The 71,535-nt window shown below is 43.7% G+C and overlaps 4 protein-coding genes across 4 annotated transcripts; all 4 read right to left on the reverse strand.

Annotated features, from left to right (window-relative positions):
- Positions 1-6,641: 6,641 nt before the first annotated feature.
- Positions 6,642-9,772, reverse strand: LOC311090739 (uncharacterized protein). Its single transcript, XM_084126228.1, has 4 exons — positions 9,554-9,772; positions 8,611-8,742; positions 8,203-8,340; positions 6,642-7,943 (listed from the first exon to the last, which is right to left on the reverse strand). Exons 1-4 carry the CDS (start codon positions 9,636-9,638, stop codon positions 6,736-6,738), a joined length of 1,563 nt encoding a protein of 520 aa, XP_083982354.1. The 5' UTR covers positions 9,639-9,772; the 3' UTR covers positions 6,642-6,735.
- Positions 9,773-21,430: 11,658 nt separating this feature from the next.
- On the reverse strand, positions 21,431-24,503 carry LOC311090747 (uncharacterized protein). Its single transcript, XM_084126235.1, has 4 exons — positions 24,286-24,503; positions 23,343-23,474; positions 22,935-23,072; positions 21,431-22,675 (listed from the first exon to the last, which is right to left on the reverse strand). The coding sequence occupies exons 1-4, from the start codon at positions 24,368-24,370 to the stop codon at positions 21,525-21,527; spliced, it is 1,506 nt and encodes a 501-aa protein (XP_083982361.1). The 5' UTR covers positions 24,371-24,503; the 3' UTR covers positions 21,431-21,524.
- An 11,582-nt stretch (positions 24,504-36,085) lies between these two features.
- Positions 36,086-39,096, reverse strand: LOC311090748 (uncharacterized protein). The gene is made up of 4 exons (XM_084126236.1): positions 38,879-39,096; positions 37,938-38,069; positions 37,530-37,667; positions 36,086-37,270 (listed from the first exon to the last, which is right to left on the reverse strand). Exons 1-4 carry the CDS (start codon positions 38,961-38,963, stop codon positions 36,180-36,182), a joined length of 1,446 nt encoding a protein of 481 aa, XP_083982362.1. The 5' UTR covers positions 38,964-39,096; the 3' UTR covers positions 36,086-36,179.
- Positions 39,097-58,578: 19,482 nt separating this feature from the next.
- On the reverse strand, positions 58,579-61,707 carry LOC311090740 (uncharacterized protein). Its single transcript, XM_084126229.1, has 4 exons — positions 61,488-61,707; positions 60,545-60,676; positions 60,137-60,274; positions 58,579-59,877 (listed from the first exon to the last, which is right to left on the reverse strand). Exons 1-4 carry the CDS (start codon positions 61,570-61,572, stop codon positions 58,673-58,675), a joined length of 1,560 nt encoding a protein of 519 aa, XP_083982355.1. The 5' UTR covers positions 61,573-61,707; the 3' UTR covers positions 58,579-58,672.
- Between the last annotated feature and the right edge of the window lie 9,828 nt (positions 61,708-71,535).

Below are 71,535 nucleotides of genomic sequence, written 5' to 3' on the forward strand. Positions count from 1 at the left end.
ACTCTTGAAAGTGAGTCAGTGATAGTGGTAGTGAGTCACATGCTATTTTCTTTTCTGGAAGTGAGCAGCAGAGGACACCGGGGCCAACCATCAATGTGGATGTGAGCAGCAGAGGATGCACTCAGCTAACATATTGTGTTGGCAAAAAGGAGTTCAACGACACCTTCACCTACACAAAAGCTACGTAATATGTTTCCGATGCAGAAAAGTTAGTTCATGCATTCATGACCTCGAGACTAGATTACTGTAATGCTTTATTAGCTGGTTGTCCTGCATCCTCAATAAACAAGCTACAGTTAGTCCAAAATGCAGCCGCTAGAGTTCTTACTAGATCAAGAAAATATGATCATATAACACCGATTTTATCATCACTGCATTGGTTACCTATAAAGTTCCGTATCAATTACAAGGTATTGCTACTGACTTATAAAGCCCTAAACGGCTTAGCTCCAGTCTATTTAACGGATCTTCTATCGCCCTATAATCCATCGCGCTCTTTAAGATCACTAAATTCGAGGCTTTTGGTCATACCTAGGATATCCAGATCCACCAAAGGAGGGAGAGCATTTTCACATTTAGCTCCGAAACTCTGGAATAGCCTTCCTGATACTGTTCGTTGCTCAGACTCGCTCTCCCAGTTTAAAACTAGATTAAAGACGCATCTCTTCAGCCAGGCATTCATATAACATAAATCTTACTGTTCAAACTACAATCTGGCCTCTAGTTCATAAATGCCAGAGGAGAACTGGCCCCCGACTGAGCCTGGGTTCTCCCTAGGTTTTTTTTCTCCATTGGGTCACTTGATGGAGTTTTAGGACACCATTAGGTCACTTGATGGAGTTTTCGGTTCCTTGCCACTGTTGCCTTTGGCTTGCTCAGTTGGGGATATTTTGGGGATATTAATTTAATTTTATCAATCAATAAATTTACACTAGAAACAACCTTGTTGTGTTTTGGTTTAATGCTGTGAAGCTGCTTTGATGCAATCTGTATTGTGAAAAGCGCTATATAAATACACTTGACTTGACTTGACTTGACAAAAACCTGCTCACTTCAGGCTTGAAAAGAGATGTGGGTTGCCCAGTTTTCCGTGTTAGAGAAAAAAATGCAGCTCGTACAAAGCTCCTGAATGTCACAATCAGACAGAGAGCCACGTAGTCGGCAGGGTTCGAACCTGCGCGGGGAGACCCCAATGGATTTCAAGTCCATCGCCTTAACCTCTCGGCCACGACTACTCCCGCCAGTGTGTCAGATGCTATATTCTTTTCTGGATGTGAGCAGCAGAGAATGAACAGCCATCTCGAATGCTGGAAAGAGGACAACAAGTGATTAGGGGACGTCTGCAACAAACTGTCTGACCTTCACCCAAACAGGGACTTGAACCCTGGACCCTCAGATTAAAAGTCTAATGCTCTACCGACTGAGCTATCCTGGCTCTTGCCAGGGAACAGCCACCCTGGGGATATAACAGGTATACAGGTATATTTCTCCTTAAAGTGTTCGTGCTTTGTCAGGTTAAAGTTTGTGGCATTAACCCCTTACCTGACAGACCCAAGTTTGGCAAGTGGGGCATACATGACATACCCAAAATAAAAAGTCATTCTGAATAGACACATAACCAACATATATTTAGAAAGCCAACTCTTGACAGTTTACAGTTCAGGACTCAGAATTAATCAGACTCTTATTAATATTGAGATATAAAAGCTCAAACATAAAAAAAAAACATATTTTTTTTTTTCGGTTCCTTGCCACTGTTGCCTTTGGCTTGCTCAGTTGGGGATATTTTGGGGATATTTAATTTTATTCTATCAATCAATAAATTCCACTAGAAACAAACTTTGTTGTATTATTTTATTTTAATACTGTGAAGCTGCTTTGATACAATCTGTATTGTGAAAAGCGCTATACAAATATACTTGATTTGATTTGATTTGATTAAGAGTATATTTATTAAATGTATAAACATATTATGTCATTATTTCATCCTCACTTGTACCCGCACTCACACACATCATAAACACCTCTCTTCACACTGGTACCTTTCCCACAGCATTTAAGCAGGCTCGTGTTACCCCACTGCTTAAGAAACACACTCTAAATCCAGCACATCTGGAAAATTACAGACCGATATCTCTCCTTCCATTCGTTGCGAAAACACTTGAACGAGTTGTTTTCAACCAGATCTCTTCCTTCCTTACACAGAACAACCTCTTGGACAACAATCAGTCTGGTTTCAAAAGCGGACACTCAACTGAGACTGCCCTGCTCTCAGTAACTGAAGCTCTGAGACTGACAAGAGCAGCTGACAAAATCCTCAGTTCTCATCCTGCTGGATCTGTCTGCTGCCTTTGACACAGTTAACCACCAGATCCTCCTGTCAATCCTAAAGATGAAGGGCATCTCAGGAACCGCACTCCAACGGTTCAAGTCTTACCTCTCAGGTAGGTCCTTTAGGGTATCGTGCAGGGGTGTGGTGTCTAAGACCCAACATCTAGCTACTGGAGTGCCTCAGGCACAGTGCTTGGACCACTTCTCTTCTCCATCTACATGACATCACTAGGATCTGTGATTCAGAAACATGGCTTTTCCTATCACTACAACACGCTGATGACACACAACTCTACCTCTCATTCCAGCCTGACGATCCGACGGTAGCTGATCGTATCTCAGCCTGCCTGACAGACATTTCAACGAAACATTTCACCTTCAACTAAACCTTGCGAAGACAGAGCTACTCGTGGTCCCGGCCAACCCAACACTTCATCACAACTTCACCATTCAGCTAGACTCGTCATCCATAACTCCATCAAGGTCAGCCAGGAACCTTGGTGTTGTAATTGATGATCAATTGAACTTCACAGACCACATTGCTAGAACTGCCCGGTCATGTAGATTTGCCATTAGGAGGATCAGGCCCTTCCTATCAGAGCATGCTACACAACTCCTTGTCCAAGCGCTAGTTCTATCCAGACTGGACTATTGTAATGCTCTGGCTGGTCTTCCAGCTTGCACGGTCAGACCTCTGCAACTGATCCAGAATGCCGCAGCTAGAGTGGCTAGAGCACATGTCACTCCTCTCCTCACAAAAATTGCACTGGTTGCCAGTTGCCGCTCGCATCAAATTCAAGTCACTGACGTTTGCCTACAGAACAACCACTGGCTCTGCTCCCTTTTACTTAAACTCATTACTTCGGACGTATGTGCCATCCAGAAACTTGCGCTCTGCAAGCGAACGACGTCTTGTGGTGCCATCTCAAAGAGGCACAAAATCTCTTTCTCTGACTTTTACCATGACTGTTCCCTGCTGGTGGAATGAACTGCCTAAGGGGCCGATCACACCTGACGCGTTTTTTGCAGTGAGAGGCGCCTATTTTCAATTGGTTTCCTATGGCAGTGAGCGTTCTGCGCGCTGTTTATACGCCTGCTGCGCCTCGCGTTTTACCGCCCGCTGCGCCTCGCGTTTTTGAAGTTGAAAAAAAAGCAACTCCGAGCGGAAAAAGCGCCCGACGTCATCGCGTTTTTTTCCACTGTCCAATCGAATGAATTGAGAGGCGGGCCTTCCGTTTAAGTGATGAAAGCTACAGTTGCTTGAACGCCAGGAGAGTGCGATGATAGAGGATAAACTTGTGGTGCTCTCGCGGGTTACCAGGAGCTTAACGACTTCACGAACCGTAACTACCACAATGTTAACAGAAAGTAAATAAAGGTAATAAAAGGCTGATTTGACGTTTACTTGACTGACAGGACAGCTGTTTCATTGGTTGCCTAGCAACATAAAAAACGCAGCGCACTGCTCGTTCTGTGTAATGTAAAGTGCTGTGCACCTCGCGTTTTCGAACCTGAAAAACGCGTCAGGTGTGATCGGCCCCTAACTCAACCAGAGCTGCTGAGTCCATAGCCACTTTCAAGAAACTGCTGAAGACGCTTCTTTTTCGACAGCACTTGATCCACTAATACTAACACTTTCTATTCTATTCTATTCTATTCTATTCTATTCTATATAAAAAAATTGTATTAACATTTACTGCGTTAGATTAAACTGAGAAGGGTCATAGCACTTGCATATTGTTGTCCTACTGTTAGTTTAACTGCTTCTATTGTTCTCATTTCTAAGATGATGTCAGGGGAGTTTTTTAGAGAAGGCTGATGAGATGCTAATCAAATATGTTATTGCCCTGTAATCACCCATTTACAGTCTATGACTAATGTCTGGTGAGGAGAACTGGCCCATTCATGCTTTATTGTAGTCAATCGACGAACCTTTGACACCTCTTTATTCTGCCATTATGGCTTGGCCATCTACACTTCTTTCATCCCACTTTACATGAATAATCCACCTATTATCTTAAGTCTTTCTAAAAAACAAAACAAAACAAAGAAAAACTATTCTTGGGACCTTATGTGAATTCTTTTAACAAATTAATAATAAGAAATAAGAGCCTTATCGGGGCTGTCGAACTGTCTAGTGCATGCACGTAAACACAGATAAACCGGAGAAGACATTACTGACTACATATGAGTGATGACATTCTATTCAAAATAATGAATGTTACAGATGAATTATTTTGCATTCCTGACATAAATTAAGAAATGAATGTTTTAACATAAACAGTGGTCAAATATCAAAGCTAGTGTCTTAAATCTTTCTGTCAGTTTGTCCAGATCAAGTAAGAGTGTGAAGTTTTAATGGGTAGTGAATGTTGAACAACAATAATCTGTGGCCATCTGCGATCTTTGACGCGTAAGGGGGGCCCGTGGTGTGTGAAGGAGGGCTGGGATGATCGCGGAGCTAACATATTCAGCTCGACGGCTCTGGCCAAGCTGTAATGTAAAAGAAACGCTATTGCCAATTTTAAAAAGGGGAGGAGCTGCTCAATATGTCCCGTCCTGTCTCCCTGTTTCAGTGGAAATTACGTCAACACTGAAAAATGCTGCGCGTTTCAAGGCACTTCAGTGGGTCTTTAAGTGCTCTTAAGCGGCCTTATTAAGTATTAATATTATTTCATCTGTAAGTACAGTTTTTTTTTTAAAATAGATTATTTTTAACATTTGAATTACACTACACAATACAATTAAGTGCACTTATTTCACAAGAGATTGTATGTTAATATGACAGTGAGAAACCTTTTTTAATTTGATGATAAATCATTAGTTTTTTACTGAAATAAAGGATGTTCTTTTGTTCAGTGTGCAAAGAAAATGTCAAAATCAAGAAAGGTGAGGATGTTCAAGAAATCAAGCACTTTCCACTTCTATTCCAGACTCTTACATTGTTTGCAATGAGCTAAATCTAGGTGATTAACGTCACTCATTTGAAGGGCTGTTTTACAGGATCAGTGCCGAGTTCACACTGAACGATTTTCATTCGCCGACAGGTTTTGGAAGATCGCCAACAAATGCCCGAAATCATAGGCAATCGGTGCTCGTTCACGCGAGTGACAATCACGCAGTGTGAATTATCAACGACGCGATCTGAGAGAATCATCGATGAGTCGCCAACGCCCGTGAGATATTTGGCATGTTAAATATCTGGACCTGTCTGCGATTCAAAATCCTGCTGTGGTAATGTGTTCTGACTGAAAACTACAGGACAGCGGGATGTTTGGGGAAGAGTTATAGACCAGAATATCAGTATTTTAACAGAAACAAAGCACAAACATTTGCTTGACCAGCAGCAACAGTAGCACATTGTAAAATTATTTACCCCCAACTCTCTTTGCACAATTAACACACAATTCTTGCTCCCCTCGTCTCCCCAAGCATAATTGTTTTTTTTCTCTCCTTTTTGCTGCAAATTAGCGTACAGACAATTTGGATTGCAAATCTTTTTGCAGGCTATATTTTTTAATAACCATTTAATGATCTTGCATTATTTCCTTATCACTTCTCGCGTGGGTTTGGTTGTGAAACGCAGTTTGCAGACCAGACGGTTGTCAGCGATTCTTTCTTTTGTCAAGTCATGCAGTGTGAAACCCCCTGTCATTGGTGCATCGTGCAGTGCGCACACAGCAGCAACTGGACGTTACCCCAGATAGTCGTGCAGTGTGAAAAGAACAGTGACCCGACTACTCTGAAAATTGTGCAGTGTGAACTCGGCATTACAGGCATTCAGAACTCATTTGGTCGCAGGTAACTAAAGGGATCATCTGTTAGTAGGCTTGAAGTTGCAACTTCCTAAAATGACCACTAGAAGACACAATTTCACTAAAATGCTTCAGCAGAAAGCAGAAGACTATTGGTCAAGAGGCAATACTGGTTGAAACTTCAGATCCTATAGCAATCAATAATAGAATTGTTTGTCCAATCATTGCATTTGGATTCAGACGTTTCCAGGTCAATGCCAAAATGAATCTGCATCAGTCAGGTGGTACAACTAGAGCACTGCAAGTTATTTACATTCGTTATCACTGTAATGTTATGCATTTTAGACACGAGGCAACTTGGTGCAGTCTTTTGTCTCGTGACACTTTACAGACTCTGCTGTGCTCAAGCGTTTTGAAGGAGGCGTGGCTTTGGAGGGTGGGATCTCATGCATTGATTCCAATGAGCCATTATGTGAGAGAACAGCCAAATTAACACTGGAATACAAAAATCTAATTCCTAATTTTCTCACTTAAATAAAAGAGAGGAAAATGGCCTTAGAAGTGAGATTTATTTGGTGATAAACAGGGTGATAAACACACCATACATCCAATGGTTAAATCAGCACAGTTAACAGCATGCATAGCCACATTACTTATGGCCAGGACATTGGCCATAAGGGTAAGTTGGCGGTTCAGCTGCAGGCTTCACTGGAGCCTTGGGCGGTTCGACTGCAGGCTTCCCTGGAGGCTTTGGAGGTTCGGCTGCAGGCTTCCCTGGAGGCTTCCCTGGAGGCTTTGGAGGTTCGGCTGCAGGCTTCCCTGGAGGCTTTGGAGGTTCGGCTGCAGGCTTCGGGGGTTCGGCTGCAGGCGTCACTGGAAGTTCGTTTGAAGGCTCCAGAGGTTCGGTAGAAGGCTCCGGCTCAGGTAGTTCGGCTGCAGGCTTCCCTGGAGGCTTCCCTGGAGGCTTTGGAGGTTCGGCTGCTGGCTTCCCTGGAGGCTTTGGAGGTTCGGCTGCTGGCTTCCCTGGAGGCTTTGGAGGTTCGGCTGCTGGCTTCCCTGGAGGCTTTGGAGGTTCGGCTGCTGGCTTCCCTGGAGGCTTCCCTGGAGGCTTTGGAGGTTCGGCTGCTGGCTTCCCTGGAGGCCTCCCTGGAGGCTTTGGAGGTTCGGCTGCTGGCTTCCCTGGAGGCCTTGGAGGTTCGGCTGCAGGCGTCACTGGCAGTTCGTCTGAAGGCTCCAGAGGTTCGGTAGAAGGCTCCGGCAGTTCTGTAGAAGGCTCCGGCTCAGGTAGTTCGGCTGCAGGCTTCCCTGGAGGCTTCCCTGGAGGCTTTGGAGGTTCGGCTGCTGGCTTCCCTGGAGGCTTCCCTGGAGGCTTTGGAGGTTCGGCTGCTGGCTTCCCTGGAGGCTTTGGAGGTTCGGCTGCTGGCTTCCCTGGAGGCTTTGGAGGTTCGGCTGCTGGCTTCCCTGGAGGCTTTGGAGGTTCGGCTGCTGGCTTCCCTGGAGGCTTCCCTGGAGGCTTTGGAGGTTCGGCTGCTGGCTTCCCTGGAGGCTTCCCTGGAGGCTTTGGAGGTTCGGCTGCTGGCTTCCCTGGAGGCCTTGGAGGTTCGGCTGCAGGCGTCACTGGCAGTTCGTCTGAAGGCTCCAGAGGTTCGGTAGAAGGCTCCGGCAGTTCTGTAGAAGGCTCCGGCTCAGGTAGTTCGGCTGCAGGCTTCCCTGGAGGCTTCCCTGGAGGCTTTGGAGGTTCGGCTGCTGGCTTCCCTGGAGGCTTCCCTGGAGGTTCGGCTGCAGGCTTTACTGGAGGCTTTGGAGGTTCGGCTGCAGGCTTCCTTGGAGGCTTTGGAGGTTCGGCTGCAGGCTTCCCTGGATGGATACAGATAGTCAACTTTAGTCAGTCCGTTTAGAGGCATTCAGTCTCAGATACAGCACAAGACCCAAATACCAAGTTTTACTCCCCTTTAATTATTAAACATGGTCGTATTAATTGTATGAATTAATTTTGTGAAACCATCCTGTGCTTTAAGCTGTGCTATTGGCTGAATACTTTTTACATTGAGAACGATTAATTATAAAACGGACAAACGGAAATGAGGAAGCTGACCCAAACACTTATAACAAATACCTGCAAATGGATCCATACACTGATGTCCACATCCATTGCAGCAGCATTTCTCATTGTTCGGACAGTCACTGTCATAGGAACACAACTCCGCACACAGTCCCGCTCCAAAATTTGTGCTTGGACACTCCCCTGCCTTTGCTATTATAGAGACACATGACAGAGAAACCACATCACTGAATACTGAATGTCTCATACACTGTATGAAAAATAAATAAAAACACTAAAAATGAGAGATGATCGTACCGGAATTTTCAGTCCATCTACTTCATAGTTTCACATTTAGTTCAAAGTGTTACTTGCGGTTTCTTTGCAATTATTTGTGAAACTTCCTAGCAATTCCTGAGTGAAAACATTTTCTCAGGGTTTTCTCTGGAAGATGTATAGCATGCATCAATAATTATAACTCACTGAAAACAGGCGGCACACATGCAGTCCCACAGGGAAATTTACAGCATTTGTGTCCTCCAGAGCAGTCTCTATCAGAAGTGCATCCTCGTCGGGAGGGCACGACCGTCAGCGTCGCCGGACACTGACCAGACACTACAGAAGAGGATTCAAGAGGATCATTAGGGGAGACCAGGAAGTGCTGTAATAGTTTGCTTCAGCATTTGCAAGTCAGGGGTTTTACAATGAGTCTCAAACTTGATAATATTCACACATTTATCTGCTTCAATTCAAGTAGCTTAGAAATCTATCATTTTTCACTAAACTGCATCAATCGGTTTCAAAGACTGAGAGTGCAGTTACAACCTACCCCACTGTAGTAGAGCGAGTAATAGTGCAATGCTGATAGAAAGCATGGACATCAGATAATATGTTGTCTACAAATTTACTGGTGTACATCTTCAAAAATGACACCATCCCCATGACCACCCTCATTTCCTTTTAAGCATTTTAATAAAGCTACTCAACAGAAAACAAAACAAATATAGATAAAATGCAGAGTTACCGGGTATAATTAGCTCTCCACGTTATATTGTAGGCTTATGCATTTCTTAAAACAAATAAAAACAAAAAACTTTTGCCTAAAGTTTAAACTCAGGATTGATACAGTCCGGTAGCAATTTTGTAGCCATATTATAACACTAATGTTCTTGTCTTACAATAAACAAAAATGCCTATTAGTGATTATATGGGTTTTACTTGTACAATGAAAAAATGCATAAACTTATGACAGTTTGCATATTTATACTTTGCTTATTAATAAAAGTAAACCAACATACAAAGATGAACTTCCACTTGACGTCTGTACTGTATTTTTGTAAGCAGATGTGTTTGAAATCAAATTTTGTAAGGCACTTTATTTATGCACTTCTTCAGGCTGCGTAATGAAGCTAAAAGAACTTCTCACCTAGGACTCCAGCGTCTGTTGTGCTCAAACAAGCAGACAGACACAATAAAACAGCACTAAATGAGCAGTACACTTGTGCTGTCATCCTCTTGACCTGCAATCTCAAAATCAACTCTGCTGGAAGATGCACTGAATTAGTGAGTCAGGAGGAGCGGACAGCAAGGACCCCAAAACTACAAAGAAAAACCCAACCCTAATGAAAATCACTTGCCTGTAGCTTACTTAATCACTTGCTATCCTCTTAATATAGCCTAATCTTGAAGACCTTGATTAGCTTGTTCAGGTGTGTTTGATTAGGGTTGGATGTCGTAATAATTACCGTAATTAGGAGATGATTGATTGTTTTTATGGCAACACTATCAACGGCAAATGAATCTGCAGTGGCCAGGTAGTCCAGCGATCACGTGGTACAAGTCGGAGTTCTACCACAAGTTACAAGTTGTAATTATGACTAAACTCCTACACCTAAACTCTCCAGGAAATGGATCTCTACTGGAGACTGGCTTAAATCTGCATTGAACTCAAAGAGACACAGGGGCATGTCTAAAATTTGAATTTTGCTGATTGATTTGCGACGTGAATCCATGCAAGTAATTATGAATGAAAACAATGTTTCCAGCCACTGTAGTGAATATAGGGGAATACACAGCCATGGTTATATCATAGCCACTTTAATATTGGATGGTTTTATATGGATTGCATAATCAGATAATATTTGTTCACTCAAGCTTTCTATAGACATATTTCTTATCGTGACCGAGTTTTGGTTCATTTCTGTGACGGAGAGACCGAGACGGCAGAAAGCGCACCCTGTTTGTTTTCCTTATTTTACAAAAGCACAACATTTAATTGTTATTGTGAGATGCCCGAAATATGAACATGCCCGAAATAAAATCAGATTTTAGAAGAATTTGTAGCGCCACTCAGACAGGTGTGCCAAAACTCTTATTTATAAACTAATGACATCTTCACCTACACAAAAACCTGCTCACTTCAGGCTTGAAAAGAGATGTGGGTTGCCCAGTTTTCCGTGTTAGAGAAAAAAGCAGCTCGTACAAAGCTCCTGGATGTCACAATTCCTGTCACAAACAGACAAAGTGACAAGGAGCCATGTAGTCGGCAGGGTTCAAACCTGCACGGGGAGACCCCAATGGATTTGAAGTCCATCGCCTTAACCTCTCGGCCACGACTACTCCTGCCAGTGAGTCCAATGCTTATTGTGAATACACACACACACACACACACACACACACACACACACACACACACACACACACACACACACACACACACACACACACACACACACACACACACACACACACACACACACACACACACACACACACACACACACACACACACACACACACACACACACACACACACACACACACACACACACACACACACACACACACACACACACACACACACACACACACACACAAAAAACATTGTCCTGAGACTGGGCTTCATACATTATTTACTATCAGAAACATAAACAATTTAAGGCATAGGCTTATGTCCTATTTCAGAAAGTCAATAACTGGACCCCATCTTCTTTCAAAAACTGGGGTTTTTAATTGCAGTTGTGCTGTCAACCGTTCCATTAAATAAACTTGTCTTATCTTTTGTGTCCATTGCGTAACGGTAGGTGGCTCAGGTTTTAACCAACAGATTGTTATCATTTTCCTTGCCGTCATTAAGAGGAGATGGAGAAGAAATGCTTGGTCTTGAGAAAGATTGTCTGGAAAGATATCCAGTAAAAATATTTGGGAGTAAAAAGAGATGACTCCTCACTTTTAGTAGATTTTCCAAAATGCCCTTAATGTCCTTCAAAAAGCTATGTCTGGTGGGATAGTCCCAAAAGATGTGAGTTTGATCACCGACCAATCCACAGTTCCTCCAACATTTGTCACTCATACTACTCTTGGTGAGGAAAGATTTTAACGGAGTCCTGAAAAATCTAATTTTCGTCTTCCAATCAAACTCCCTCCAGACCTGACTGCCCATACCCTTATTACAGCCAGAGCAAATGTTAACCCAAACATCGTCATCCAGGGTAACATTCAGCTCCATTTCCCATTGTTGTTTTATATGTTGTGTATTATCTGACATGTCAATCAACATTTTTTTGTACATCAAGGACATTTGTTTTTTCATTACACCACCATTTTCAATCAAATTAATAAAATGCTTCTCTATATTTGTAGGCTCTCTTCTGATCAGTTCCCAATCATTATGTTTTGTTACATAGCTCCTTATTTGAAAATACTTATATAAATCACTTGAGGGTAACTTGAATTTCGCTCTTAATTGGGCAAAGGTTTTAATTACATTTCCATCAAACAATTGATTCACTGTGAGGAGACCCCTCTCAGCCCATCCCCGAAAGCCTCTGCTGTCTGATAAAGATGGAAGGAACTCAATATTTCTATTAATAGTCATAGCTCGAGATAAAGCAGTCTTTCCCTTCAACTGCTTTTGGACCTTATTTCAAATCTTTAATGTATGTTTGACCCATAAATTTGCAATTTTTATTTTTTTCTGAGACTGTAGGTTGAGAAATGGGAGTTGAGAGAGAGAGACTCCTGGCACCGAATATTCTTCCATAGAGACCCACTGTGACTCCGGATCACGAATGATCCATGCCACCACAGCTTTTATTTGGGCAGCCCAATAGTACAATTTGAAGTTTGGTAGATTTAAGCCCCCATTTTCCTTAGGCGACATTACAATTTTAAGGCGCACTCTTGGTCTTTTGTTCTGCCATATAAATTTTGACATTAATTTATCTAGAAATTTGAAAGTAGATTGTGGTATAACAGCAGGGAGGTTTTGGAACAGAAATAATAATCTTGGCAGAATATTCATTCTTATACATTCAATTCTACCCAAAAGAGAAAGCGGTAGTACATCCCATCTGTTTAAATCAGTTCTGATTTCCTTTAACAATTTATCATAGTTAGATGAAAACAACTGCGTAGTCTTAGGGGTAAGAATTACTCCAACATATCTAAACCCCTGCTTGGAGTGTCTGAATGAGACAAGATTATCCAACTGAAATGGCCAAGTCCCAACAGTCATTAAGGCTTCGGATTTGTTTGTATTAATTTTATAACCTGATATCATACTATACTCCTTAAGACTGTGGAGCAAGGCTGGAACAGAAGTGATAGGGTTTTCCAGAAATAATAAAATATCGTCAGCGAAAAGTGACAATTTATGCTGAACATTTGATTCATCTCTTATTCCCTGTATGAGAGGATTGGATCTAATCGGTTCGGCTAACGGCTCTATACTCAAAGCAAATAGTGAGGCTGAAAGAACTTCACCCTGCCTAGTGCCGCGTCCCAGTGGGAAAAATTTTGAGCAGTGCCCATTGACCCTTACTCGTGACTTTGGGTTTTTATAAAAAGTTTGGACCCATTTTATAAACGTCTCATTAAAGCCCATGTGCCTCAATGTCTGTTGTAGGAAGCCCCAGTCCACCCGATCAAACGCTTTCTCAGCATCCAAGCTGAGAAGCATTGATGGGGTGTTCCTTTTCTGTGCCACTATTTGGAGGTTTAAAGCTCTTCGAACATTATCAGTCCCCTGTCTATGGGCGATAAAGCCAGTCTGATCGGGTTTCACAAGTTTTCTCATATATTTACACATGCTATTTTCATTTCTGGATTTGAGCATCAGAGAGCACCGGGGCCAACCATCAATGTGGATGTGAGCATGCAGAAGAGGATCAACCCGGCGAAAATATTGTGTTGACAAAAAGGAGTTCAACGACGTCTTCACCTACACGAAAAGACTGCCATGATCCGGATTTGGACTGGGCATGCTGCGGGCACAACACAGAGTACTAAATGCTATACAAAGAAAGCAATCTTTCCACTGGCCCCGGGCCTGCACATACAGAGTCAACGGCAAGCTTCAGCTCAGTTCTCTTAAAGTCCCCCACCACCGCTTGCTTAGACAGTAGGGACTTTAAGCAACAGCCTCTGGTGGAACGGCAACGGCATTCTGTCGTTCTATTGTGCACGTGAGACATTAACTGCTAACTCGCGACATTCTACTGTAACTGTCTACTACGGGAGAACAGCTGATTTGCCGTAGTCGTTACTACGTGACAGATTAAGAAAGTTAATGTTATACTTTAGGTTATGTGGCATTGTAATTGTTTCTGTATATCATTAAATGCCAAAAGCAACCCTTCTCTTGCTTTTTAAAATCACTTCCTTTTTTTGTATTTTGTCTGATGATTAAATTACCCCTACGCCGTCCTCTTTACTGTCGCTTATTGATTTTTGCGCTCTTTTGCTACGGCAGTTAACGCTTACTTCCGGCTGCCGTTGCCGTTCCATCAGCAGCTGTTGCTTAAAGTCCCTAGTAACCAAGCATTACAGTAAGCAAAACAACACCAAATGCTGGGAAATAACCCTGCCACATCTTATCTTGAAGAGGAAGACCACCTCCCTCAAAGGCTGGGAAGAGCACAGCAAGAGTTTAGGGGAGGTCTGCAACAAACCTTTGCTCGAACAGGAACCCTGGACCCTCAGATTAAAAGTCTGATGCTCTACCATTTGAGCTAGCCGGGCTTTTGCCAGGGAACAGCCACCCTAGGGATATAACAGCACTTTCTCCTTAAAGTGTTCATGCTTTGTCAGCTTAAAGTTTGTGGCATTAAAGGATGAAGACCACAATTTATAAAGGGACGAGAGAGATAGGCTGCTCCTTCCAAAGCTAGGAACACTGATATTGAAAGAGTGGAGTTTTTTTTTTCATGGTATGTTGCTAACTCTAAGGTGGTTTAGACAAACGAGCAATTGGGACATAATGAGTAGGTTTCTGTTTGACTTTTCTAAAAGAGAACGAATGCAACATTTCAAAACACTAATATCCATGTTTTTTTCATAAATTATAATGCGGCGACTCTTGAGCTGCACATCGTGAAGGCCGTGAAGTTGTCGGGGGATGCCAAAGCCATTGCTCCGACAGCCTGAATAGAATGGCCAAAATCACAGATGATCTGGGCCTTTTGAAACGATGCCCACTTCAGGCTTGAAAAGAGCCCAATTTCCGTGTTAGAAAAAAAAGCATCTTGTACAAAGATCCTGGACGTCACAACTCCTGTCACAATCAGACAAAGTGATAAAGGGGCCACGTAGTCAGCAGGGTTCGAACCTGCGCAGGGAGACCCCAAAGGATTTCAAGTTCATCGCCTTAACCTCTCAGTCACGACTACTCTTGAAAGTGAGTCAGTGATAGTGGTAGTGAGTCACATGCTATTTTCTTTTCTGGAAGTGAGCAGCAGAGGACACCGGGGCCAACCATCAATGTGGATGTGAGCAGCAGAGGATGCACTCAGCTAACATATTGTGTTGGCAAAAAGGAGTTCAACGACACCTTCACCTACACAAAAGCTACGTAATATGTTTCCGATGCAGAAAAGTTAGTTCATGCATTCATGACCTCGAGACTAGATTACTGTAATGCTTTATTAGCTGGTTGTCCTGCATCCTCAATAAACAAGCTACAGTTAGTCCAAAATGCAGCCGCTAGAGTTCTTACTAGATCAAGAAAATATGATCATATAACACCGATTTTATCATCACTGCATTGGTTACCTATAAAGTTCCGTATCAATTACAAGGTATTGCTACTGACTTATAAAGCCCTAAACGGCTTAGCTCCAGTCTATTTAACGGATCTTCTATCGCCCTATAATCCATCGCGCTCTTTAAGATCACTAAATTCGAGGCTTTTGGTCATACCTAGGATATCCAGATCCACCAAAGGAGGGAGAGCATTTTCACATTTAGCTCCGAAACTCTGGAATAGCCTTCCTGATACTGTTCGTTGCTCAGACTCGCTCTCCCAGTTTAAAACTAGATTAAAGACGCATCTCTTCAGCCAGGCATTCATATAACATAAATCTTACTGTTCAAACTACAATCTGGCCTCTAGTTCATAAATGCCAGAGGAGAACTGGCCCCCGACTGAGCCTGGGTTCTCCCAAGGTTTTTTTTCTCCATTGGGTCACTTGATGGAGTTTTAGGACACCATTAGGTCACTTGATGGAGTTTTCGGTTCCTTGCCACTGTTGCCTTTGGCTTGCTCAGTTGGGGATATTTTGGGGATATTAATTTAATTTTATCAATCAATAAATTTACACTAGAAACAACCTTGTTGTGTTTTGGTTTAATGCTGTGAAGCTGCTTTGATGCAATCTGTATTGTGAAAAGCGCTATATAAATACACTTGACTTGACTTGACTTGACAAAAACCTGCTCACTTCAGGCTTGAAAAGAGATGTGGGTTGCCCAGTTTTCCGTGTTAGAGAAAAAAATGCAGCTCGTACAAAGCTCCTGAATGTCACAATCAGACAGAGAGCCACGTAGTCGGCAGGGTTCGAACCTGCGCGGGGAGACCCCAATGGATTTCAAGTCCATCGCCTTAACCTCTCGGCCACGACTACTCCCGCCAGTGTGTCAGATGCTATATTCTTTTCTGGATGTGAGCAGCAGAGAATGAACAGCCATCTCGAATGCTGGAAAGAGGACAACAAGTGATTAGGGGACGTCTGCAACAAACTGTCTGACCTTCACCCAAACAGGGACTTGAACCCTGGACCCTCAGATTAAAAGTCTAATGCTCTACCGACTGAGCTATCCTGGCTCTTGCCAGGGAACAGCCACCCTGGGGATATAACAGGTATACAGGTATATTTCTCCTTAAAGTGTTCGTGCTTTGTCAGGTTAAAGTTTGTGGCATTAACCCCTTACCTGACAGACCCAAGTTTGGCAAGTGGGGCATACATGACATACCCAAAATAAAAAGTCATTCTGAATAGACACATAACCAACATATATTTAGAAAGCCAACTCTTGACAGTTTACAGTTCAGGACTCAGAATTAATCAGACTCTTATTAATATTGAGATATAAAAGCTCAAACATAAAAACAAAAACATATATTTTTTTTTCGGTTCCTTGCCACTGTTGCCTTTGGCTTGCTCAGTTGGGGATATTTTGGGGATATTTAATTTTATTCTATCAATCAATAAATTCCACTAGAAACAAACTTTGTTGTATTATTTTATTTTAATACTGTGAAGCTGCTTTGATACAATCTGTATTGTGAAAAGCGCTATACAAATATACTTGATTTGATTTGATTTGATTAAGAGTATATTTATTAAATGTATAAACATATTATGTCATTATTTCATCCTCACTTGTACCCGCACTCACACACATCATAAACACCTCTCTTCACACTGGTACCTTTCCCACAGCATTTAAGCAGGCTCGTGTTACCCCACTGCTTAAGAAACACACTCTAAATCCAGCACATCTGGAAAATTACAGACCGATATCTCTCCTTCCATTCGTTGCGAAAACACTTGAACGAGTTGTTTTCAACCAGATCTCTTCCTTCCTTACACAGAACAACCTCTTGGACAACAATCAGTCTGGTTTCAAAAGCGGACACTCAACTGAGACTGCCCTGCTCTCAGTAACTGAAGCTCTGAGACTGACAAGAGCAGCTGACAAAATCCTCAGTTCTCATCCTGCTGGATCTGTCTGCTGCCTTTGACACAGTTAACCACCAGATCCTCCTGTCAATCCTAAAGATGAAGGGCATCTCAGGAACCGCACTCCAACGGTTCAAGTCTTACCTCTCAGGTAGGTCCTTTAGGGTATCGTGCAGGGGTGTGGTGTCTAAGACCCAACATCTAGCTACTGGAGTGCCTCAGGCACAGTGCTTGGACCACTTCTCTTCTCCATCTACATGACATCACTAGGATCTGTGATTCAGAAACATGGCTTTTCCTATCACTACAACACGCTGATGACACACAACTCTACCTCTCATTCCAGCCTGACGATCCGACGGTAGCTGATCGTATCTCAGCCTGCCTGACAGACATTTCAACGAAACATTTCACCTTCAACTAAACCTTGCGAAGACAGAGCTACTCGTGGTCCCGGCCAACCCAACACTTCATCACAACTTCACCATTCAGCTAGACTCGTCATCCATAACTCCATCAAGGTCAGCCAGGAACCTTGGTGTTGTAATTGATGATCAATTGAACTTCACAGACCACATTGCTAGAACTGCCCGGTCATGTAGATTTGCCATTAGGAGGATCAGGCCCTTCCTATCAGAGCATGCTACACAACTCCTTGTCCAAGCGCTAGTTCTATCCAGACTGGACTATTGTAATGCTCTGGCTGGTCTTCCAGCTTGCACGGTCAGACCTCTGCAACTGATCCAGAATGCCGCAGCTAGAGTGGCTAGAGCACATGTCACTCCTCTCCTCACAAAAATTGCACTGGTTGCCAGTTGCCGCTCGCATCAAATTCAAGTCACTGACGTTTGCCTACAGAACAACCACTGGCTCTGCTCCCTTTTACTTAAACTCATTACTTCGGACGTATGTGCCATCCAGAAACTTGCGCTCTGCAAGCGAACGACGTCTTGTGGTGCCATCTCAAAGAGGCACAAAATCTCTTTCTCTGACTTTTACCATGACTGTTCCCTGCTGGTGGAATGAACTGCCTAAGGGGCCGATCACACCTGACGCGTTTTTTGCAGTGAGAGGCGCCTATTTTCAATTGGTTTCCTATGGCAGTGAGCGTTCTGCGCGCTGTTTATACGCCTGCTGCGCCTCGCGTTTTACCGCCCGCTGCGCCTCGCGTTTTTGAAGTTGAAAAAAAAGCAACTCCGAGCGGAAAAAGCGCCCGACGTCATCGCGTTTTTTTCCACTGTCCAATCGAATGAATTGAGAGGCGGGCCTTCCGTTTAAGTGATGAAAGCTACAGTTGCTTGAACGCCAGGAGAGTGCGATGATAGAGGATAAACTTGTGGTGCTCTCGCGGGTTACCAGGAGCTTAACGACTTCACGAACCGTAACTACCACAATGTTAACAGAAAGTAAATAAAGGTAATAAAAGGCTGATTTGACGTTTACTTGACTGACAGGACAGCTGTTTCATTGGTTGCCTAGCAACATAAAAAACGCAGCGCACTGCTCGTTCTGTGTAATGTAAAGTGCTGTGCACCTCGCGTTTTCGAACCTGAAAAAAGCGTCAGGTGTGATCGGCCCCTAACTCAACCAGAGCTGCTGAGTCCATAGCCACTTTCAAGAAACTGCTGAAGACGCTTCTTTTTCGACAGCACTTGATCCACTAATACTAACACTTTCTATTCTATTCTATTCTATTCTATTCTATATAAAAAAATTGTATTAACATTTACTGCGTTAGATTAAACTGAGAAGGGTCATAGCACTTGCATATTGTTGTCCTACTGTTAGTTTAACTGCTTCTATTGTTCTCATTTCTAAGATGATGTCAGGGGAGTTTTTTAGAGAAGGCTGATGAGATGCTAATCAAATATGTTATTGCCCTGTAATCACCCATTTACAGTCTATGACTAATGTCTGGTGAGGAGAACTGGCCCATTCATGCTTTATTGTAGTCAATCGACGAACCTTTGACACCTCTTTATTCTGCCATTATGGCTTGGCCATCTACACTTCTTTCATCCCACTTTACATGAATAATCCACCTATTATCTTAAGTCTTTCTAAAAAACAAAACAAAACAAAGAAAAACTATTCTTGGGACCTTATGTGAATTCTTTTAACAAATTAATAATAAGAAATAAGAGCCTTATCGGGGCTGTCGAACTGTCTAGTGCATGCACGTAAACACAGATAAACCGGAGAAGACATTACTGACTACATATGAGTGATGACATTCTATTCAAAATAATGAATGTTACAGATGAATTATTTTGCATTCCTGACATAAATTAAGAAATGAATGTTTTAACATAAACAGTGGTCAAATATCAAAGCTAGTGTCTTAAATCTTTCTGTCAGTTTGTCCAGATCAAGTAAGAGTGTGAAGTTTTAATGGGTAGTGAATGTTGAACAACAATAATCTGTGGCCATCTGCGATCTTTGACGCGTAAGGGGGGCCCGTGGTGTGTGAAGGAGGGCTGGGATGATCGCGGAGCTAACATATTCAGCTCGACGGCTCTGGCCAAGCTGTAATGTAAAAGAAACGCTATTGCCAATTTTAAAAAGGGGAGGAGCTGCTCAATATGTCCCGTCCTGTCTCCCTGTTTCAGTGGAAATTACGTCAACACTGAAAAATGCTGCGCGTTTCAAGGCACTTCAGTGGGTCTTTAAGTGCTCTTAAGCGGCCTTATTAAGTATTAATATTATTTCATCTGTAAGTACAGTTTTTTTTTTAAAATAGATTATTTTTAACATTTGAATTACACTACACAATACAATTAAGTGCACTTATTTCACAAGAGATTGTATGTTAATATGACAGTGAGAAACCTTTTTTAATTTGATGATAAATCATTAGTTTTTTACTGAAATAAAGGATGTTCTTTTGTTCAGTGTGCAAAGAAAATGTCAAAATCAAGAAAGGTGAGGATGTTCAAGAAATCAAGCACTTTCCACTTCTATTCCAGACTCTTACATTGTTTGCAATGAGCTAAATCTAGGTGATTAACGTCACTCATTTGAAGGGCTGTTTTACAGGATCAGTGCCGAGTTCACACTGAACGATTTTCATTCGCCGACAGGTTTTGGAAGATCGCCAACAAATGCCCGAAATCATAGGCAATCGGTGCTCGTTCACGCGAGTGACAATCACGCAGTGTGAATTATCAACGACGCGATCTGAGAGAATCATCGATGAGTCGCCAACGCCCGTGAGATATTTGGCATGTTAAATATCTGGACCTGTCTGCGATTCAAAATCCTGCTGTGGTAATGTGTTCTGACTGAAAACTACAGGACAGCTGGATGTTTGGGGAAGAGTTATAGACCAGAATATCAGTATTTTAACAGAAACAAAGCACAAACATTTGCTTGACCAGCAGCAACAGTAGCACATTGTAAAATTATTTACCCCCAACTCTCTTTGCACAATTAACACACAATTCTTGCTCCCCTCGTCTCCCCAAGCATAATTGTTTTTTTTCTCTCCTTTTTGCTGCAAATTAGCGTACAGACAATTTGGATTGCAAATCTTTTTGCAGGCTATATTTTTTAATAACCATTTAATGATCTTGCATTATTTCCTTATCACTTCTCGCGTGGGTTTGGTTGTGAAACGCAGTTTGCAGACCAGACGGTTGTCAGCGATTCTTTCTTTTGTCAAGTCATGCAGTGTGAAACCCCCTGTCATTGGTGCATCGTGCAGTGCGCACACAGCAGCAACTGGACGTTACCCCAGATAGTCGTGCAGTGTGAAAAGAACAGTGACCCGACTACTCTGAAAATTGTGCAGTGTGAACTCGGCATTACAGGCATTCAGAACTCATTTGGTCGCAGGTAACTAAAGGGATCATCTGTTAGTAGGCTTGAAGTTGCAACTTCCTAAAATGACCACTAGAAGACACAATTTCACTAAAATGCTTCAGCAGAAAGCAGAAGACTATTGGTCAAGAGGCAATACTGGTTGAAACTTCAGATCCTATAGCAATCAATAATAGAATTGTTTGTCCAATCATTGCATTTGGATTCAGACGTTTCCAGGTCAATGCCAAAATGAATCTGCATCAGTCAGGTGGTACAACTAGAGCACTGCAAGTTATTTACATTCGTTATCACTGTAATGTTATGCATTTTAGACACGAGGCAACTTGGTGCAGTCTTTTGTCTCGTGACACTTTACAGACTCTGCTGTGCTCAAGCGTTTTGAAGGAGGCGTGGCTTTGGAGGGTGGGATCTCATGCATTGATTCCAATGAGCCATTATGTGAGAGAACAGCCAAATTAACACTGGAATACAAAAATCTAATTCCTAATTTTCTCACTTAAATAAAAGAGAGGAAAATGGCCTTAGAAGTGAGATTTATTTGGTGATAAACAGGGTGATAAACACACCATACATCCAATGGTTAAATCAGCACAGTTAACAGCATGCATAGCCACATTACTTATGGCCAGGACATTGGCCATAAGGGTAAGTTGGCGGTTCAGCTGCAGGCTTCACTGGAGCCTTGGGCGGTTCGGCTGCAGGCTTCCCTGGAGGCTTTGGAGGTTCGGCTGCAGGCTTCCCTGGAGGCTTCCCTGGAGGCTTTGGAGGTTCGGCTGCAGGCTTCCCTGGAGGCTTTGGAGGTTCGGCTGCAGGCTTCGGGGGTTCGGCTGCAGGCGTCACTGGAAGTTCGTTTGAAGGCTCCAGAGGTTCGGTAGAAGGCTCCGGCTCAGGTAGTTCGGCTGCAGGCTTCCCTGGAGGCTTTGGAGGTTCGGCTGCTGGCTTCCCTGGAGGCTTTGGAGGTTCGGCTGCTGGCTTCCCTGGAGGCTTTGGAGGTTCGGCTGCTGGCTTCCCTGGAGGCTTCCCTGGAGGCTTTGGAGGTTCGGCTGCTGGCTTCCCTGGAGGCTTTGGAGGTTCGGCTGCTGGCTTCCCTGGAGGCTTCCCTGGAGGCTTTGGAGGTTCGGCTGCTGGCTTCCCTGGAGGCCTCCCTGGAGGCTTTGGAGGTTCGGCTGCTGGCTTCCCTGGAGGCCTTGGAGGTTCGGCTGCAGGCGTCACTGGCAGTTCGTCTGAAGGCTCCAGAGGTTCGATAGAAGGCTCCGGCAGTTCTGTAGAAGGCTCCGGCTCAGGTAGTTCGGCTGCAGGCTTCCCTGGAGGCTTCCCTGGAGGCTTTGGAGGTTCGGCTGCTGGCTTCCCTGGAGGCTTCCCTGGAGGCTTTGGAGGTTCGGCTGCTGGCTTCCCTGGAGGCTTCCCTGGAGGCTTTGGAGGTTCGGCTGCTGGCTTCCCTGGAGGCTTCCCTGGAGGCTTTGGAGGTTCGGCTGCTGGCTTCCCTGGAGGCCTTGGAGGTTCGGCTGCTGGCTTCGGGGGTTCGGCTGCAGGCGTCACTGGCAGTTCGTCTGAAGGCTCCAGAGGTTCGGTAGAAGGCTCCGGCAGTTCTGTAGAAGGCTCCGGCTCAGGTAGTTCGGCTGCAGGCTTCCCTGGAGGCTTCCCTGGAGGCTTTGGAGGTTCGGCTGCTGGCTTCCCTGGAGGCTTGGCTGCAGGCTTTACTGGAGGCTTTGGAGGTTCGGCTGCAGGCTTCCTTGGAGGCTTTGGAGGTTCGGCTGCAGGCTTCCCTGGATGGATACAGATAGTCAACTTTAGTCAGTCCGTTTAGAGGCATTCAGTCTCAGATACAGCACAAGACCCAAATACCAAGTTTTACTCCCCTTTAATTATTAAACATGGTCGTATTAATTGTATGAATTAATTTTGTGAAACCATCCTGTGCTTTAAGCTGTGCTATTGGCTGAATACTTTTTACATTGAGAACGATTAATTATAAAACGGACAAACGGAAATGAGGAAGCTGACCCAAACACTTATAACAAATACCTGCAAATGGATCCATACACTGATGTCCACATCCATTGCAGCAGCATTTCTCATTGTTCGGACAGTCACTGTCATAGGAACACAACTCCGCACACAGTCCCGCTCCAAAATTTGTGCTTGGACACTCCCCTGCCTTTGCTATTATAGAGACACATGACAGAGAAACCACATCACTGAATACTGAATGTCTCATACACTGTATGAAAAATAAATAAAAACACTAAAAATGAGAGATGATCGTACCGGAATTTTCAGTCCATCTACTTCATAGTTTCACATTTAGTTCAAAGTGTTACTTGCGGTTTCTTTGCAATTATTTGTGAAACTTCCTAGCAATTCCTGAGTGAAAACATTTTCTCAGGGTTTTCTCTGGAAGATGTATAGCATGCATCAATAATTATAACTCACTGAAAACAGGCGGCACACATGCAGTCCCACAGGGAAATTTACAGCATTTGTGTCCTCCAGAGCAGTCTCTATCAGAAGTGCATCCTCGTCGGGAGGGCACGACCGTCAGCGTCGCCGGACACTGACCAGACACTACAGAAGAGGATTCAAGAGGATCATTAGGGGAGACCAGGAAGTGCTGTAATAGTTTGCTTCAGCATTTGCAAGTCAGGGGTTTTACAATGAGTCTCAAACTTGATAATATTCACACATTTATCTGCTTCAATTCAAGTAGCTTAGAAATCTATCATTTTTCACTAAACTGCATCAATCGGTTTCAAAGACTGAGAGTGCAGTTACAACCTACCCCACTGTAGTAGAGCGAGTAATAGTGCAATGCTGATAGAAAGCATGGACATCAGATAATATGTTGTCTACAAATTTACTGGTGTACATCTTCAAAAATGACACCATCCCCATGACCACCCTCATTTCCTTTTAAGCATTTTAATAAAGCTACTCAACAGAAAACAAAACAAATATAGATAAAATGCAGAGTTACCGGGTATAATTAGCTCTCCACGTTATATTGTAGGCTTATGCATTTCTTAAAACAAATAAAAACAAAAAACTTTTGCCTAAAGTTTAAACTCAGGATTGATACAGTCCGGTAGCAATTTTGTAGCCATATTATAACACTAATGTTCTTGTCTTACAATAAACAAAAATGCCTATTAGTGATTATATGGGTTTTACTTGTACAATGAAAAAATGCATAAACTTATGACAGTTTGCATATTTATACTTTGCTTATTAATAAAAGTAAACCAACATACAAAGATGAACTTCCACTTGACGTCTGTACTGTATTTTTGTAAGCAGATGTGTTTGAAATCAAATTTTGTAAGGCACTTTATTTATGCACTTCTTCAGGCTGCGTAATGAAGCTAAAAGAACTTCTCACCTAGGACTCCAGCGTCTGTTGTGCTCAAACAAGCAGACAGACACAATAAAACAGCACTAAATGAGCAGTACACTTGTGCTGTCATCCTCTCGACCTGCAATCTCAAAATCAACTCTGCTGGAAGATGCACTGAATTAGTGAGTCAGGAGGAGCGGACAGCAAGGACCCCAAAACTACAAAGAAAAACCCAACCCTAATGAAAATCACTTGCCTGTAGCTTACTTAATCACTTGCTATCCTCTTAATATAGCCTAATCTTGAAGACCTTGATTAGCTTGTTCAGGTGTGTTTGATTAGGGTTGGATGTCGTAATAATTACCGTAATTAGGAGATGATTGATTGTTTTTATGGCAACACTATCAACGGCAAATGAATCTGCAGTGGCCAGGTAGTCCAGCGATCACGTGGTACAAGTCGGAGTTCTACCACAAGTTACAAGTTGTAATTATGACTAAACTCCTACACCTAAACTCTCCAGGAAATGGATCTCTACTGGAGACTGGCTTAAATCTGCATTGAACTCAAAGAGACACAGGGGCATGTCTAAAATTTGAATTTTGCTGATTGATTTGCGACGTGAATCCATGCAAGTAATTATGAATGAAAACAATGTTTCCAGCCACTGTAGTGAATATAGGGGAATACACAGCCATGGTTATATCATAGCCACTTTAATATTGGATGGTTTCATATGGATTGCATAATCAGATAATATTTGTTCACTCAAGCTTTCTATAGACATATTTCTTATCGTGACCGAGTTTTGGTTCATTTCTGTGACGGAGACCGAGACGGCAGAAAGCGCACCCTGTTTGTTTTCCTTATTTTACAAAAGCACAACATTTAATTGTTATTGTGAGATGCCCGAAATATGAACATGCCCGAAATAAAATCAGATTTTAGAAGAATTTGTAGCGCCACTCAGACAGGTGTGCCAAAACTCTTATTTATAAACTAATGACGTCTTCACCTACACAAAAACCTGCTCACTTCAGGCTTGAAAAGAGATGTGGGTTGCCCAGTTTTCCGTGTTAGAGAAAAAAGCAGCTCGTACAAAGCTCCTGGATGTCACAATTCCTGTCACAAACAGACAAAGTGACAAGGAGCCATGTAGTCGGCAGGGTTCAAACCTGCACGGGGAGACCCCAATGGATTTGAAGTCCATCGCCTTAACCTCTCGGCCACGACTACTCCTGCCAGTGAGTCCAATGCTTATTGTGAATACACACACACACACACACACACACACACACACACACACACACACACACACACACACACACACACACACACACACACACACACACACACACACACACACACACACACACACACACACACACACACACACACACACACACACACACACACACACACACACACACACACACACACAAAAAACATGAACATTGTCCTGAGACTGGGCTTCGTACATTATTTACAATAAGAAACATAAACAATTTAAGGCATAGGCTTATGTCCTATTTCAGAAAGTCAATAACTGGACCCCATCTTCTTTCAAAAACTGGGGTTTTTAATTGCAGTTGTGCTGTCAACCGTTCCATTAAATAAACTTGTCTTATCTTTTGTGTCCATTGCGTAACGGTAGGTGGCTCAGGTTTTAACCAACAGATTGTTATCATTTTCCTTGCCGTCATTAAGAGGAGATGGAGAAGAAATGCTTGGTCTTGAGAAAGATTGTCTGGAAAGATATGGGAGTAAAAAGAGATGACTCCTCACTTTTAGTAGATTTTCCAAAATGCCCTTAATGTCCTTCCAAAAGCTATGTCTGGTGGGATAGTCCCAAAAGATGTGAGTTTGATCACCGACCAATCCACAGTTCCTCCAACATTTGTCACTCATACTACTCTTGGTGAGGAAAGATTTTAACGGAGTCCTGAAAAATCTAATTTTCGTCTTCCAATCAAACTCCCTCCAGACCTGACTGCCCATACCCTTATTACAGCCAGAGCAAATGTTAACCCAAACATCGTCATCCAGGGTAACATTCAGCTCCATTTCCCATTGTTGTTTTATATGTTGTGTATTATCTGACATGTCAATCAACATTTTTTTGTACATCAAGGACATTTGTTTTTTCATTACACCACCATTTTCAATCAAATTAATAAAATGCTTCTCTATATTTGTAGGCTCTCTTCTGATCAGTTCCCAATCATTATGTTTTGTTACATAGCTCCTTATTTGAAAATACTTATATAAATCACTTGAGGGTAACTTGAATTTCGCTCTTAATTGGGCAAAGGTTTTAATTACATTTCCATCAAACAATTGATTCACTGTGAGGAGACCCCTCTCAGCCCATCCCCGAAAGCCTCTGCTGTCTGATAAAGATGGAAGGAACTCAATATTTCTATTAATAGTCATAGCTCGAGATAAAGCAGTCTTTCCCTTCAACTGCTTTTGGACCTTATTTCAAATCTTTAATGTATGTTTGACCCATAAATTTGCAATTTTTATTTTTTTCTGAGACTGTAGGTTGAGAAATGGGAGTTGAGAGAGAGAGACTCCTGGCACCGAATATTCTTCCATAGAGACCCACTGTGACTCCGGATCACGAATGATCCATGCCACCACAGCTTTTATTTGGGCAGCCCAATAGTACAATTTGAAGTTTGGTAGATTTAAGCCCCCATTTTCCTTAGGCGACATTACAATTTTAAGGCGCACTCTTGGTCTTTTGTTCTGCCATATAAATTTTGACATTAATTTATCTAGAAATTTGAAAGTAGATTGTGGTATAACAGCAGGGAGGTTTTGGAACAGAAATAATAATCTTGGCAGAATATTCATTCTTATACATTCAATTCTACCCAAAAGAGAAAGCGGTAGTACATCCCATCTGTTTAAATCAGTTCTGATTTCCTTTAACAATTTATCATAGTTAGATGAAAACAACTGCGTAGTCTTAGGGGTAAGAATTACTCCAACATATCTAAACCCCTGCTTGGAGTGTCTGAATGAGACAAGATTATCCAACTGAAATGGCCAAGTCCCAACAGTCATTAAGGCTTCGGATTTGTTTGTATTAATTTTATAACCTGATATCATACTATACTCCTTAAGACTGTGGAGCAAGGCTGGAACAGAAGTGATAGGGTTTTCCAGAAATAATAAAATATCGTCAGCGAAAAGTGACAATTTATGCTGAACATTTGATTCATCTCTTATTCCCTGTATGAGAGGATTGGATCTAATCGGTTCGGCTAACGGCTCTATACTCAAAGCAAATAGTGAGGCTGAAAGAACTTCACCCTGCCTAGTGCCGCGTCCCAGTGGGAAAAATTTTGAGCAGTGCCCATTGACCCTTACTCGTGACTTTGGGTTTTTATAAAAAGTTTGGACCCATTTTATAAACGTCTCATTAAAGCCCATGTGCCTCAATGTCTGTTGTAGGAAGCCCCAGTCCACCCGATCAAACGCTTTCTCAGCATCCAAGCTGAGAAGCATTGATGGGGTGTTCCTTTTCTGTGCCACTATTTGGAGGTTTAAAGCTCTTCGAACATTATCAGTCCCCTGTCTATGGGCGATAAAGCCAGTCTGATCGGGTTTCACAAGTTTTCTCATATATTTACACATGCTATTTTCATTTCTGGATTTGAGCATCAGAGAGCACCGGGGCCAACCATCAATGTGGATGTGAGCATGCAGAAGAGGATCAACCCGGCGAAAATATTGTGTTGACAAAAAGGAGTTCAACGACGTCTTCACCTACACGAAAAGACTGCCATGATCCGGATTTGGACTGGGCATGCTGCGGGCACAACACAGAGTACTAAATGCTATACAAAGAAAGCAATCTTTCCACTGGCCCCGGGCCTGCACATACAGAGTCAACGGCAAGCTTCAGCTCAGTTCTCTTAAAGTCCCCCACCACCGCTTGCTTAGACAGTAGGGACTTTAAGCAACAGCCTCTGGTGGAACGGCAACGGCATTCTGTCGTTCTATTGTGCACGTGAGACATTAACTGCTAACTCGCGACATTCTACTGTAACTGTCTACTACGGGAGAACAGCTGATTTGCCGTAGTCGTTACTACGTGACAGATTAAGAAAGTTAATGTTATACTTTAGGTTATGTGGCATTGTAATTGTTTCTGTATATCATTAAATGCCAAAAGCAACCCTTCTCTTGCTTTTTAAAATCACTTCCTTTTTTTGTATTTTGTCTGATGATTAAATTACCCCTACGCCGTCCTCTTTACTGTCGCTTATTGATTTTTGCGCTCTTTTGCTACGGCAGTTAACGCTTACTTCCGGCTGCCGTTGCCGTTCCATCAGCAGCTGTTGCTTAAAGTCCCTAGTAACCAAGCATTACAGTAAGCAAAACAACACCAAATGCTGGGAAATAACCCTGCCACATCTTATCTTGAAGAGGAAGACCACCTCCCTCAAAGGCTGGGAAGAGCACAGCAAGAGTTTAGGGGAGGTCTGCAACAAACCTTTGCTCGAACAGGAACCCTGGACCCTCAGATTAAAAGTCTGATGCTCTACCATTTGAGCTAGCCGGGCTTTTGCCAGGGAACAGCCACCCTAGGGATATAACAGCACTTTCTCCTTAAAGTGTTCATGCTTTGTCAGCTTAAAGTTTGTGGCATTAAAGGATGAAGACCACAATTTATAAAGGGACGAGAGAGATAGGCTGCTCCTTCCAAAGCTAGGAACACTGATATTGAAAGAGTGGAGTTTTTTTTTTCATGGTATGTTGCTAACTCTAAGGTGGTTTAGACAAACGAGCAATTGGGACATAATGAGTAGGTTTCTGTTTGACTTTTCTAAAAGAGAACGAATGCAACATTTCAAAACACTAATATCCATGTTTTTTTCATAAATTATAATGCGGCGACTCTTGAGCTGCACATCGTGAAGGCCGTGAAGTTGTCGGGGGATGCCAAAGCCATTGCTCCGACAGCCTGAATAGAATGGCCAAAATCACAGATGATCTGGGCCTTTTGAAACGATGCCCACTTCAGGCTTGAAAAGAGCCCAATTTCCGTGTTAGAAAAAAAAGCATCTTGTACAAAGATCCTGGACGTCACAACTCCTGTCACAATCAGACAAAGTGATAAAGGGGCCACGTAGTCAGCAGGGTTCGAACCTGCGCAGGGAGACCCCAAAGGATTTCAAGTTCATCGCCTTAACCTCTCAGTCACGACTACTCTTGAAAGTGAGTCAGTGATAGTGGTAGTGAGTCACATGCTATTTTCTTTTCTGGAAGTGAGCAGCAGAGGACACCGGGGCCAACCATCAATGTGGATGTGAGCAGCAGAGGATGCACTCAGCTAACATATTGTGTTGGCAAAAAGGAGTTCAACGACACCTTCACCTACACAAAAGCTACGTAATATGTTTCCGATGCAGAAAAGTTAGTTCATGCATTCATGACCTCGAGACTAGATTACTGTAATGCTTTATTAGCTGGTTGTCCTGCATCCTCAATAAACAAGCTACAGTTAGTCCAAAATGCAGCCGCTAGAGTTCTTACTAGATCAAGAAAATATGATCATATAACACCGATTTTATCATCACTGCATTGGTTACCTATAAAGTTCCGTATCAATTACAAGGTATTGCTACTGACTTATAAAGCCCTAAACGGCTTAGCTCCAGTCTATTTAACGGATCTTCTATCGCCCTATAATCCATCGCGCTCTTTAAGATCACTAAATTCGAGGCTTTTGGTCATACCTAGGATATCCAGATCCACCAAAGGAGGGAGAGCATTTTCACATTTAGCTCCGAAACTCTGGAATAGCCTTCCTGATACTGTTCGTTGCTCAGACTCGCTCTCCCAGTTTAAAACTAGATTAAAGACGCATCTCTTCAGCCAGGCATTCATATAACATAAATCTTACTGTTCAAACTACAATCTGGCCTCTAGTTCATAAATGCCAGAGGAGAACTGGCCCCCGACTGAGCCTGGGTTCTCCCAAGGTTTTTTTTCTCCATTGGGTCACTTGATGGAGTTTTAGGACACCATTAGGTCACTTGATGGAGTTTTCGGTTCCTTGCCACTGTTGCCTTTGGCTTGCTCAGTTGGGGATATTTTGGGGATATTAATTTAATTTTATCAATCAATAAATTTACACTAGAAACAACCTTGTTGTGTTTTGGTTTAATGCTGTGAAGCTGCTTTGATGCAATCTGTATTGTGAAAAGCGCTATATAAATACACTTGACTTGACTTGACTTGACAAAAACCTGCTCACTTCAGGCTTGAAAAGAGATGTGGGTTGCCCAGTTTTCCGTGTTAGAGAAAAAAATGCAGCTCGTACAAAGCTCCTGAATGTCACAATCAGACAGAGAGCCACGTAGTCGGCAGGGTTCGAACCTGCGCGGGGAGACCCCAATGGATTTCAAGTCCATCGCCTTAACCTCTCGGCCACGACTACTCCCGCCAGTGTGTCAGATGCTATATTCTTTTCTGGATGTGAGCAGCAGAGAATGAACAGCCATCTCGAATGCTGGAAAGAGGACAACAAGTGATTAGGGGACGTCTGCAACAAACTGTCTGACCTTCACCCAAACAGGGACTTGAACCCTGGACCCTCAGATTAAAAGTCTAATGCTCTACCGACTGAGCTATCCTGGCTCTTGCCAGGGAACAGCCACCCTGGGGATATAACAGGTATACAGGTATATTTCTCCTTAAAGTGTTCGTGCTTTGTCAGGTTAAAGTTTGTGGCATTAACCCCTTACCTGACAGACCCAAGTTTGGCAAGTGGGGCATACATGACATACCCAAAATAAAAAGTCATTCTGAATAGACACATAACCAACATATATTTAGAAAGCCAACTCTTGACAGTTTACAGTTCAGGACTCAGAATTAATCAGACTCTTATTAATATTGAGATATAAAAGCTCAAACATAAAAACAAAAACATATATTTTTTTTCGGTTCCTTGCCACTGTTGCCTTTGGCTTGCTCAGTTGGGGATATTTTGGGGATATTTAATTTTATTCTATCAATCAATAAATTCCACTAGAAACAAACTTTGTTGTATTATTTTATTTTAATACTGTGAAGCTGCTTTGATACAATCTGTATTGTGAAAAGCGCTATACAAATATACTTGATTTGATTTGATTTGATTAAGAGTATATTTATTAAATGTATAAACATATTATGTCATTATTTCATCCTCACTTGTACCCGCACTCACACACATCATAAACACCTCTCTTCACACTGGTACCTTTCCCACAGCATTTAAGCAGGCTCGTGTTACCCCACTGCTTAAGAAACACACTCTAAATCCAGCACATCTGGAAAATTACAGACCGATATCTCTCCTTCCATTCGTTGCGAAAACACTTGAACGAGTTGTTTTCAACCAGATCTCTTCCTTCCTTACACAGAACAACCTCTTGGACAACAATCAGTCTGGTTTCAAAAGCGGACACTCAACTGAGACTGCCCTGCTCTCAGTAACTGAAGCTCTGAGACTGACAAGAGCAGCTGACAAAATCCTCAGTTCTCATCCTGCTGGATCTGTCTGCTGCCTTTGACACAGTTAACCACCAGATCCTCCTGTCAATCCTAAAGATGAAGGGCATCTCAGGAACCGCACTCCAACGGTTCAAGTCTTACCTCTCAGGTAGGTCCTTTAGGGTATCGTGCAGGGGTGTGGTGTCTAAGACCCAACATCTAGCTACTGGAGTGCCTCAGGCACAGTGCTTGGACCACTTCTCTTCTCCATCTACATGACATCACTAGGATCTGTGATTCAGAAACATGGCTTTTCCTATCACTACAACACGCTGATGACACACAACTCTACCTCTCATTCCAGCCTGACGATCCGACGGTAGCTGATCGTATCTCAGCCTGCCTGACAGACATTTCAACGAAACATTTCACCTTCAACTAAACCTTGCGAAGACAGAGCTACTCGTGGTCCCGGCCAACCCAACACTTCATCACAACTTCACCATTCAGCTAGACTCGTCATCCATAACTCCATCAAGGTCAGCCAGGAACCTTGGTGTTGTAATTGATGATCAATTGAACTTCACAGACCACATTGCTAGAACTGCCCGGTCATGTAGATTTGCCATTAGGAGGATCAGGCCCTTCCTATCAGAGCATGCTACACAACTCCTTGTCCAAGCGCTAGTTCTATCCAGACTGGACTATTGTAATGCTCTGGCTGGTCTTCCAGCTTGCACGGTCAGACCTCTGCAACTGATCCAGAATGCCGCAGCTAGAGTGGCTAGAGCACATGTCACTCCTCTCCTCACAAAAATTGCACTGGTTGCCAGTTGCCGCTCGCATCAAATTCAAGTCACTGACGTTTGCCTACAGAACAACCACTGGCTCTGCTCCCTTTTACTTAAACTCATTACTTCGGACGTATGTGCCATCCAGAAACTTGCGCTCTGCAAGCGAACGACGTCTTGTGGTGCCATCTCAAAGAGGCACAAAATCTCTTTCTCTGACTTTTACCATGACTGTTCCCTGCTGGTGGAATGAACTGCCTAAGGGGCCGATCACACCTGACGCGTTTTTTGCAGTGAGAGGCGCCTATTTTCAATTGGTTTCCGTTCTGCGCGCTGTTTATACGCCTGCTGCGCCTCGCGTTTTACCGCCCGCTGCGCCTCGCGTTTTTGAAGTTGAAAAAAAAGCAACTCCGAGCGGAAAAAGCGCCCGACGTCATCGCGTTTTTTTCCACTGTCCAATCGAATGAATTGAGAGGCGGGCCTTCCGTTTAAGTGATGAAAGCTACAGTTGCTTGAACGCCAGGAGAGTGCGATGATAGAGGATAAACTTGTGGTGCTCTCGCGGGTTACCAGGAGCTTAACGACTTCACGAACCGTAACTACCACAATGTTAACAGAAAGTAAATAAAGGTAATAAAAGGCTGATTTGACGTTTACTTGACTGACAGGACAGCTGTTTCATTGGTTGCCTAGCAACATAAAAAACGCAGCGCACTGCTCGTTCTGTGTAATGTAAAGTGCTGTGCACCTCGCGTTTTCGAACCTGAAAAACGCGTCAGGTGTGATCGGCCCCTAACTCAACCAGAGCTGCTGAGTCCATAGCCACTTTCAAGAAACTGCTGAAGACGCTTCTTTTTCGACAGCACTTGATCCACTAATACTAACACTTTCTATTCTATTCTATTCTATTCTATTCTATATAAAAAAATTGTATTAACATTTACTGCGTTAGATTAAACTGAGAAGGGTCATAGCACTTGCATATTGTTGTCCTACTGTTAGTTTAACTGCTTCTATTGTTCTCATTTCTAAGATGATGTCAGGGGAGTTTTTTAGAGAAGGCTGATGAGATGCTAATCAAATATGTTATTGCCCTGTAATCACCCATTTACAGTCTATGACTAATGTCTGGTGAGGAGAACTGGCCCATTCATGCTTTATTGTAGTCAATCGACGAACCTTTGACACCTCTTTATTCTGCCATTATGGCTTGGCCATCTACACTTCTTTCATCCCACTTTACATGAATAATCCACCTATTATCTTAAGTCTTTCTAAAAAACAAAACAAAACAAAGAAAAACTATTCTTGGGACCTTATGTGAATTCTTTTAACAAATTAATAATAAGAAATAAGAGCCTTATCGGGGCTGTCGAACTGTCTAGTGCATGCACGTAAACACAGATAAACCGGAGAAGACATTACTGACTACATATGAGTGATGACATTCTATTCAAAATAATGAATGTTACAGATGAATTATTTTGCATTCCTGACATAAATTAAGAAATGAATGTTTTAACATAAACAGTGGTCAAATATCAAAGCTAGTGTCTTAAATCTTTCTGTCAGTTTGTCCAGATCAAGTAAGAGTGTGAAGTTTTAATGGGTAGTGAATGTTGAACAACAATAATCTGTGGCCATCTGCGATCTTTGACGCGTAAGGGGGGCCCGTGGTGTGTGAAGGAGGGCTGGGATGATCGCGGAGCTAACATATTCAGCTCGACGGCTCTGGCCAAGCTGTAATGTAAAAGAAACGCTATTGCCAATTTTAAAAAGGGGAGGAGCTGCTCAATATGTCCCGTCCTGTCTCCCTGTTTCAGTGGAAATTACGTCAACACTGAAAAATGCTGCGCGTTTCAAGGCACTTCAGTGGGTCTTTAAGTGCTCTTAAGCGGCCTTATTAAGTATTAATATTATTTCATCTGTAAGTACAGTTTTTTTTTTAAAATAGATTATTTTTAACATTTGAATTACACTACACAATACAATTAAGTGCACTTATTTCACAAGAGATTGTATGTTAATATGACAGTGAGAAACCTTTTTTAATTTGATGATAAATCATTAGTTTTTTACTGAAATAAAGGATGTTCTTTTGTTCAGTGTGCAAAGAAAATGTCAAAATCAAGAAAGGTGAGGATGTTCAAGAAATCAAGCACTTTCCACTTCTATTCCAGACTCTTACATTGTTTGCAATGAGCTAAATCTAGGTGATTAACGTCACTCATTTGAAGGGCTGTTTTACAGGATCAGTGCCGAGTTCACACTGAACGATTTTCATTCGCCGACAGGTTTTGGAAGATCGCCAACAAATGCCCGAAATCATAGGCAATCGGTGCTCGTTCACGCGAGTGACAATCACGCAGTGTGAATTATCAACGACGCGATCTGAGAGAATCATCGATGAGTCGCCAACGCCCGTGAGATATTTGGCATGTTAAATATCTGGACCTGTCTGCGATTCAAAATCCTGCTGTGGTAATGTGTTCTGACTGAAAACTACAGGACAGCGGGATGTTTGGGGAAGAGTTATAGACCAGAATATCAGTATTTTAACAGAAACAAAGCACAAACATTTGCTTGACCAGCAGCAACAGTAGCACATTGTAAAATTATTTACCCCCAACTCTCTTTGCACAATTAACACACAATTCTTGCTCCCCTCGTCTCCCCAAGCATAATTGTTTTTTTTCTCTCCTTTTTGCTGCAAATTAGCGTACAGACAATTTGGATTGCAAATCTTTTTGCAGGCTATATTTTTTAATAACCATTTAATGATCTTGCATTATTTCCTTATCACTTCTCGCGTGGGTTTGGTTGTGAAACGCAGTTTGCAGACCAGACGGTTGTCAGCGATTCTTTCTTTTGTCAAGTCATGCAGTGTGAAACCCCCTGTCATTGGTGCATCGTGCAGTGCGCACACAGCAGCAACTGGACGTTACCCCAGATAGTCGTGCAGTGTGAAAAGAACAGTGACCCGACTACTCTGAAAATTGTGCAGTGTGAACTCGGCATTACAGGCATTCAGAACTCATTTGGTCGCAGGTAACTAAAGGGATCATCTGTTAGTAGGCTTGAAGTTGCAACTTCCTAAAATGACCACTAGAAGACACAACTTCACTAAAATGCTTCAGCAGAAAGCAGAAGACTATTGGTCAAGAGGCAATACTGGTTGAAACTTCAGATCCTATAGCAATCAATAATAGAATTGTTTGTCCAATCATTGCATTTGGATTCAGACGTTTCCAGGTCAATGCCAAAATGAATCTGCATCAGTCAGGTGGTACAACTAGAGCACTGCAAGTTATTTACATTCGTTATCACTGTAATGTTATGCATTTTAGACACGAGGCAACTTGGTGCAGTCTTTTGTCTCGTGACACTTTACAGACTCTGCTGTGCTCAAGCGTTTTGAAGGAGGCGTGGCTTTGGAGGGTGGGATCTCATGCATTGATTCCAATGAGCCATTATGTGAGAGAACAGCCAAATTAACACTGGAATACAAAAATCTAATTCCTAATTTTCTCACTTAAATAAAAGAGAGGAAAATGGCCTTAGAAGTGAGATTTATTTGGTGATAAACAGGGTGATAAACACACCATACATCCAATGGTTAAATCAGCACAGTTAACAGCATGCATAGCCACATTACTTATGGCCAGGACATTGGCCATAAGGGTAAGTTGGCGGTTCAGCTGCAGGCTTCACTGGAGCCTTGGGCGGTTCGACTGCAGGCTTCCCTGGAGGCTTTGGAGGCTTTGGAGGTTCGGCTGCAGGCTTCCCTGGAGGCTTCCCTGGAGGCTTTGGAGGTTCGGCTGCAGGCTTCCCTGGAGGCTTTGGAGGTTCGGCTGCAGGCTTCGGGGGTTCGGCTGCAGGCGTCACTGGAAGTTCGTTTGAAGGCTCCAGAGGTTCGGTAGAAGGCTCCGGCTCAGGTAGTTCGGCTGCAGGCTTCCCTGGAGGCTTCCCTGGAGGCTTTGGAGGTTCGGCTGCTGGCTTCCCTGGAGGCTTTGGAGGTTCTGGAGGTTCGGCTGCTGGCTTCCCTGGAGGCTTTGGAGGTTCGGCTGCTGGCTTCCCTGGAGGCTTCCCTGGAGGCTTTGGAGGTTCGGCTGCTGGCTTCCCTGGAGGCCTCCCTGGAGGCTTTGGAGGTTCGGCTGCTGGCTTCCCTGGAGGCCTTGGAGGTTCGGCTGCAGGCGTCACTGGCAGTTCGTCTGAAGGCTCCAGAGGTTCGGTAGAAGGCTCCGGCTCAGGTAGTTCGGCTGCAGGCTTCCCTGGAGGCTTCCCTGGAGGCTTTGGAGGTTCGGCTGCTGGCTTCCCTGGAGGCTTCCCTGGAGGCTTTGGAGGTTCGGCTGCTGGCTTCCCTGGAGGCTTTGGAGGTTCGGCTGCTGGCTTCCCTGGAGGCTTCCCTGGAGGCTTTGGAGGTTCGGCTGCTGGCTTCCCTGGAGGCCTTGGAGGTTCGGCTGCTGGCTTCCCTGGAGGCCTTGGAGGTTCGGCTGCTGGCTTCGGGGGTTTGGCTGCAGGCGTCACTGGCAGTTCGTCTGAAGGCTCCAGAGGTTCGGTAGAAGGCTCCGGCAGTTCTGTAGAAGGCTCCGGCTCAGGTAGTTCGGCTGCAGGCTTCCCTGGAGGCTTTGGAGGTTCGGCTGCTGGCTTCCCTGGAGGCTTGGCTGCAGGCTTTACTGGAGGCTTTGGAGGTTCGGCTGCAGGCTTCCTTGGAGGCTTTGGAGGTTCGGCTGCAGGCTTCCCTGGATGGATACAGATAGTCAACTTTAGTCAGTCCGTTTAGAGGCATTCAGTCTCAGATACAGCACAAGACCCAAATACCAAGTTTTACTCCCCTTTAATTATTAAACATGGTCGTATTAATTGTATGAATTAATTTTGTGAAACCATCCTGTGCTTTAAGCTGTGCTATTGGCTGAATACTTTTTACATTGAGAACGATTAATTATAAAACGGACAAACGGAAATGAGGAAGCTGACCCAAACACTTATAACAAATACCTGCAAATGGATCCATACACTGATGTCCACATCCATTGCAGCAGCATTTCTCATTGTTCGGACAGTCACTGTCATAGGAACACAACTCCGCACACAGTCCCGCTCCAAAATTTGTGCTTGGACACTCCCCTGCCTTTGCTATTATAGAGACACATGACAGAGAAACCACATCACTGAATACTGAATGTCTCATACACTGTATGAAAAATAAATAAAAACACTAAAAATGAGAGATGATCGTACCGGAATTTTCAGTCCATCTACTTCATAGTTTCACATTTAGTTCAAAGTGTTACTTGCGGTTTCTTTGCAATTATTTGTGAAACTTCCTAGCAATTCCTGAGTGAAAACATTTTCTCAGGGTTTTCTCTGGAAGATGTATAGCATGCATCAATAATTATAACTCACTGAAAACAGGCGGCACACATGCAGTCCCACAGGGAAATTTACAGCATTTGTGTCCTCCAGAGCAGTCTCTATCAGAAGTGCATCCTCGTCGGGAGGGCACGACCGTCAGCGTCGCCGGACACTGACCAGACACTACAGAAGAGGATTCAAGAGGATCATTAGGGGAGACCAGGAAGTGCTGTAATAGTTTGCTTCAGCATTTGCAAGTCAGGGGTTTTACAATGAGTCTCAAACTTGATAATATTCACACATTTATCTGCTTCAATTCAAGTAGCTTAGAAATCTATCATTTTTCACTAAACTGCATCAATCGGTTTCAAAGACAGAGTGCAGTTACAACCTACCCCACTGTAGTAGAGCGAGTAATAGTGCAATGCTGATAGAAAGCATGGACATCAGATAATATGTTGTCTACAAATTTACTGGTGTACATCTTCAAAAATGACACCATCCCCATGACCACCCTCATTTCCTTTTAAGCATTTTAATAAAGCTACTCAACAGAAAACAAAACAAATATAGATAAAATGCAGAGTTACCGGGTATAATTAGCTCTCCACGTTATATTGTAGGCTTATGCATTTCTTAAAACAAATAAAAACAAAAAACTTTTGCCTAAAGTTTAAACTCAGGATTGATACAGTCCGGTAGCAATTTTGTAGCCATATTATAACACTAATGTTCTTGTCTTACAATAAACAAAAATGCCTATTAGTGATTATATGGGTTTTACTTGTACAATGAAAAAATGCATAAACTTATGACAGTTTGCATATTTATACTTTGCTTATTAATAAAAGTAAACCAACATACAAAGATGAACTTCCACTTGACGTCTGTACTGTATTTTTGTAAGCAGATGTGTTTGAAATCAAATTTTGTAAGGCACTTTATTTATGCACTTCTTCAGGCTGCGTAATGAAGCTAAAAGAACTTCTCACCTAGGACTCCAGCGTCTGTTGTGCTCAAACAAGCAGACAGACACAATAAAACAGCACTAAATGAGCAGTACACTTGTGCTGTCATCCTCTCGACCTGCAATCTCAAAATCAACTCTGCTGGAAGATGCACTGAATTAGTGAGTCAGGAGGAGCGGACAGCAAGGACCCCAAAACTACAAAGAAAAACCCAACCCTAATAAAAATCACTTGCCTGTAGCTTACTTAATCACTTGCTATCCTCTTAATATAGCCTAATCTTGAAGACCTTGATTAGCTTGTTCAGGTGTGTTTGATTAGGGTTGGATGTCGTAATAATTACCGTAATTAGGAGATGATTGATTGTTTTTATGGCAACACTATCAACGGCAAATGAATCTGCAGTGGCCAGGTAGTCCAGCGATCACGTGGTACAAGTCGGAGTTCTACCACAAGTTACAAGTTGTAATTATGACTAAACTCCTACACCTAAACTCTCCAGGAAATGGATCTCTACTGGAGACTGGCTTAAATCTGCATTGAACTCAAAGAGACACAGGGGCATGTCTAAAATTTGAATTTTGCTGATTGATTTGCGACGTGAATCCATGCAAGTAATTATGAATGAAAACAATGTTTCCAGCCACTGTAGTGAATATAGGGGAATACACAGCCATGGTTATATCATAGCCACTTTAATATTGGATGGTTTCATATGGATTGCATAATCAGATAATATTTGTTCACTCAAGCTTTCTATAGACATATTTCTTATCGTGACCGAGTTTTGGTTCATTTCTGTGACGGAGACCGAGACGGCAGAAAGCGCACCCTGTTTGTTTTCCTTATTTTACAAAAGCACAACATTTAATTGTTATTGTGAGATGCCCGAAATATGAACATGCCCGAAATAAAATCAGATTTTAGAAGAATTTGTAGCGCCACTCAGACAGGTGTGCCAAAACTCTTATTTATAAACTAATGACGTCTTCACCTACACAAAAACCTGCTCACTTCAGGCTTGAAAAGAGATGTGGGTTGCCCAGTTTTCCGTGTTAGAGAAAAAAGCAGCTCGTACAAAGCTCCTGGATGTCACAATTCCTGTCACAAACAGACAAAGTGACAAGGAGCCATGTAGTCGGCAGGGTTCAAACCTGCACGGGGAGACCCCAATGGATTTGAAGTCCATCGCCTTAACCTCTCGGCCACGACTACTCCTGCCAGTGAGTCCAATGCTTATTGTGAATACACACACACACACACACACACACACACACACACACACACACACACACACACACACACACACACACACACACACACACACACACACACACACACACACACACACACACACACACACACACACACACACACACACACACACACACACACACACACACACACACACACACACACACACACACACACACACACACACACACACACACACACACAAAAAAAACATGAACATTGTCCTGAGACTGGGCTTCATACATTATTTACAATAAGAAACATAAACAATTTAAGGCATAGGCTTATGTCCTATTTCAGAAAGTCAATAACTGGACCCCATCTTCTTTCAAAAACTGGGGTTTTTAATTGCAGTTGTGCTGTCAACCGTTCCATTAAATAAACTTGTCTTATCTTTTGTGTCCATTGCGTAACGGTAGGTGGCTCAGGTTTTAACCAACAGATTGTTATCATTTTCCTTGCCGTCATTAAGAGGAGATGGAGAAGAAATGCTTGGTCTTGAGAAAGATTGTCTGGAAAGATATGGGAGTAAAAAGAGATGACTCCTCACTTTTAGTAGATTTTCCAAAATGCCCTTAATGTCCTTCCAAAAGCTATGTCTGGTGGGATAGTCCCAAAAGATGTGAGTTTGATCACCGACCAATCCACAGTTCCTCCAACATTTGTCACTCATACTACTCTTGGTGAGGAAAGATTTTAACGGAGTCCTGAAAAATCTAATTTTCGTCTTCCAATCAAACTCCCTCCAGACCTGACTGCCCATACCCTTATTACAGCCAGAGCAAATGTTAACCCAAACATCGTCATCCAGGGTAACATTCAGCTCCATTTCCCATTGTTGTTTTATATGTTGTGTATTATCTGACATGTCAATCAACATTTTTTTGTACATCAAGGACATTTGTTTTTTCATTACACCACCATTTTCAATCAAATTAATAAAATGCTTCTCTATATTTGTAGGCTCTCTTCTGATCAGTTCCCAATCATTATGTTTTGTTACATAGCTCCTTATTTGAAAATACTTATATAAATCACTTGAGGGTAACTTGAATTTCGCTCTTAATTGGGCAAAGGTTTTAATTACATTTCCATCAAACAATTGATTCACTGTGAGGAGACCCCTCTCAGCCCATCCCCGAAAGCCTCTGCTGTCTGATAAAGATGGAAGGAACTCAATATTTCTATTAATAGTCATAGCTCGAGATAAAGCAGTCTTTCCCTTCAACTGCTTTTGGACCTTATTTCAAATCTTTAATGTATGTTTGACCCATAAATTTGCAATTTTTATTTTTTTCTGAGACTGTAGGTTGAGAAATGGGAGTTGAGAGAGAGAGACTCCTGGCACCGAATATTCTTCCATAGAGACCCACTGTGACTCCGGATCATGAATGATCCATGCCACCACAGCTTTTATTTGGGCAGCCCAATAGTACAATTTGAAGTTTGGTAGATTTAAGCCCCCATTTTCCTTAGGCGACATTACAATTTTAAGGCGCACTCTTGGTCTTTTGTTCTGCCATATAAATTTTGACATTAATTTATCTAGAAATTTGAAAGTAGATTGTGGTATAACAGCAGGGAGGTTTTGGAACAGAAATAATAATCTTGGCAGAATATTCATTCTTATACATTCAATTCTACCCAAAAGAGAAAGCGGTAGTACATCCCATCTGTTTAAATCAGTTCTGATTTCCTTTAACAATTTATCATAGTTAGATGAAAACAACTGCGTAGTCTTAGGGGTAAGAATTACTCCAACATATCTAAACCCCTGCTTGGAGTGTCTGAATGAGACAAGATTATCCAACTGAAATGGCCAAGTCCCAACAGTCATTAAGGCTTCGGATTTGTTTGTATTAATTTTATAACCTGATATCATACTATACTCCTTAAGACTGTGGAGCAAGGCTGGAACAGAAGTGATAGGGTTTTCCAGAAATAATAAAATATCGTCAGCGAAAAGTGACAATTTATGCTGAACATTTGATTCATCTCTTATTCCCTGTATGAGAGGATTGGATCTAATCGGTTCGGCTAACGGCTCTATACTCAAAGCAAATAGTGAGGCTGAAAGAACTTCACCCTGCCTAGTGCCGCGTCCCAGTGGGAAAAATTTTGAGCAGTGCCCATTGACCCTTACTCGTGACTTTGGGTTTTTATAAAAAGTTTGGACCCATTTTATAAACGTCTCATTAAAGCCCATGTGCCTCAATGTCTGTTGTAGGAAGCCCCAGTCCACCCGATCAAACGCTTTCTCAGCATCCAAGCTGAGAAGCATTGATGGGGTGTTCCTTTTCTGTGCCACTATTTGGAGGTTTAAAGCTCTTCGAACATTATCAGTCCCCTGTCTATGGGCGATAAAGCCAGTCTGATCGGGTTTCACAAGTTTTCTCATATATTTACACATGCTATTTTCATTTCTGGATTTGAGCATCAGAGAGCACCGGGGCCAACCATCAATGTGGATGTGAGCATGCAGAAGAGGATCAACCCGGCGAAAATATTGTGTTGACAAAAAGGAGTTCAACGACGTCTTCACCTACACGAAAAGACTGCCATGATCCGGATTTGGACTGGGCATGCTGCGGGCACAACACAGAGTACTAAATGCTATACAAAGAAAGCAATCTTTCCACTGGCCCCGGGCCTGCACATACAGAGTCAACGGCAAGCTTCAGCTCAGTTCTCTTAAAGTCCCCCACCACCGCTTGCTTAGACAGTAGGGACTTTAAGCAACAGCCTCTGGTGGAACGGCAACGGCATTCTGTCGTTCTATTGTGCACGTGAGACATTAACTGCTAACTCGCGACATTCTACTGTAACTGTCTACTACGGGAGAACAGCTGATTTGCCGTAGTCGTTACTACGTGACAGATTAAGAAAGTTAATGTTATACTTTAGGTTATGTGGCATTGTAATTGTTTCTGTATATCATTAAATGCCAAAAGCAACCCTTCTCTTGCTTTTTAAAATCACTTCCTTTTTTTGTATTTTGTCTGATGATTAAATTACCCCTACGCCGTCCTCTTTACTGTCGCTTATTGATTTTTGCGCTCTTTTGCTACGGCAGTTAACGCTTACTTCCGGCTGCCGTTGCCGTTCCATCAGCAGCTGTTGCTTAAAGTCCCTAGTAACCAAGCATTACAGCAAGCAAAACAACACCAAATGCTGGGAAATAACCCTGCCACATCTTATCTTGAAGAGGAAGACCACCTCCCTCAAAGGCTGGGAAGAGCACAGCAAGAGTTTAGGGGAGGTCTGCAACAAACCTTTGCTCGAACAGGAACCCTGGACCCTCAGATTAAAAGTCTGATGCTCTACCATTTGAGCTAGCCGGGCTTTTGCCAGGGAACAGCCACCCTAGGGATATAACAGCACTTTCTCCTTAAAGTGTTCATGCTTTGTCAGCTTAAAGTTTGTGGCATTAAAGGATGAAGACCACAATTTATAAAGGGACGAGAGAGATAGGCTGCTCCTTCCAAAGCTAGGAACACTGATATTGAAAGAGTGGAGTTTTTTTTTTCATGGTATGTTGCTAACTCTAAGGTGGTTTAGACAAACGAGCAATTGGGACATAATGAGTAGGTTTCTGTTTGACTTTTCTAAAAGAGAACGAATGCAACATTTCAAAACACTAATATCCATGTTTTTTTCATAAATTATAATGCGGCGACTCTTGAGCTGCACATCGTGAAGGCCGTGAAGTTGTCGGGGGATGCCAAAGCCATTGCTCCGACAGCCTGAATAGAATGGCCAAAATCACAGATGATCTGGGCCTTTTGAAACGATGCCCACTTCAGGCTTGAAAAGAGCCCAATTTCCGTGTTAGAAAAAAAAGCATCTTGTACAAAGATCCTGGACGTCACAACTCCTGTCACAATCAGACAAAGTGATAAAGGGGCCACGTAGTCAGCAGGGTTCGAACCTGCGCGGGGAGACCCCAAAGGATTTCAAGTTCATCGCCTTAACCTCTCAGTCACAACTACTCTTGAAAGTGAGTCAGTGATAGTGGTAGTGAGTCACATGCTATTTTCTTTTCTGGAAGTGAGCAGCAGAGGACACTGGGGCCAACCATCAATGTGGATGTGAGCAGCAGAGGATGCACTCAGCTAACATATTGTGTTGGCAAAAAGGAGTTCAACGACACCTTCACCCAGACATGGGCAGTATTTCAATTAAATGTATTTTAAATACGTATTTAATTACTTTAGTGTATTTTGTAATTTGTATTTTGCAGGTGTGGGAAAAATAAAATGTAGTTTGTAACAAAATATTTTGAGGGAGTGTATTTAGAGTATTTCAAATACTTAAATACTTAAGAAAAATCACCATATGCTTATCACACACCCTGTAGAACGGGCTCCCTCCAAGAAGTGAATGAGTTTTGAACACAGGAGAGGAAGTGGTGCTGCTCCTCTTAAAAACGGCATTAAAGGGTTAGTTCACCCAAAAATGAAAATTCTGTCAGTAATTACTCACCCTCATGTTGTTCCAACCCCGTAAGACCTTCGTTCATCTTCGGAACACAAATGAAGATATTTTTGATTAAATCTGAGAGCTGGATCACTCCTCCATAGGCTTCTAAGACATTATAACTTGCTGGCCCAAAAAATGTATTAAAGATATCGTTAATATAGTCCAAGTGACTACAGTGGCTCAATCTTAAGTTTATAAAGTGACGAGAATACTTTTTGTGCGCAAAAAAACAACAAAAATAACTTTATTCCACTTTTCATTTCCTTCTCTCTGGGCCTCGAGTTATTTCACGTAGTATAACTGCGCAGCGCGTCTGTGTTGCACGTCACATGTAGGCTCACTATTGGCCGACGCTGGTCATGTGTGTGATGCGTGTGACGTGCAACACAGATGCGCTGCGCTAAAACACTACGTGAAATAACTCGAGGCCCAGAGAGAAGGAAATGAATAGTGGAATAAAGTTGTTGTTTTTTCCGCACAAAAAGTATTCTCGTCGCTTTATAAACTTAAGATTGAGCCACTGTAGTCACTTGGACTATATTAACAATGTCTTTAAAGGTGAACTAAGTAACTTTTTTATCTTAACCGAACAGCTTCGGAGTAATTGGAATGGTTATATGACTGTTTTCGGGTTGAATGGTGGTCTTCTCGCACCCCTCGAGCGCCTGTGAGACGAAAAAACACCCTTGCAACTTTGGGCCGGTGGCCGCAGCATCAGGAAGTATCGCGTGATATCAGGTCTCGTGATGTAACAAACTGCTTTACGGCACTGCACACATACACTATCTAAACATTTATATGCTAGCCTTCTGTGTATTATACATACCTCAGTGGACATGGCTCTGTGCGTTCGCCGGGTTCTTTGAAAACAAGTGCACATGACCAGCGGGAGAAGATGGGACGAGCCAACGAGTTTTAACGACAGTGTTGTCAAATATCTATTCCGAAGCTGTAGGGGGAGCTCTATAGAGAAACCTGCGAGCAAAAAGCATAATGCAGCTTTAATACATTTTCTGGGCCAGCAAGTTATAATGCCTTATGCCTATGTCGGAGTGATCCATCTCTCAGATTTCATCAAAAATATCTTAATTTATGTTCTGAAGATGAACGAAGGTCTTACGCGGTTGGAACAACATGAGGGTGAGTAATTACTGACAGAATTTTCATTTTTGGGTGAACTAACCCTTTAAGATTATTGTGGGAGTATTTTTGTATTTTCAAAATACTAATTACTTGTATTTTATTTAAATACATTTTTCACATCAGTATTTTGTATATTATTTTGTTACATTTCATGAGCCAGTATTTGTAGTTTGTAACAAAATAGTTTTTGATGTATTTGTGCCCACCTCTGCCTTCACCTACACAAAAGCTACGTAATATGCTATCAGTTTCCGATGCAGAAAAGTTAGTTCATGCATTCATGACCTCGAGACTAGATTACTGTAATGCTTTATTAGCTGGTTGTCCTGCATCCTCAATAAACAAGCTACAGTTAGTCCAAAATGCAGCCGCTAGAGTTCTTACTAGATCAAGAAAATATGATCATATAACACCGATTTTATCATCACTGCATTGGTTACCTATAAAGTTCCGTATCAATTACAAGGTATTGCTACTGACTTATAAAGCCCTAAACGGCTTAGCTCCAGTCTATTTAACGGATCTTCTATCGCCCTATAATCCATCGCGCTCTTTAAGATCACTACATTCAAGGCTTTTGGTCATACCTAGGATATCCAGATCCACCAAAGGAGGGAGAGCATTTTCACATTTAGCTCCGAAACTCTGGAATAGCCTTCCTGATACTGTTCGTTGCTCAGACTCGCTCTCCCAGTTTAAAACTAGATTAAAGACGCATCTCTTCAGCCAGGCATTCATATAACATTTTAAATCTTACTGTTCAAACTACAATCTGGCCTCTAGTTCATAAATGCCAGAGGAGAACTGGCCCCCGACTGAGCCTGGGTTCTCCCAAGGTTCTCTTACGAGAGTTCTCTCGTACTGCGTTTTATCAAAACGCTACGGGAAAAGTCTCTTTTCACGAAACACTGAAGCAAAAAATTATCCTTTAATTTTCATATATGTAAAACGCGTTGCGGCAGCAGCAGTCAGCTGAAGCGAGACGGCTTGTTCGCTCATTGGCTGCTCTGCGGCAACTGCATAAGCCTATCGAGCGAGGCCTGAGGTGACGTCAGGCCAATGAGGGCGCTTCGCGACTTCGCCACTTCCCGCCGAGACGGGCGTGGCTTACCTCTATAAAAGGAGCTCGAGAAGGCTGATTCACTTGATTTTAATCTCTTCAGCGAAGCGCACGCATCGCTGGATCACGAGGAAGCACGCGTCGTCTGATGCAAGCACTTCAGCGGGACGAGCCCTTGAATCCGCTGGCCAACGCCGCCTTCTACCGCCGTACCTGCTGCGCTTTCCGACGCCATATCCTTTACATTCTTGTTCTTGTGTATGTGTGTGTGTGTGTGTTCGCTTTGCAACACACACCCCTAAAAGAGTGAGTTTTTCAAGATGCCTTCTCATGCAGCGCTCGCGCTCGCTGACGGCGAACGCCTTCACTCCGAGCCAATTGCCTACGGTGACTCTGAGGACTCGCCGGGCATCCTTTCCGAGGCTGCCCTTCCTGGAAGCGGATGGCGGGATTAGTTTTTCTTTACGTTACAAGAAAAGCTACCCTGCCTCTGCACGCGTCATTCACCGGCGAAGGAGAAAAGAGTGTTCTTAGTCCCACCGTTGGTCGGTCTGACCTCTTTTCTCTCACATTTCTCAGTTCCCTGTTCGGCGACTGGAAATATTATTGCAGCAAGTGAGTCTGTTACACGCTTGCCTGCCAGCAAACGCCGAAGAATACATGTTGACGCCGCTTTCAAAAGCCTGTATCCCCCTGTGGCTCAGTGGTGGAATTATAGGTTTTCCACGCGGGAGACCGGGGTTCGGATCCCGGTCTAGCGGCATATATATTTATGCCGCCAATGCTTGCTCTGTCAGTCCCCTGAAGGCGACTGCAGAGATGCATTTTGCAGCCAGCGAGCGCGTAGTACCCGCTTGCCTGCAACCGAACACCGTTTCTACGGTTCCCGTGCGTCACTGGCGAAAGGAGAATGGAGTGTTTTCAGCCCCGCTGAAACTGGGCGATTTCCACTCTTCTCACATTCTGGCATTTTGCAGGCGTCTGAAAATGCAAATCACTCTGTCTGTTCCCCGAGAGGCAACTGCAGACGTGTTTTTTGCTGCCCACGAGCACGTGGTACATGCCTGCAAGCAAACGCCAGTGTGGATAATACTCGCGCTGACTTTGTTTATGTATCTTCACTGTGGTCCAGTGGTAGATTCTTAGACTTGCGCGCAGGGGATCGGAGGTTCGAACCCCAGGCCGGCCAGCAGAAAATATTTATGCCGCCGAATGCAAATCACTCTGTTTGTTCCCCGAGAGGCAACTGCAGACGTGTTTTTTGCTGCCCACGAGCACGTGGTACATGCCTGCACGCAAACGCCAGTGTGGATAATACTCGCGCCGACTTTGTCTATGTATCTTCACTGTGGTCCAGTGGTAGATTCTTAGACTTGTGCGCGGGGGATCGGAGGTTCGAACCCCAGGCCGGCCGGCAGAAAATATTTATGCCGCCGAATGCAAATCACTCTGTTTGTTCCCCGAGAGGCAACTGCAGACGTGTTTTTTGCAGCCCACGAGCACGTGGTACATGGCCGGACTTCTACCGAAGTCCCGGCCACGGCCGATGATGCTATATGTGTAGAGAAGATGCCCACTGCTAGTGCCCATCCCTACACACTAGCACAGCCCTTCACACAGGGCCCGCGCTCATATATTCGACTCGGGTCGATCACGCACGCAACATAGTGAACGTGCCCACTGCCTAGTGCCCACAAACACTATGTTCTGCATGCCTTGTGGTTTCTGTAAAGACAAAACCTGTGTGCATTCACTCTGCTCAGACAGACAGTGCACTCATTGCAGTAACTGTGCCCGCTCTCCCGCGCCCACACTTACTCACGGTATTTTCTGGTGTCCCGGCCACGGCCGATGGTGCTATAAGTGTAGTGTCGATGCCCACTCCTCAGTGCCCATCTCTACACACAAGCACAGCCCTACACTTAGGGCTCCCGCACATAAATTCGACTCAGGTCGATTGCGCTTCCAACATAGTAAAAGTGCCCGCTACCCAGTGCCCACGAACACTATGTCTATCAGATCACAGGCTCTCTGTAAAAACGAGACCTGTGAGCGCGCGCGCTGCTCACACAGGCAGCGCGCCCAAAGCAGTAAATGTGCCCGCTCCCAGCCCACATCTACTCGCACACATGAGTCCAACGGGACTCTCGCAGCCCTCCCTCACTCAGCCAAGCACTGTTGTAAGGTCGAGGACGAGCGTTCCGCCCGCTGTATTAAGCGCGCCCCCCGCCTCAAATGCCACAGGCATAACGCCTACGTTTGTGAGCCCCGTAGCACCTCTGTCGCACGACAAACAGAGCGCGCTCTGTATCCGGCCCTTAGCCAACCATGCAGATGCATGGGCAGCGCTTCCAGGGGTTTCGGACTGGGTCTTAGGCATTATAAAGAGAGGCTTCTCGCTACAGTTTTATCGACGCCCTCCACGCTTCACAGCGCGCGTCGAAACTTCGGTACCGTTGAAAGTAGCACACCTACTTCGCGCCGAAATATCAAAACTGATAAGCAAAGGGGCGATAGAGCGTGTTCCCCGAGCTCAAAGCGAACAGGGGATATACAGCAGATACTTTCTAGTCCCCAAAAAGGACGGCGGTATCAGACCCATTCTGGATCTAAGACGGCTGAACAGAGTGTTAGTGAAACGCCGTTTCAAAATGCTCACGACCAGCAAAATTCTCGCGCATGTTCGCCGAGAAGTCTGGTTCATGTCGATAGATCTGAAGGACGCGTATTTTCAAATACAGATAGCGTCACATCACAGGCGATACTTGAGATTCGCCTTCGAGGGTCAGACATACCAGTATACAGTCCTGCCTTTCGGCTTGTCCCTGGCACCTCGTACATTTACGAAATGCATGGACGCAGCGCTCGCTCCTCTCAGACTCAGAGGCATGCGAGTGCTGAACTATTTGGACGACTGGTTGATCCTAGCCCAATCACGATCTCAGCTCGTAGAGCACAGAGCCATTTTACTCGATCACCTCGAGAATCTTGGTATCACGGTCAATTGGGCGAAGAGTTCACTGAACCCCAGTCAAACGATTTCGTTTCTGGGTATAGTTCTGGACTCACAGTCTATGACAGCGCGGATGTCGCCACAGCGCGTGCTGAGCATTCAGCGCGCGGCGAAGTCTTCCGCCGCGGCGCTTTCACCCCGCTCAGGAAGTTTCAAAGGATGCTGGGTCTCATGGCCTCAGCATCGTCAGTTCTCTGGCTGGGCTTGCTCCGCATGCGCCCGCTGCAGTTCTGGTTGAAAGCGCGGGTGTCCGGTCGATTACGCCTCAAGGTCGATCAGGACTGTGTCACAGCCCTGGTGCCTTGGATGGCGGACGACTGGTACCGATCAGGTGTAAGCCTGGGGACTTCCTCGAGGGTGAGGATGGTGTCGACAGACGCATCCACCTCGGGATGGGGAGCGCTGCTCGAGGGCAGACCGTTCTTCGGCCTATGGTCGGAACGAGAAAAGCTCCAACACATAAACTGCCTAGAAATACTGACAGTGCACAACGCGCTGACGCGTTTTTTGTCCCCACATCAAGGACCAGCACGTCATAGTCCGTTCGGACAACATGGCTGTGGTGTCCTACATAAATCGCCAGGGCGGTCTGAATTCCATATCCCTGTACAGGCTGGCGAATCGCCTCCTACTATGGGCTCAGCACAACTTACGCTCGCTGAGAGCAGTGCATGTACCTGGGCTTCAGAATGTGGGCCCAGACAGACTGTCCAGGAACAACGTTCCCCCAGGCGAATGGTCTCTACACCCACAAACAGTCCGGCTGTTGTGGGAGAGATTCGGCAAAGCGGAGGTGGACCCATTCGCGTCCCACGAAAACGCTCACTGCCCCGCGTTCTTTTCAAAGACCGACAGCGCGCTGTCCCAAAGGTGGCCGCGCTGCCCGCTATACGCTTTTCCCCCCGTCTCCCTCCTGCCACAGGTGTTGGAACGGGTCAGGAAAACAAAATGCCCAGTGCTGCTTGTAGCACCGTTCTGGAAGAACCAGGCATGGTTCCCAGTTCTGATGCAGTTAGCAGACATCGCTCCATGGCCAGTGCCGTTGAGGAGAGATCTCCTCTCGCAGGCCAGGGGCTCGATTTGGCACCCACACCCGGAACTGTGGTCCCTTCATGTGTGGGCGCTCAACGGATACCCGTTGGTCTCGCAGAGGGAGTCATGAATACCATCACTGAGGCTAGAGCGCTGTCGACCCGGCGGCTCTATGCTTTAAAGTGGTCGGTTTTTTCCGGCTGGTGTACAGCTCGGAGCCTTTCACCCCTCGAATGTGAGGTAACGGAGGTTCTCTCCTTCCTACAAGAGCTGTTGGATAAGGGCAGATCCCCTTCCACGCTCAAGGTGTATGTGGCGGCTATTTCAGCGTTCTCCGGTTCAACGCTGGGTCAGTCACTGGGAAGGAATGATTTAGTCATCCGCTTCCTCAGGGGAGCTAGGAGACTGAATCCACCCAGACCTCCTTCAGTCCCTATGTGGGACCTTTCTACGGTCCTGGCGGCCATGAAAGGTGCCCCTTTCGAGCCTATCCAGTCTATCAGCCTCAAACATTTGTCTTTCAAAACAGTGTTTTTGATGGCTCTCGCTTCAGTGAAGCGCATAGGCGATCTGCACGCGCTCTCTGTGAGCCCGACGTGCTTGGAGTTTGGTCCTAATGACTCTAAGGTCATACTCAAACCTAAGCACGGCTATGTGCCGAAATCCCTCAACACGCCTTTTCGGGCTCAGGTTATTTCCCTGGCTGCCCTGCCGGCGTCGAGTGAGGAGGGGGACTCGAGTTTTCTTTGCCCTGTTAGGGCTTTAAGAACTTATATGTCCCGCTCTGCTGCCTTCAGACAGACAGAGCAGCTCTTTGTCTCGTTCAGCGGACGTTCCAAAGGAATGGCTGTTTCGAAACAGAGTCTATCCAGATGGATAGTTGACGCCATAGCGCTGGCTTATACTGCCAAGGGCATTCAATGCCCGTTGGGAGTCAGAGCGCACTCTACGAGAGGCGTTGCCTCCTCGTGGGCTTGGTCCAGCGGGATTTCCTTACAGGATATATGTACGGCGGCAGGCTGGGCCTCTCCGTCTACATTTATCAGGTTTTATAACCTAGAGGTTCCCGCCTTACAGGCTAAGCTTTTGTCGGTGTAATCTATTTACAGGCGCAATGCGCTACCGACTATATTGGGCAGAACTGTGTAAGACCCACGTTTCCCACATTAGTGCAGGCTCCCTACCCTGTCTATGTGATGTCATATCCCCATAGGAAAACCCCTCCTGTCTTTAGACTCTCCCTGTGAGGTCACATTAAGTCTGCGGACGCTGCAGTATAGGGAATTAAGGTCCCCCCCCTTATTCCCTGACTCTGTGTGAGTCTATCTGGTGATTATGCACTGTATGCCTGAAATAGCTTCCGGTGATCAGTGTTTTTATCCCAGCACGCACGGCGTTTTGCAAGGGGTTCCCGTAGCGTTTTGATAAAACGCAGTACGAGAGAACTCTCGTAAGAGAACGTACTCGGTTACTAACGTAACCTCGGTTCTCTCTAGAAGAGGGAACGAGTACTGCGTTCCCTGCCGTGCGTTTGGTTCACTCTGGTTCGCTTCGGCGATCAAAATCAAGTGAATCAGCCTTCTCGAGCTCCTTTTATAGAGGTAAGCCACGCCCGTCTCGGCGGGAAGTGGCGAAGTCGCGAAGCGCCCTCATTGGCCTGACGTCACCTCAGGCCTCGCTCGATAGGCTTATGCAGTTGCCGCAGAGCAGCCAATGAGCGAACAAGCCGTCTCGCTTCAGCTGACTGCTGCTGCCGCAACGCGTTTTACATATATGAAAATTAAAGGATAATTTTTTGCTTCAGTGTTTCGTGAAAAGAGACTTTTCCCGTAGCGTTTTGATAAAACGCAGTACTCGTTCCCTCTTCTAGAGAGAACCGAGGTTACGTTAGTAACCGAGTACGTTTTTTTTCTCCATTGGGTCACCTGATGGAGTTTTAGGACACCATTAGGTCACTTGATGGAGTTTTCGGTTCCTTGCCACTGTTGCCTTTGGCTTGCTCAGTTGGGGATATTTTGGGGATATTAATTAAATTTTATCAATCAATAAATTTACACTAGAAACAACCTTGTTGTGTTATTTTGGTTTAATGCTGTGAAGCTGCTTTGATGCAATCTGTATTGTGAAAAGCGCTATATAAATACACTTGACTTGACTTGACTTGACAAAAACCTGCTCACTTCAGGCTTGAAAAGAGATGTGGGTTGCCCAGTTTTCCGTGTTAGAGAAAAAAATGCAGCTCGTACAAAGCTCCTGAATGTCACAATTCCTGTCGCAAACAGACAGAGAGCCACGTAGTCGGCAGGGTTCGAACCTGCGCGGGGAGACCCCAATGGATTTCAAGTCCATCGCCTTAACCTCTCGGCCACGACTACTCCCGCCAGTGTGTCAGATGCTATATTCTTTTCTGGATGTGAGCAGCAGAGAATGAACAGCCACCTCGAATGCTGGAAAGAGGACAACAAGTGATTAGGGGACGTCTGCAACAAACTGTCTGACCTTCACCCAAACAGGGACTTGAACCCTGGACCCTCAGATTAAAAGTCTAATGCTCTACCGACTGAGCTACCCTGGCTCTTGCCAGGGAACAGCCACCCTGGGGATATAACAGGTATACAGGTATATTTCTCCTTAAAGTGTTCGTGCTTTGTCAGGTTAAAGTTTGTGGCATTAACCCCTTACCTGACAGACCCAAGTTTGGCAAGTGGGGCATACATGACATACCCAAAATAAAAAGTCATTCTGAATAGACACATAACCAACATATATTTAGAAAGCCAACTCTTGACAGTTTACAGTTCAGGACTCAGAATTAATCAGACTCTTATTAATATTGAGATATAAAAGCTCAAACATAAAAACAAAAACATATATTAAGAGTATATTTATTAAATGTATAAACATATTATGTCATTATTTCATCCTCACTTGTACCCGCACTCACACACATCATAAACACCTCTCTTCACACTGGTACCTTTCCCACAGCATTTAAGCAGGCTCGTGTTACCCCACTGCTTAAGAAACACACTCTAAATCCAGCACATCTGGAAAATTACAGACCGATATCTCTCCTTCCATTCGTTGCGAAAACACTTGAACGAGTTGTTTTCAACCAGATCTCTTCCTTCCTTACACAGAACAACCTCTTGGACAACAATCAGTTTGGTTTCAAAGGCGGACACTCAACTGAGACTGCCCTGCTCTCAGTAATTGAAGCTCTGAGACTGACAAGAGCAGCTTCCAAATCCTCAGTTCTCATCCTGCTGGATCTGTCTGCTGCCTTTGACACAGTTAACCACCAGATCCTCCTGTCAATCCTAAAGATGAAGGGCATCTCAGGAACCGCACTCCAACGGTTCAAGTCTTACCTCTCAGGTAGGTCCTTTAGGGTATCGTGCAGGGGTGTGGTGTCTAAGACCCAACATCTAGCTACTGGAGTGCCTCAGGGCACAGTGCTTGGACCACTTCTCTTCTCCATCTACATGACATCACTAGGATCTGTGATTCAGAAACATGGCTTTTCCTATCACTGCAACACGCTGATGACACACAACTCTACCTCTCATTCCAGCCTGACGATCCGACGGTAGCTGATCGTATCTCAGCCTGCCTGACAGACATTTCAACGAAACATTTCACCTTCAACTAAACCTTGCGAAGACAGAGCTACTCGTGGTCCCGGCCAACCCAACACTTCATCACAACTTCACCATTCAGCTAGACTCGTCATCCATAACTCCATCAAGGTCAGCCAGGAACCTTGGTGTTGTAATTGATGATCAATTGAACTTCACAGACCACATTGCTAGAACTGCCCGGTCATGTAGATTTGCCATTAGGAGGATCAGGCCCTTCCTATCAGAGCATGCTACACAACTCCTTGTCCAAGCGCTAGTTCTATCCAGACTGGACTATTGTAATGCTCTCCTGGCTGGTCTTCCAGCTTGCACGGTCAGACCTCTGCAACTGATCCAGAATGCCGCAGCTAGAGTGGCTAGAGCACATGTCACTCCTCTCCTCACAAAAATTGCACTGGTTGCCAGTTGCCGCTCGCATCAAATTCAAGTCACTGACGTTTGCCTACAGAACAACCACTGGCTCTGCTCCCTTTTACTTAAACTCATTACTTCGGACGTATGTGCCATCCAGAAACTTGCGCTCTGCAAGCGAACGACGTCTTGTGGTGCCATCTCAAAGAGGCACAAAATCTCTTTCTCTGACTTTTACCATGACTGTTCCCTGCTGGTGGAATGAACTGCCTAAGGGGCCGATCACACCTCACTTTTTGCAGTGAGAGGCGCCTATTTTCAATTGGTTTCCTATGGCAGTGAGCGTTCTGCGCGCTGTTTATACGCCTGCTGCGCCTCGCGTTTTACCGCCCGCTGCGCCTCGCGTTTTTGAAGTTGAAAAAAAAGCAACTCCGAGCGGAAAAAGCGCCCGACGTCATCGCGTTTTTTTCCACTGTCCAATCGAATGAATTGAGAGGCGGGCCTTCCGTTTAAGTGATGAAAGCTACAGTTGCTTGAACGCCAGGAGAGTGCGATGATAGAGGATAAACTTGTGGTGCTCTCGCGGGTTACCAGGAGCTTAACGACTTCACGAACCGTAACTACCACAATGTTAACAGAAAGTAAATAAAGGTAATAAAAGGCTGATTTGACGTTTACTTGACTGACAGGACAGCTGTTTCATTGGTTGCCTAGCAACATAAAAAACGCAGCGCACTGCTCGTTCTGTGTAATGTAAAGTGCTGTGCACCTCGCGTTTTCGAACCTGAAAAACGCGTCAGGTGTGATCGGCCCCTAACTCAACCAGAGCTGCTGAGTCCATAGCCACTTTCAAGAAACTGCTGAAGACGCTTCTTTTTCGACAGCACTTGATCCACTAATACTAACACTTTCTATTCTATTCTATTCTATTCTATTCTATATAAAAAAATTGTATTAACATTTACTGCGTTAGATTAAACTGAGAAGGGTCATAGCACTTGCATATTGTTGTCCTACTGTTAGTTTAACTGCTTCTATTGTTCTCATTTGTAAGTCGCTTTGGATAAAAGCGTCTGCTAAATGAATAAATGTAAATTATGTGAATGTAATATAACAACTTATAACCACAACCACAGTGTAGCCACCGGTGTGATCATGCTTCATTTTAAATCTGAGGATGATATCTCTAAAACTATGAAGTGTAGATACATTTTATAACATTTTCTAAGATGATGTCAGGGGAGTTTTTTAGAGAAGGCTGATGAGATGCTAATCAAATATGTTATTGCCCTGTAATCACCCATTTACAGTCTATGACTAATGTCTGGTGAGGAGAACTGGCCCATTCATGCTTTATTGTAGTCAATCGACGAACCTTTGACACCTCTTTATTCTGCCATTATGGCTTGGCCATCTACACTTCTTTCATCCCACTTTACATGAATAATCCACCTATTATCTTAAGTCTTTCTAAAAAACAAAACAAAACAAAGAAAAACTATTCTTGGGACCTTATGTGAATTCTTTTAACAAATTAATAATAAGAAATAAGAGCCTTATCGGGGCTGTCGAACTGTCTAGTGCATGCACGTAAACACAGATAAACCGGAGAAGACATTACTGACTACATATGAGTGATGACATTCTATTCAAAATAATGAATGTTACAGATGAATTATTTTGCATTCCTGACATAAATTAAGAAATGAATGTTTTAACATAAACAGTGGTCAAATATCAAAGCTAGTGTCTTAAATCTTTCTGTCAGTTTGTCCAGATCAAGTAAGAGTGTGAAGTTTTAATGGGTAGTGAATGTTGAACAACAATAATCTGTGGCCATCTGCGATCTTTGACGCGTAAGGGGGGCCCGTGGTGTGTGAAGGAGGGCTGGGATGATCGCGGAGCTAACATATTCAGCTCGACGGCTCTGGCCAAGCTGTAATGTAAAAGAAACGCTATTGCCAATTTTAAAAAGGGGAGGAGCTGCTCAATATGTCCCGTCCTGTCTCCCTGTTTCAGTGGAAATTACGTCAACACTGAAAAATGCTGCGCGTTTCAAGGCACTTCAGTGGGTCTTTAAGTGCTCTTAAGCGGCCTTATTAAGTATTAATATTATTTCATCTGTAAGTACAGTTTTTTTTTTAAAATAGATTATTTTTAACATTTGAATTACACTACACAATACAATTAAGTGCACTTATTTCACAAGAGATTGTATGTTAATATGACAGTGAGAAACCTTTTTTAATTTGATGATAAATCATTAGTTTTTTACTGAAATAAAGGATGTTCTTTTGTTCAGTGTGCAAAGAAAATGTCAAAATCAAGAAAGGTGAGGATGTTCAAGAAATCAAGCACTTTCCACTTCTATTCCAGACTCTTACATTGTTTGCAATGAGCTAAATCTAGGTGATTAACGTCACTCATTTGAAGGGCTGTTTTACAGGATCAGTGCCGAGTTCACACTGAACGATTTTCATTCGCCGACAGGTTTTGGAAGATCGCCAACAAATGCCCGAAATCATAGGCAATCGGTGCTCGTTCACGCGAGTGACAATCACGCAGTGTGAATTATCAACGACGCGATCTGAGAATCATCGATGAGTCGCCAACGCCCGTGAGATATTTGGCATGTTAAATATCTGGACCTGTCTGCGATTCAAAATCCTGCTGTGGTAATGTGTTCTGACTGAAAACTACAGGACAGCGGGATGTTTGGGGAAGAGTTATAGACCAGAATATCAGTATTTTAACAGAAACAAAGCACAAACATTTGCTTGACCAGCAGCAACAGTAGCACATTGTAAAATTATTTACCCCCAACTCTCTTTGCACAATTAACACACAATTCTTGCTCCCCTCGTCTCCCCAAGCATAATTGTTTTTTTTCTCTCCTTTTTGCTGCAAATTAGCGTACAGACAATTTGGATTGCAAATCTTTTTGCAGGCTATATTTTTTAATAACCATTTAATGATCTTGCATTATTTCCTTATCACTTCTCGCGTGGGTTTGGTTGTGAAACGCAGTTTGCAGACCAGACGGTTGTCAGCGATTCTTTCTTTTGTCAAGTCATGCAGTGTGAAACCCCCTGTCATTGGTGCATCGTGCAGTGCGCACACAGCAGCAACTGGACGTTACCCCAGATAGTCGTGCAGTGTGAAAAGAACAGTGACCCGACTACTCTGAAAATTGTGCAGTGTGAACTCGGCATTACAGGCATTCAGAACTCATTTGGTCGCAGGTAACTAAAGGGATCATCTGTTAGTAGGCTTGAAGTTGCAACTTCCTAAAATGACCACTAGAAGACACAATTTCACTAAAATGCTTCAGCAGAAAGCAGAAGACTATTGGTCAAGAGGCAATACTGGTTGAAACTTCAGATCCTATAGCAATCAATAATAGAATTGTTTGTCCAATCATTGCATTTGGATTCAGACGTTTCCAGGTCAATGCCAAAATGAATCTGCATCAGTCAGGTGGTACAACTAGAGCACTGCAAGTTATTTACATTCGTTATCACTGTAATGTTATGCATTTTAGACACGAGGCAACTTGGTGCAGTCTTTTGTCTCGTGACACTTTACAGACTCTGCTGTGCTCAAGCGTTTTGAAGGAGGCGTGGCTTTGGAGGGTGGGATCTCATGCATTGATTCCAATGAGCCATTATGTGAGAAAACAGCCAAATTAACACTGGAATACAAAAATCTAATTCCTAATTTTCTCACTTAAATAAAAGAGAGGAAAATGGCCTTAGAAGTGAGATTTATTTGGTGATAAACAGGGTGATAAACACACCATACATCCAATGGTTAAATCAGCACAGTTAACAGCATGCATAGCCACATTACTTATGGCCAGGACATTGGCCATAAGGGTAAGTTGGCGGTTCAGCTGCAGGCTTCACTGGAGCCTTGGGCGGTTCGGCTGCAGGCTTCCCTGGAGGCTTTGGAGGCTTTGGAGGTTCGGCTGCAGGCTTCCCTGGAGGCTTCCCTGGAGGCTTTGGAGGTTCGGCTGCAGGCTTCCCTGGAGGCTTTGGAGGTTCGGCTGCAGGCTTCGGGGGTTCGGCTGCAGGCGTCACTGGAAGTTCGTTTGAAGGCTCCAGAGGTTCGGTAGAAGGCTCCGGCTCAGGTAGTTCGGCTGCAGGCTTCCCTGGAGGCTTCCCTGGAGGCTTTGGAGGTTCGGCTGCTGGCTTCCCTGGAGGCTTTGGAGGTTCGGCTGCTGGCTTCCCTGGAGGCTTTGGAGGTTCGGCTGCTGGCTTCCCTGGAGGCTTTGGAGGTTCGGCTGCTGGCTTCCCTGGAGGCTTCCCTGGAGGCTTTGGAGGTTCGGCTGCTGGCTTCCCTGGAGGCCTCCCTGGAGGCTTTGGAGGTTCGGCTGCTGGCTTCCCTGGAGGCCTTGGAGGTTCGGCTGCAGGCGTCACTGGCAGTTCGTCTGAAGGCTCCAGAGGTTCGGTAGAAGGCTCCGGCAGTTCTGTAGAAGGCTCCGGCTCAGGTAGTTCGGCTGCAGGCTTCCCTGGAGGCTTCCCTGGAGGCTTTGGAGGTTCGGCTGCTGGCTTCCCTGGAGGCTTCCCTGGAGGCTTTGGAGGTTCGGCTGCTGGCTTCCCTGGAGGCTTTGGAGGTTCGGCTGCTGGCTTCCCTGGAGGCTTCCCTGGAGGCTTTGGAGGTTCGGCTGCTGGCTTCCCTGGAGGCTTCCCTGGAGGCTTTGGAGGTTCGGCTGCTGGCTTCCCTGGAGGCCTTGGAGGTTCGGCTGCTGGCTTCGGGGGTTCGGCTGCAGGCGTCACTGGCAGTTCGTCTGAAGGCTCCAGAGGTTCGGTAGAAGGCTCCGGCAGTTCTGTAGAAGGCTCCGGCTCAGGTAGTTCGGCTGCAGGCTTCCCTGGAGGCTTCCCTGGAGGCTTTGGAGGTTCGGCTGCTGGCTTCCCTGGAGGCTTCCCTGGAGGTTCGGCTGCAGGCTTTACTGGAGGCTTTGGAGGTTCGGCTGCAGGCTTCCTTGGAGGCTTTGGAGGTTCGGCTGCAGGCTTCCTTGGAGGCTTTGGAGGTTCGGCTGCAGGCTTCCCTGGATGGATACAGATAGTCAACTTTAGTCAGTCCGTTTAGAGGCATTCAGTCTCAGATACAGCACAAGACCCAAATACCAAGTTTTACTCCCCTTTAATTATTAAACATGGTCGTATTAATTGTATGAATTAATTTTGTGAAACCATCCTGTGCTTTAAGCTGTGCTATTGGCTGAATACTTTTTACATTGAGAACGATTAATTATAAAACGGACAAACGGAAATGAGGAAGCTGACCCAAACACTTATAACAAATACCTGCAAATGGATCCATACACTGATGTCCACATCCATTGCAGCAGCATTTCTCATTGTTCGGACAGTCACTGTCATAGGAACACAACTCCGCACACAGTCCCGCTCCAAAATTTGTGCTTGGACACTCCCCTGCCTTTGCTATTATAGAGACACATGACAGAGAAACCACATCACTGAATACTGAATGTCTCATACACTGTATGAAAAATAAATAAAAACACTAAAAATGAGAGATGATCGTACCGGAATTTTCAGTCCATCTACTTCATAGTTTCACATTTAGTTCAAAGTGTTACTTGCGGTTTCTTTGCAATTATTTGTGAAACTTCCTAGCAATTCCTGAGTGAAAACATTTTCTCAGGGTTTTCTCTGGAAGATGTATAGCATGCATCAATAATTATAACTCACTGAAAACAGGCGGCACACATGCAGTCCCACAGGGAAATTTACAGCATTTGTGTCCTCCAGAGCAGTCTCTATCAGAAGTGCATCCTCGTCGGGAGGGCACGACCGTCAGCGTCGCCGGACACTGACCAGACACTACAGAAGAGGATTCAAGAGGATCATTAGGGGAGACCAGGAAGTGCTGTAATAGTTTGCTTCAGCATTTGCAAGTCAGGGGTTTTACAATGAGTCTCAAACTTGATAATATTCACACATTTATCTGCTTCAATTCAAGTAGCTTAGAAATCTATCATTTTTCACTAAACTGCATCAATCGGTTTCAAAGACTGAGAGTGCAGTTACAACCTACCCCACTGTAGTAGAGCGAGTAATAGTGCAATGCTGATAGAAAGCATGGACATCAGATAATATGTTGTCTACAAATTTACTGGTGTACATCTTCAAAAATGACACCATCCCCATGACCACCCTCATTTCCTTTTAAGCATTTTAATAAAGCTACTCAACAGAAAACAAAACAAATATAGATAAAATGCAGAGTTACCGGGTATAATTAGCTCTCCACGTTATATTGTAGGCTTATGCATTTCTTAAAACAAATAAAAACAAAAAACTTTTGCCTAAAGTTTAAACTCAGGATTGATACAGTCCGGTAGCAATTTTGTAGCCATATTATAACACTAATGTTCTTGTCTTACAATAAACAAAAATGCCTATTAGTGATTATATGGGTTTTACTTGTACAATGAAAAAATGCATAAACTTATGACAGTTTGCATATTTATACTTTGCTTATTAATAAAAGTAAACCAACATACAAAGATGAACTTCCACTTGACGTCTGTACTGTATTTTTGTAAGCAGATGTGTTTGAAATCAAATTTTGTAAGGCACTTTATTTATGCACTTCTTCAGGCTGCGTAATGAAGCTAAAAGAACTTCTCACCTAGGACTCCAGCGTCTGTTGTGCTCAAACAAGCAGACAGACACAATAAAACAGCACTAAATGAGCAGTACACTTGTGCTGTCATCCTCTTGACCTGCAATCTCAAAATCAACTCTGCTGGAAGATGCACTGAATTAGTGAGTCAGGAGGAGCGGACAGCAAGGACCCCAAAACTACAAAGAAAAACCCAACCCTAATGAAAATCACTTGCCTGTAGCTTACTTAATCACTTGCTATCCTCTTAATATAGCCTAATCTTGAAGAACTTGATTAGCTTGTTCAGGTGTGTTTGATTAGGGTTGGATGTCGTAATAATTACCGTAATTAGGAGATGATTGATTGTTTTTATGGCAACACTATCAACGGCAAATGAATCTGCAGTGGCCAGGTAGTCCAGCGATCACGTGGTACAAGTCGGAGTTCTACCACAAGTTACAAGTTGTAATTATGACTAAACTCCTACACCTAAACTCTCCAGGAAATGGATCTCTACTGGAGACTGGCTTAAATCTGCATTGAACTCAAAGAGACACAGGGGCATGTCTAAAATTTGAATTTTGCTGATTGATTTGCGACGTGAATCCATGCAAGTAATTATGAATGAAAACAATGTTTCCAGCCACTGTAGTGAATATAGGGGAATACACAGCCATGGTTATATCATAGCCACTTTAATATTGGATGGTTTTATATGGATTGCATAATCAGATAATATTTGTTCACTCAAGCTTTCTATAGACATATTTCTTATCGTGACCGAGTTTTGGTTCATTTCTGTGACGGAGACCGAGACGGCAGAAAGCGCACCCTGTTTGTTTTCCTTATTTTACAAAAGCACAACATTTAATTGTTATTGTGAGATGCCCGAAATATGAACATGCCCGAAATAAAATCAGATTTTAGAAGAATTTGTAGCGCCACTCAGACAGGTGTGCCAAAACTCTTATTTATAAACTAATGACATCTTCACCTACACAAAAACCTGCTCACTTCAGGCTTGAAAAGAGATGTGGGTTGCCCAGTTTTCCGTGTTAGAGAAAAAAGCAGCTCGTACAAAGCTCCTGGATGTCACAATTCCTGTCACAAACAGACAAAGTGACAAGGAGCCATGTAGTCGGCAGGGTTCAAACCTGCACAGGGAGACCCCAATGGATTTGAAGTCCATCGCCTTAACCTCTCGGCCACGACTACTCCTGCCAGTGAGTCCAATGCTTATTGTGAATACACACACACACACACACACACACACACACACACACACACACACACACACACACACACACACACACACACACACACACACACACACACACACACACACACACACACACACACACACACACACACACACACACACACACACACACACACACACACACACACACACACACACACACACACACACACACACACACACACACACACACAAAAAAAACATTGTCCTGAGACTGGGCTTCATACATTATTTACTATCAGAAACATAAACAATTTAAGGCATAGGCTTATGTCCTATTTCAGAAAGTCAATAACTGGACCCCATCTTCTTTCAAAAACTGGGGTTTTTAATTGCAGTTGTGCTGTCAACCGTTCCATTAAATAAACTCGTCTTATCTTTTGTGTCCATTGCGTAACGGTAGGTGGCTCAGGTTTTAACCAACAGATTGTTATCATTTTCCTTGCCGTCATTAAGAGGAGATGGAGAAGAAATGCTTGGTCTTGAGAAAGATTGTCTGGAAAGATATCCAGTAAAAATATTTGGGAGTAAAAAGAGATGACTCCTCACTTTTAGTAGATTTTCCAAAATGCCCTTAATGTCCTTCCAAAAGCTATGTCTGGTGGGATAGTCCCAAAAGATGTGAGTTTGATCACCGACCAATCCACAGTTCCTCCAACATTTGTCACTCATACTACTCTTGGTGAGGAAAGATTTTAACGGAGTCCTGAAAAATCTAATTTTCGTCTTCCAATCAAACTCCCTCCAGACCTGACTGCCCATACCCTTATTACAGCCAGAGCAAATGTTAACCCAAACATCGTCATCCAGGGTAACATTCAGCTCCATTTCCCATTGTTGTTTTATATGTTGTGTATTATCTGACATGTCAATCAACATTTTTTTGTACATCAAGGACATTTGTTTTTTCATTACACCACCATTTTCAATCAAATTAATAAAATGCTTCTCTATATTTGTAGGCTCTCTTCTGATCAGTTCCCAATCATTATGTTTTGTTACATAGCTCCTTATTTGAAAATACTTATATAAATCACTTGAGGGTAACTTGAATTTCGCTCTTAATTGGGCAAAGGTTTTAATTACATTTCCATCAAACAATTGATTCACTGTGAGGAGACCCCTCTCAGCCCATCCCCGAAAGCCTCTGCTGTCTGATAAAGATGGAAGGAACTCAATATTTCTATTAATAGTCATAGCTCGAGATAAAGCAGTCTTTCCCTTCAACTGCTTTTGGACCTTATTTCAAATCTTTAATGTATGTTTGACCCATAAATTTGCAATTTTTATTTTTTTCTGAGACTGTAGGTTGAGAAATGGAAGTTGAGAGAGAGAGACTCCTGTCACCGAATATTCTTCCATAGAGACCCACTGTGACTCCGGATCACGAATGATCCATGCCACCACAGCTTTTATTTGGGCAGCCCAATAGTACAATTTGAAGTTTGGTAGATTTAAGCCCCCATTTTCCTTAGGCGACATTACAATTTTAAGGCGCACTCTTGGTCTTTTGTTCTGCCATATAAATTTTGACATTAATTTATCTAGAAATTTGAAAGTAGATTGTGGTATAACAGCAGGGAGGTTTTGGAACAGAAATAATAATCTTGGCAGAATATTCATTCTTATACATTCAATTCTACCCAAAAGAGAAAGCGGTAGTACATCCCATCTGTTTAAATCAGTTCTGATTTCCTTTAACAATTTATCATAGTTAGATGAAAACAACTGCGTAGTCTTAGGGGTAAGAATTACTCCAACATATCTAAACCCCTGCTTGGAGTGTCTGAATGAGACAAGATTATCCAACTGAAATGGCCAAGTCCCAACAGTCATTAAGGCTTCGGATTTGTTTGTATTAATTTTATAACCTGATATCATACTATACTCCTTAAGACTGTGGAGCAAGGCTGGAACAGAAGTGATAGGGTTTTCCAGAAATAATAAAATATCGTCAGCGAAAAGTGACAATTTATGCTGAACATTTGATTCATCTCTTATTCCCTGTATGAGAGGATTGGATCTAATCGGTTCGGCTAACGGCTCTATACTCAAAGCAAATAGTGAGGCTGAAAGAACTTCACCCTGCCTAGTGCCGCGTCCCAGTGGGAAAAATTTTGAGCAGTGCCCATTGACCCTTACTCGTGACTTTGGGTTTTTATAAAAAGTTTGGACCCATTTTATAAACGTCTCATTAAAGCCCATGTGCCTCAATGTCTGTTGTAGGAAGCCCCAGTCCACCCGATCAAACGCTTTCTCAGCATCCAAGCTGAGAAGCATTGATGGGGTGTTCCTTTTCTGTGCCACTATTTGGAGGTTTAAAGCTCTTCGAACATTATCAGTCCCCTGTCTATGGGCGATAAAGCCAGTCTGATCGGGTTTCACAAGTTTTCTCATATATTTACACATGCTATTTTCATTTCTGGATTTGAGCATCAGAGAGCACCGGGGCCAACCATCAATGTGGATGTGAGCATGCAGAAGAGGATCAACCCGGCGAAAATATTGTGTTGACAAAAAGGAGTTCAACGACGTCTTCACCTACACGAAAAGACTGCCATGATCCGGATTTGGACTGGGCATGCTGCGGGCACAACACAGAGTACTAAATGCTATACAAAGAAAGCAATCTTTCCACTGGCCCCGGGCCTGCACATACAGAGTCAACGGCAAGCTTCAGCTCAGTTCTCTTAAAGTCCCCCACCACCGCTTGCTTAGACAGTAGGGACTTTAAGCAACAGCCTCTGGTGGAACGGCAACGGCATTCTGTCGTTCTATTGTGCACGTGAGACATTAACTGCTAACTTGCGACATTCTACTGTAACTGTCTACTACGGGAGAACAGCTGATTTGCCGTAGTCGTTACTACGTGACAGATTAAGAAAGTTAATGTTATACTTTAGGTTATGTGGCATTGTAATTGTTTCTGTATATCATTAAATGCCAAAAGCAACCCTTCTCTTGCTTTTTAAAATCACTTCCTTTTTTTGTATTTTGTCTGATGATTAAATTACCCCTACGCCGTCCTCTTTACTGTCGCTTATTGATTTTTGCGCTCTTTTGCTACGGCAGTTAACGCTTACTTCCGGCTGCCGTTGCCGTTCCATCAGCAGCTGTTGCTTAAAGTCCCTAGTAACCAAGCATTACAGCAAGCAAAACAACACCAAATGCTGGGAAATAACCCTGCCACATCTTATCTTGAAGAGGAAGACCACCTCCCTCAAAGGCTGGGAAGAGCACAGCAAGAGTTTAGGGGAGGTCTGCAACAAACCTTTGCTCGAACAGGAACCCTGGACCCTCAGATTAAAAGTCTGATGCTCTACCATTTGAGCTAGCCAGGCTTTTGCCAGGGAACAGCCACCCTAGGGATATAACAGCACTTTCTCCTTAAAGTGTTCATGCTTTGTCAGCTTAAAGTTTGTGGCATTAAAGGATGAAGACCACAATTTATAAAGGGACGAGAGAGATAGGCTGCTCCTTCCAAAGCTAGGAACACTGATATTGAAAGAGTGGAGTTTTTTTTTTCATGGTATGTTGCTAACTCTAAGGTGGTTTAGACAAACGAGCAATTGGGACATAATGAGTAGGTTTCTGTTTGACTTTTCTAAAAGAGAACGAATGCAACATTTCAAAACACTAATATCCATGTTTTTTTCATAAATTATAATGCGGCGACTCTTGAGCTGCACATCGTGAAGGCCGTGAAGTTGTCGGGGGATGCCAAAGCCATTGCTCCGACAGCCTGAATAGAATGGCCAAAATCACAGATGATCTGGGCCTTTTGAAACGATGCCCACTTCAGGCTTGAAAAGAGCCCAATTTCCGTGTTAGAAAAAAAAGCATCTTGTACAAAGATCCTGGACGTCACAACTCCTGTCACAATCAGACAAAGTGATAAAGGGGCCACGTAGTCAGCAGGGTTCGAACCTGCGCGGGGAGACCCCAAAGGATTTCAAGTTCATCGCCTTAACCTCTCAGTCACGACTACTCTTGAAAGTGAGTCAGTGATAGTGGTAGTGAGTCACATGCTATTTTCTTTTCTGGAAGTGAGCAGCAGAGGACACCGGGGCCAACCATCAATGTGGATGTGAGCAGCAGAGGATGCACTCAGCTAACATATTGTGTTGGCAAAAAGGAGTTCAACGACACCTTCACCTACACAAAAGCTACGTAATATGTTTCCGATGCAGAAAAGTTAGTTCATGCATTCATGACCTCGAGACTAGATTACTGTAATGCTTTATTAGCTGGTTGTCCTGCATCCTCAATAAACAAGCTACAGTTAGTCCAAAATGCAGCCGCTAGAGTTCTTACTAGATCAAGAAAATATGATCATATAACACCGATTTTATCATCACTGCATTGGTTACCTATAAAGTTCCGTATCAATTACAAGGTATTGCTACTGACTTATAAAGCCCTAAACGGCTTAGCTCCAGTCTATTTAACGGATCTTCTATCGCCCTATAATCCATCGCGCTCTTTAAGATCACTAAATTCGAGGCTTTTGGTCATACCTAGGATATCCAGATCCACCAAAGGAGGGAGAGCATTTTCACATTTAGCTCCGAAACTCTGGAATAGCCTTCCTGATACTGTTCGTTGCTCAGACTCGCTCTCCCAGTTTAAAACTAGATTAAAGACGCATCTCTTCAGCCAGGCATTCATATAACATAAATCTTACTGTTCAAACTACAATCTGGCCTCTAGTTCATAAATGCCAGAGGAGAACTGGCCCCCGACTGAGCCTGGGTTCTCCCAAGGTTTTTTTTCTCCATTGGGTCACCTGATGGAGTTTTAGGACACCATTAGGTCACTTGATGGAGTTTTCGGTTCCTTGCCACTGTTGCCTTTGGCTTGCTCAGTTGGGGATATTTTGGGGATATTAATTTAATTTTATCAATCAATAAATTTACACTAGAAACAACCTTGTTGTGTTATTTTGGTTTAATGCTGTGAAGCTGCTTTGATGCAATCTGTATTGTGAAAAGCGCTATATAAATACACTTGACTTGACTTGACTTGACAAAAACCTGCTCACTTCAGGCTTGAAAAGAGATGTGGGTTGCCCAGTTTTCCGTGTTAGAGAAAAAAATGCAGCTCGTACAAAGCTCCTGAATGTCACAATTCCTGTCGCAAACAGACAGAGAGCCACGTAGTCGGCAGGGTTCGAACCTGCGCGGGGAGACCCCAATGGATTTCAAGTCCATCGCCTTAACCTCTCGGCCACGACTACTCCCGCCAGTGTGTCAGATGCTATATTCTTTTCTGGATGTGAGCAGCAGAGAATGAACAGCCACCTTGAATGCTGGAAAGAGGACAACAAGTGATTAGGGGACGTCTGCAACAAACTGTCTGACCTTCACCCAAACAGGGACTTGAACCCTGGACCCTCAGATTAAAAGTCTAATGCTCTACCGACTGAGCTATCCTGGCTCTTGCCAGGGAACAGCCACCCTGGGGATATAACAGGTATACAGGTATATTTCTCCTTAAAGTGTTCGTGCTTTGTCAGGTTAAAGTTTGTGGCATTAACCCCTTACCTGACAGACCCAAGTTTGGCAAGTGGGGCATACATGACATACCCAAAATAAAAAGTCATTCTGAATAGACACATAACCAACATATATTTAGAAAGCCAACTCTTGACAGTTTACAGTTCAGGACTCAGAATTAATCAGACTCTTATTAATATTGAGATATAAAAGCTCAAACATAAAAACAAAAACATATATTAAGAGTATATTTATTAAATGTATAAACATATTATGTCATTATTTCATCCTCACTTGTACCCGCACTCACACACATCATAAACACCTCTCTTCACACTGGTACCTTTCCCACAGCATTTAAGCAGGCTCGTGTTACCCCACTGCTTAAGAAACACACTCTAAATCCAGCACATCTGGAAAATTACAGACCGATATCTCTCCTTCCATTCGTTGCGAAAACACTTGAACGAGTTGTTTTCAACCAGATCTCTTCCTTCCTTACACAGAACAACCTCTTGGACAACAATCAGTCTGGTTTCAAAAGCGGACACTCAACTGAGACTGCCCTGCTCTCAGTAACTGAAGCTCTGAGACTGACAAGAGCAGCTGACAAAATCCTCAGTTCTCATCCTGCTGGATCTGTCTGCTGCCTTTGACACAGTTAACCACCAGATCCTCCTGTCAATCCTAAAGATGAAGGGCATCTCAGGAACCGCACTCCAACGGTTCAAGTCTTACCTCTCAGGTAGGTCCTTTAGGGTATCGTGCAGGGGTGTGGTGTCTAAGACCCAACATCTAGCTACTGGAGTGCCTCAGGGCACAGTGCTTGGACCACTTCTCTTCTCCATCTACATGACATCACTAGGATCTGTGATTCAGAAACATGGCTTTTCCTATCACTGCAACACGCTGATGACACACAACTCTACCTCTCATTCCAGCCTGACGATCCGACGGTAGCTGATCGTATCTCAGCCTGCCTGACAGACATTTCAACGAAACATTTCACCTTCAACTAAACCTTGCGAAGACAGAGCTACTCGTGGTCCCGGCCAACCCAACACTTCATCACAACTTCACCATTCAGCTAGACTCGTCATCCATAACTCCATCAAGGTCAGCCAGGAACCTTGGTGTTGTAATTGATGATCAATTGAACTTCACAGACCACATTGCTAGAACTGCCCGGTCATGTAGATTTGCCATTAGGAGGATCAGGCCCTTCCTATCAGAGCATGCTACACAACTCCTTGTCCAAGCGCTAGTTCTATCCAGACTGGACTATTGTAATGCTCTGGCTGGTCTTCCAGCTTGCACGGTCAGACCTCTGCAACTGATCCAGAATGCCGCAGCTAGAGTGGCTAGAGCACATGTCACTCCTCTCCTCACAAAAATTGCACTGGTTGCCAGTTGCCGCTCGCATCAAATTCAAGTCACTGACGTTTGCCTACAGAACAACCACTGGCTCTGCTCCCTTTTACTTAAACTCATTACTTCGGACGTATGTGCCATCCAGAAACTTGCGCTCTGCAAGCGAACGACGTCTTGTGGTGCCATCTCAAAGAGGCACAAAATCTCTTTCTCTGACTTTTACCATGACTGTTCCCTGCTGGTGGAATGAACTGCCTAAGGGGCCGATCACACCTGACGCGTTTTTTGCAGTGAGAGGCGCCTATTTTCAATTGGTTTCCTATGGCAGTGAGCGTTCTGCGCGCTGTTTATACGCCTGCTGCGCCACGCGTTTTACCGCCCGCTGCACCTCGCGTTTTTGAAGTTGAAAAAAAAGCAACTCCGAGCAGAAAAAGCGCCCGACGTCATCGCGTTTTTTTCCACTGTCCAATCGAATGAATTGAGAGGCGGGCCTTCCGTTTAAGTGATGAAAGCTACAGTTGCTTGAACGCCAGGAGAGTGCGATGATAGAGGATAAACTTGTGGTGCTCTCGCGGGTTACCAGGAGCTTAACGACTTCACGAACCGTAACTACCACAATGTTAACAGAAAGTAAATAAAGGTAATAAAAGGCTGATTTGACGTTTACTTGACTGACAGGACAGCTGTTTCATTGGTTGCCTAGCAACATAAAAAACGCAGCGCACTGCTCGTTCTGTGTAATGTAAAGTGCTGTGCACCTCGCGTTTTCGAACCTGAAAAACGCGTCAGATGTGATCGGCCCCTAACTCAACCAGAGCTGCTGAGTCCATAGCCACTTTCAAGAAACTGCTGAAGACGCTTCTTTTTCGACAGCACTTGATCCACTAATACTAACACTTTCTATTCTATTCTATTCTATTCTATTCTATTCTATTCTATATAAAAAAATTGTATTAACATTTACTGCGTTAGATTAAACTGAGAAGGGTCATAGCACTTGCATATTGTTGTCCTACTGTTAGTTTAACTGCTTCTATTGTTCTCATTTGTAAGTCGCTTTGGATAAAAGCGTCTGCTAAATGAATAAATGTAAATTATGTGAATGTAATATAACAACTTATAACCACAACCACAGTGTAGCCACCGGTGTGATCATGCTTCATTTTAAATCTGAGGATGATATCTCTAAAACTATGAAGTGTAGATACATTTTATAACATTTTCTAAGATGATGTCAGGGGAGTTTTTTAGAGAAGGCTGATGAGATGCTAATCAAATATGTTATTGCCCTGTAATCACCCATTTACAGTCTATGACTAATGTCTGGTGAGGAGAACTGGCCCATTCATGCTTTATTGTAGTCAATCGACGAACCTTTGACACCTCTTTATTCTGCCATTATGGCTTGGCCATCTACACTTCTTTCATCCCACTTTACATGAATAATCCACCTATTATCTTAAGTCTTTCTAAAAAACAAAACAAAACAAAGAAAAACTATTCTTGGGACCTTATGTGAATTCTTTTAACAAATTAATAATAAGAAATAAGAGCCTTATCGGGGCTGTCGAACTGTCTAGTGCATGCACGTAAACACAGATAAACCGGAGAAGACATTACTGACTACATATGAGTGATGACATTCTATTCAAAATAATGAATGTTACAGATGAATTATTTTGCATTCCTGACATAAATTAAGAAATGAATGTTTTAACATAAACAGTGGTCAAATATCAAAGCTAGTGTCTTAAATCTTTCTGTCAGTTTGTCCAGATCAAGTAAGAGTGTGAAGTTTTAATGGGTAGTGAATGTTGAACAACAATAATCTGTGGCCATCTGCGATCTTTGACGCGTAAGGGGGGCCCGTGGTGTGTGAAGGAGGGCTGGGATGATCGCGGAGCTAACATATTCAGCTCGACGGCTCTGGCCAAGCTGTAATGTAAAA

Source organism: Abramis brama (genome assembly GCF_963993115.1).
Source record: "Abramis brama genome assembly, chromosome: 10".
Taxonomy (NCBI): Eukaryota; Metazoa; Chordata; class Actinopteri; order Cypriniformes; family Leuciscidae; genus Abramis; species Abramis brama.

What these genes read in the sequence shown, in the direction of transcription:
- LOC311090747 (XM_084126235.1), bottom strand. Translation starts at nt 24,370, where the DNA reads ATGACAGCACAAGTGTACTGCTCATTTAGTGCTGTTTTATTGTGTCTG. An exon ending in AACAGACGCTGGAGTCCTAG is followed by an intron (nt 23,475 to 24,285) that starts GTGAGAAGTTCT and finishes CCTCTTCTGTAG; the next exon opens with TGTCTGGTCAGTGTCCGGCG. An exon ending in ATGTGTGCCGCCTGTTTTCA is followed by an intron (nt 23,073 to 23,342) that starts GTGAGTTATAAT and finishes TCTCTATAATAG; the next exon opens with CAAAGGCAGGGGAGTGTCCA.
- LOC311090740 (XM_084126229.1), bottom strand. Translation starts at nt 61,572, where the DNA reads ATGACAGCACAAGTGTACTGCTCATTTAGTGCTGTTTTATTGTGTCTG. An exon ending in ATGTGTGCCGCCTGTTTTCA is followed by an intron (nt 60,275 to 60,544) that starts GTGAGTTATAAT and finishes TCTCTATAATAG; the next exon opens with CAAAGGCAGGGGAGTGTCCA. An exon ending in GTGTATGGATCCATTTGCAG is followed by an intron (nt 59,878 to 60,136) that starts GTATTTGTTATA and finishes GTATCCATCCAG; the next exon opens with GGAAGCCTGCAGCCGAACCT.
- LOC311090748 (XM_084126236.1), bottom strand. Translation starts at nt 38,963, where the DNA reads ATGACAGCACAAGTGTACTGCTCATTTAGTGCTGTTTTATTGTGTCTG. An exon ending in AACAGACGCTGGAGTCCTAG is followed by an intron (nt 38,070 to 38,878) that starts GTGAGAAGTTCT and finishes CCTCTTCTGTAG; the next exon opens with TGTCTGGTCAGTGTCCGGCG. An exon ending in GTGTATGGATCCATTTGCAG is followed by an intron (nt 37,271 to 37,529) that starts GTATTTGTTATA and finishes GTATCCATCCAG; the next exon opens with GGAAGCCTGCAGCCGAACCT.
- LOC311090739 (XM_084126228.1), bottom strand. Translation starts at nt 9,638, where the DNA reads ATGACAGCACAAGTGTACTGCTCATTTAGTGCTGTTTTATTGTGTCTG. An exon ending in AACAGACGCTGGAGTCCTAG is followed by an intron (nt 8,743 to 9,553) that starts GTGAGAAGTTCT and finishes CCTCTTCTGTAG; the next exon opens with TGTCTGGTCAGTGTCCGGCG. An exon ending in ATGTGTGCCGCCTGTTTTCA is followed by an intron (nt 8,341 to 8,610) that starts GTGAGTTATAAT and finishes TCTCTATAATAG; the next exon opens with CAAAGGCAGGGGAGTGTCCA.